The 72,089-nt window shown below is 40.7% G+C and overlaps 1 protein-coding gene across 1 annotated transcript; it reads left to right on the top strand.

The window, feature by feature from the left end:
* Positions 1-926: 926 nt before the first annotated feature.
* NR1D2 (nuclear receptor subfamily 1 group D member 2) lies at positions 927-33,605 on the top strand. The gene is made up of 8 exons (XM_012745334.3): positions 927-1,235; positions 10,778-11,044; positions 11,921-12,009; positions 14,282-14,426; positions 16,937-17,562; positions 19,282-19,467; positions 20,808-21,018; positions 30,254-33,605. The coding sequence occupies exons 1-8, from the start codon at positions 1,220-1,222 to the stop codon at positions 30,448-30,450; spliced, it is 1,737 nt and encodes a 578-aa protein (XP_012600788.1). The 5' UTR covers positions 927-1,219; the 3' UTR covers positions 30,451-33,605.
* Positions 33,606-72,089: the final 38,484 nt, after the last annotated feature.

Below are 72,089 nucleotides of genomic sequence, written 5' to 3' on the forward strand. Positions count from 1 at the left end.
TTCGACATAACATTTTCCCCAACATTCTATTTTTTTTTTTTTATAATGGCATGGTCAAGGGGACACCCCTCCAACATTCTATACTGAACATTTTCAGAGAACTGGAAAGAATTTTATAATACCCATATACCCGCCACCTAAATTTTACATCTTACTATACTTCTATCCATCTCTCCACGCCTCTATGAGCCTATCTTACTTTTGTAATGCATTTAAATCGCAGACATCAATGCACTTCCCTATGAATTCACCCCAGCACACTTATTTGTTCCCACTTTTTTCTTTTGACTTAAATTTCAGAAGCAAGGGGATATAACTAAACAGGCTGCATGATTTAGGAATCTGGAGCTCTGAGGAGAGGTCTTGGCTTGAAATAGTAAATTTGAGAATCTTCGGAACACAGGACTATTTAAGTAATGTGATTGGGTGAAATCACCCAGGGTGCAGAGGAAAGGGAAAGGGTCTGTGTCCTCAGAGTCCAGGGTTTTGAGGGCGGGAGGTCAGGGGTTGAACAAGCTGGCCCAGGCCGCCCGGGTCCTGGAAAGCACGCCCGCTCGGCGCCACGGGGCGGTCCTCGGTAGCCACCCGAGGTGACCTGAGGAGTCGCTAGGTGCAGAGAGGGGGCGGGCAAGCCAAGGGAGCGGGGTGGGGGAGGCTCCGGGTCCGAGGCGGGAAGGGCAGCAGGGAGGAGGGGAAAGTGGAGGAAGGGAGAAAAGGAGGTGTAGGGTGTGGAAGGGAAAAGGGAGGAAGTGGAGGGGCTCGGAGAGGGGGAAGGGGAGACGCGACAAGCCGAGGAAGGAAACAGGAGGGGGAGACGCGGAGGGAGGGGAGCGGCGGGGATGGGCGGAGTCGCCGCAGCGGCCGGCCGAGGGGCGGGCGGAGGGAGGGGGTGTGTGCGCGGGTCACATGGTCGCGCTGCCCTCCCCGTCAGCCGCCCTCGCCGCCGCGGTGCGCTGGCTGCAGGAAGCCGCCGCGCCGCCGCTTTTGTTGTCAGGGACCCCGCGAGGAGAGCCGCTCGCCCGCCCCGCCATCCTCGCTCACTGCAGCCCGCCTTCCGGCTGCAGGGCCCGGGTCCCGGGCGCCCCGCCTGCCCTGCCCATGAGGGGGCCCGGCGACCACAGCTGCTTCCAGCCCGGGGCGGCGCGGCGCTGAGGCAGCGGCGGCGGCGCTGCCCCCTCTGCGGGAAGCGGGTGGCCTCGGCCCCCTGCCCGAGGGCACCATGGAGGTGAATGCGGGTAAGAGCCAGACTGCGGCGGATGGGGGGACGGCCGAGGGGGCGCTCGGAGCCCGCTGGGGCACTCGGGAGGGCGGTGGCAGGGGGTGTCCCCAGGCTCCGCGGGGCAGGGTGGGTTGCTGCGCGGTGTTTGTCCGCCTCGGGCCCGGTTCCCGTCGCCCCCTGGGCCGCCCCGCGCCCGCCCTCCCGACTCCCTGCAAAGCCGCAGCGCGGCCCGGCGGCACCCGGCCCGGCCCCCCCCTCACATGGCCCGGCCGCGCGAGCCACGTGCGCGCTGTGTTTACGTTCGGCGGCGCGCGGGCGCCGGTTGGCTGGGCTGGCGCGTGACGCGGCATTACATAATGATCGCTGAGGCGGCGGCAGCGGGCGGGGACACGTGAGGCCGCTCGGCTCCCTGACCCACATTCCCCGGGGCCGCAGGGACACGTGGGGGCGGGGTCGCGCGCGCGCGCGCCGGCTGGGAGCGCCGCAGCTCCCCGGGAGGCCCCGCCCCTTTGGAACCCTCCGGGCTGTGACGTGGCAGCGATTCCCTCCTCCCCCGCGGGGTTGCACACTGCGGAGGAGGCCGCGCGTGCGCGCCCGCTGGACCCCCGCGGCGGGGCGGCCCTGGAGCGGGCTCTGAGCCGCAGTGCCCGCGCGGCCGCGAGGTCACCCCCGGAGGTGCGGACCCTGGGTCGCCCGGCGTCTAGTGACGCTGGCAGCTTCATACCTTGGGGAGCCTGAGGAGGAAGTGCGGGGCGAGGGCTCGCCGCAGGCCCATGGTGGCGTCTGGAGGGAGGCCTGGGGCTTCCCTAAAGGGAGACCCTGGAAGGAGCCCCTGAGGCGCTTAGATCTGGAACGGTGTCCCTCAGACTGGATGACACCCGCCCTTGTTAGGGTGCCGCCTCACTATTCACAGAAAAAAATGTTTCCTCTAGGACACGACCTGTCTTAGACACCCACGGTCTTAAAAACAGCTCGAAAATCCCCTCGGGCTGGGGTTTTACTGTAAACGGGTCACACCCGTAGCAATCATTCAGCTCACGTAAGGTCTAGATGACTCAGGTGATCACAGGTGACTGGGAGGCCTTATATAAGACTGGCCGTTCTTCATGTAAATTAAAATGTTTCAATCCTTTGAGTCCTTAACTCTTCCTGAACTTGATTAAGAGAATTTGGCTTTTAATCTTTCTCTCGTTAAATTTTCTGTCACATGACCCCAGGGCAATACTGTGCTCCCTTTCCTCCTTTTGTCAAATGATGGCCCTTACACACAGGAGGTTGCAGAAGCAGCCGGTTTTTGTTATTTTTTTTTTAAATATATGTGCCTCTACGAATCATGCCTTGATGACAAGTGTGTTGTGAATTTTAGACCACTAGTAAAAATAAAAGTCATTTTCTAATTGTGTTCTAATTACCTAATGTGCCTGCTTATCCTTTAAGGATATTTTTAAAAATTCAGTAAGTCTATCGTAGAATTAAACGTTCACATAAGAGGAATTTAGAGGTTATCAGGTTCAACCTCTTACAACTCAGCCTTTATCATAAATTCTTCCAGTTTTGCATCTTCATAAGGGCTGGCTCAGGTGGGTAGGAAGTTTTTTCTGGTTTGAGCCTTCCTGGAACCTGATCACTGATCTTAATCTTGTCTTTGGAGTTAGAAATTATAAAAATTCCTCCGGTTGACAGTGCCCATCCTTGGCCCGCTCAATTCTTCCAATTATGGTTCTCCCTTGCTTGGTCGTGTTTTCTACGATCATTCATCATCCTGGTTGCCCTTTGGGATATAGCACCCAGAAGTGACATAACAGGCCCCTGAGGAAGTGGTTGGACAATGACCAAGTTCCAAGTTGCCCTCTCTGTTTTGGATCCTGCTACAAATGAGCAGGCTTATTTTTTTTGGCACATTGCTTTGCTGACTCACAATAACCTTGCAGTCAGCTAGGACCTTTATTATGAACTATTTTGAAGCTAGGTTTCATTCATTGAGCAGATAATTGCTTGACTTGAAGTGTAGGCCTTTGCAATTATTTTTCTTAAGTTTTCTCTTGTTTGGCTCCAAGTTCAGTGTTGTAACAAGCTGTTACCTAGTATATTAACAATTTGTCCAGTCCGGGTGCGGTGGCTCACACCTGTAATCCTAGCACTCTGGGAGGCCAAGGCGGGCGGATTGCTAGAGGTCAGGAGTTCCAGCCTGAGCAAGAGCGAGACCTGTCTCTACTATAAATAGAAAGACATTAATTGGCCAGCTAATATATATAGAAAAAATTAGCTGGGCATGGTGACGCATGCCTGTGGTCCCAGCTACTTGGGAGGTTGAGGCAGTAGGATTGCTGGAGCCCAGGAGTTTGAGGTTGCTGTGAGCTAGGCTGACACCACGGCACTCACTCTAGCTTGGGCAACAAAGTGAGACTCTGTCTCAAAAACAACAACAACAACAAAAAACAATTTGTCCATCTGTAAGAGGGACTTTTAGTAAGTATTCCCTTTCCCTTCCTTCAGATTGTTGTAAACATTGATCAGGGTGGGGTCAGGTTCAGCGTTGTGTGGCACACATCTGCCCTTCCCTCTAGGTTGATATCAGTTGATACACATTCAACCAGTGGTCATTTAATCTTACTGCCCTATAATTTATGGCACACTGTCTGCACTCTCCATGACTAATACAGATGTGAAATACTGAAGTGGTAGGAGAAGTTGACTCTATACATTTTTGTCACAGAAAGATTTTGATTGAGTATACCAAGTTTTTTTTTTTTTTTGAAGTAAAATATAACTCATTGCCCATACATAACCATGGATGTAAGTCACATTTTAAAAAATAGGAAAACATTCCTACACAGTCTATCTTCATTGCCCATACATAACCATGGATGTAAGTCACATTTTAAAAAATAGGAAAACATTCCTACACAGTCTATCTTTATCTCTACAAATCTGTATTCTATGTTATTTTAAACTTGAAAAAAAAATCAGAGAGATATAAGGGCAAAGAAATCGTCACTTGGGGTGGGGGGAGAAACAGCAAGATAATGGGAAGAATTGTAAGTGAAGTAGGAAGTCGCATGACTAGTCAGTAGGGTTAAGGGATCCAAAAGATAGTGTGCAAATAATGTACAGAGAAGTGAGAGAAAGAAGAGAGTATAGGGATAGTTAGTTTTGTTTGAACTATTCTGATTGAACTCTTCCAGTTTACTGATGGCAAAATAATAATCACCAGTATCTGTTGAGCACTCGCTATATGCCGAGCCATTTACATGGATTCCTTACATTAATTCTGTGAAGGAAGATATACCATCTTAAAGGTGAGGGGCTTAGTAAATTGAAATTAGGTAAATTACCCAGGCAAGTGGTAGAGCCAGAATTTGAATTCATGAAGTCCTCTCTCGGGGAGTACAAACTGTTAACTACTATGCTGTAATGGAGTTTAGCCTACATAACTATTGAAGGTTTGTGCACAACTTGGTAGTCCCATCTTCTTGGGGGTGAAGGAGATAGTGCATGGATCCAATTGCAGTGGCATAGGTCATAGCAGGTGGAAAAGGACATGCATCTGCAGAGCCTCCTAATTTCATTATTCCTCTCTTTTTCAATATTGTTGCCAGTCAAATTGGTTTTCTTTCAGACACTGGATTTTTTATCACCCCACTTAAAAAAATATAAATTCTTACATGATACCTCATTTCATAATTTACACATTGTTCAAGACCCCGCTTAGATATCTTTACTTTGGCTGTGTTTGCCCCTCTTGATCTCTGCCTTCTTTAGTGTGGTCCTCAGCAGTTCACAGTCGTTTGTGTGAAACATTGGTCACATTAGCAGGTATTTACCTGGGTGGACTATAAGGCTCTTTAGGAAAGGGACCATACTGTTCTCTGGAGCCCTGACACCCAGGACACAAATTAGAAGTTTAGTGCTTCAATTAGATCTATACCACCCTGTGAGCAGGAATTATTAATAACCCACTTCTTTTTTTTTTTAATTTTTTTTTTTTTTTGATACAGAGTCTTACTTTGTTGCCCAGGCTAGAATGAGTGCGTGGCATCAGCCTCGCTCACAGCGAGCTCAAACTCCTGGGCTCAAGCAATCCTACTGTCTCGGCCTCCCAAGTAGCTGGGACTACAGGCATGTGCCACCATGCCTGGCTAATTTTTCCATATATATATTAGTTGGGCAATTAATTTCTTTCTATTTATAGTAGAGATGGGGTCTCGCTCTTGCTCAGGCTGGTTTCGAATTCCTGACCTCAAGCAATCCGCCCGCCTTGGCCTCCCAAAGTGCTAGGATTACAGGCGTGAGCCCCTGCGCCCGGCCAATAACCCACTTCTAAAATGAGGAAACTAAAGCTCTTTGGTGGTAAAATGTTTTGTTCTAAGTCACAAGGCAAAAAAGTACAGTCATGACTTGGATTTGTCCATTTGAAGTCAGGCATACTTTCCAGGATGGTGGGCATTGAGAGTGGGAGGGTTTTAATGACAGACAATCCTAGAAAAGGGGTAATAAGACCCCAGTATATGCAGGAACAATAAATGCTTCCCAGCAGTGCATATTGATATCTGGCTTGTCTGAAGTTGACCACTGGGTAAGCCCTAGCCTGGGAACCTGGCCCAGCTCCAGGGTGCCTTTCAACTAAAAATAGAGAAGACTCTGCCTCATCTAATTTTAGCTCAAGGCATCTAAGAAGTACATTCTGCCTGTTTCTGGAGGTGTTGGGACTTGCTGGTTTGGGGATTTTACCTTTTTTGCTTTATCATCAAAAACTGTGCGTGCAAAAAGCACTTGAATAATCTCTTTTATGAACACCATTTCATTTCAATCTTTGTAATAACTCTGGCAGATACTCCGTTTTATTGAAGATGACTCAGGCTTAGAGAGATTGAAAGTGACTTGCTTGCCCAAGTTGTCTCACTAAGAAATAATAGTTTGGGCTGGGTGTGGTGGCTCATGCCTGTAACCCTAGTACTCTCGGAGGCCAAGGCGGAAGGATTGCTTGAGCTCAGGAGTTAGAGACCAGCCTGAGCAAGAGTGAAACCCTGTCTCTACCAAAAAAAAAAAAAATATATATATATATATATATTAGCTGGTGGTTGTGGCACCTACCTGTAGTCTCAGCTGCTAGCTGCTTGGGAGGCTGAGGCAGGAGGATCACTTGAGCCTAGGATTTTGAGGTTGCAGTGAGCTATGATGACGCCACTGTACTTTCGCTTGGGTGACAGAGTGAGACTCTGTCTCAAAAAAAAAAAAAAAAAGAAAGTAATAATAGTTTGTACTCTGGAATTGGACAGTCTTAACTTTCAACTCTGGCCTTGCCACTTAGTTGATGTATTACCCTCTCTGAGCCCTGAATTTCTCATTTATAAAAATGAGTTAATGAAAGTTAATTCACGGGGTTCTTTTGAGAATGAAATGTGATGTGAAATTGTGTCATTTTATTCTTGGCATCCTGCAGGTACTTGATGACATGTAGTTTCACTTTGTTTTCTTCACTGGATTGAGGAACTACTGGATGTGCTCCCTACCTTCTAGGCAATTGAAATTAAAATTTAACCCACATGGTTGCTAACAGTCAGGTTGGTAGATTGGTGCCTAGTAGCAAGAGTGTATACTAAGACAACTGAATCAGTATTGAATATCTTGCTTGAATATCTTGCTGCAGCTGCTTCTAGATGGGTCATCCTTATTCTGTGGTGCCTGGCACACATGTTTGAAATCTCTAAAGATAGGAATTGAATCTTACCTGGATTGATAATAGCCCTGTAATTTTTCTTAGAGTTTATTTTTGAGCTCTTGCAAAGAAAGTTGTTTTCTGGGTAATTACAATACATTCCATTGCCCAGTCAGTGCTTTTAAGCAGTTCTTAAGCCATCTGAATAGCTCTGATTTCTAAAAGTTTTTTTCTAAGATAAGGCAGTCAGAAGATCTTGTGAATAAAAGTGACTCAAAATGCTGGCTTTAGGAAAGTCTTACATCCAAGGAAAGACATCACTTTCTCATTTTTTATCCTTCTGAGATGTTAGGTGTGAATTTAGTACATAAGGCACTACTTTAGAAAAGACAAATAGCTGTGAGACCTTCCTTTGTGAGTTCATTAAGGACTAAGAATACTATTTGACTTTGCAAAGTATCCTATTCTGAGTGGAAACACGTGTGAAAAAAGTAGCACTTTGTTAATACCTGGAGTTTCTCAAATGAACTTCAGATCTCTGACGTTTTATAAAAGACAGCATAATGGTTTTAATCAGTAACATGACATTAAATAGGTTTATAGGTTAAAATGGTTTCTCTTTAGATTTGCAGGGTATGAAAATTCAGGCAGTTGTGTCAATGAAAACATCAACCTTTAAAACTATGGGCCAATTTTGGAATTCACTGATTGCAGCCATCTTATAATTTCATTGTGCAAAGAATTGCCTGGGGAGCTTGTTAAAAATGGATATTCCTTGGGCTGGGCACAGTGGCTCACACCTGTAGTCTGAGCATATTGAGAGGAAATTGGTTGAGGCCAGTAGTTTGAGACCAGCCTGGGCAACATAGCGAGACCTTGTCTTTACAAAAAATAATTTAAAACATTAGCCCATGTGGTGGCATGTGCCTGTAGTCCTAGCTACTTGGAAGGATAAGACAGGAGGATGGCTTGAGCCCAGGAGTTTGAGGTTGCCATGAGCTATGATGACACCACAGCACTCCAGTCTGGGAACAGAATGAGACCCTGTCTAAAAAAAAAAAAAAAAAAAAAAAAGGATGTTCCTGAGGATGCCTTCTCCAGTCTGGGCAGGGCCTTGGAAACATGTATTTTGAAATAGCACCAGCTAGTTTTGTGATATATGTACATAATTTCTCTGGATGATAAAAATAAAGTTGGGAAGCTTGTGTTCAAAATATAGGAGGTTTTAAATTTTAAAATCAGTAGTAGATGAAAACTGTCCTTGATCACTTTGACTTCCATTGAGCACAGATGAAGTGGTTGGCTTGTGGCAGTGTTCCTCAAACTTTAATGTGTATCAGAATCACCAAGAGAGTTTATTAAAGTTTCTGATGAAGTAGACATGCAGTAGGGCCTGAGAATTTGCATTTCTAACAGATTTCAGGTGATGCTGATTCCCCAAGGCAGGGACCACACTTTGAGAATGGTTGGTTTGTATTTAGGGACCACATTGCAGGAAAAATATTTTATTAATTGTAAAGCTCTAGCTTCATTCTGGTGGGTGTAAATGGGTCTAACTGTAGGAAGAGCAGATTCACACCTCCAACCTCAAGATTGATACCAGACATATGCTTCATGAATAAAATAATAGATGGAATTGACCACATTATTGATATTTTTTGTCTTTCAAAAGCAGGTGCATATAGTTGAGTTCATTCATATTAAGTTTGTGTGTGATGAACAACACATTGTGTGTTTCTTGGTATAGTAGGCACCTATTTTCTCTTTTCTTCTGGGTTGTATTCAAAGCCCTTGAGAGTTGTGATTGTGTTTTACTTCTCAGGGTTTCCCAGCCTCAATATATAATTGGTGCTGAAATACATACCTGGCATCTAATTTCCACATGACAGACTAGATGTGGTTTAACATTTCTCTGCCTCTTTTTTCTTTCCTGTGGGGAAAAAAAGGCAGAGCGAATGTCTTTTCTATTTTTGCAGATTGTTTTGGCCTTAGCATTTTGCTGTGTGGTTTTGTTGAAAAATGATTGCTAAAGTATGCATCTTCTTTAAATAAAAAATAGATTAGGAAATCATTTCTCTTGAGCTGAGGAAGGTTTTTTTGGAGACAGGGTCTTGCTCTGTTGCCTGGGCTAGAGTACAGTGGCTTCATTATAACTCACAGCAACCTCAAACTCCTGGGCTCAAGTGGTCCTCCTGCCTCTGCCTCCTTAGTAGCTGGGACTACAGGCATGTGCCAGCCTGTAGATGTGGGGTCTCACTATGTTGCTCAGGCTGATCTTGGACTCCTGGCCTCCAGTGATCCTCCTGCTTTGGCCTCTCACAGTGTTAGGATTACAGGTGTGAGCCACTGCACCTGGCCAGAGGAAGTTGTTATTTCAGAGTAAATGCTTAAATTGCATTTGTCACTTTGGAAGGTGCAAAATTGTCCACTTACTGCTAAGTATAGTTATCTAGATTGTTGTCAGAAACATGATGCCTGTTTTACTTGGGGCTTTCTAGTAATGTTTTATATTTTATACTACTTGGAATCTGTGTTATTAGATGTGAGGTTCACAATGCAGAGGAGTAGGTCTTAAAAAGTATGTATGGCAGGCTTATTACCTGTAATGCATGTACAGAGATAAGAGACACTCTGCACCTAGGTGCAGAGAGAAATAGATGGAAACAGGCAAATAGTAGGTGTAAATAAGAGTTCAGGACAGTGATGGAAGAGATATAATTAACTTCTGTATATAATGCACACTGAAAAGCCAATAAATGTTTGTTGATGATGGAGGGAAGAAGAAATGAAATCACAGTAGACCTTGGCAGAGAGGATGAGAATTTTTTGGCCTGGGATTTGGAAAAATAATATATTTGGCCAAGAGGTTTCTCTTTAGAACATTTTATCTATTTGAAGAAAGAAGTTTAAAATTATATCCTGAGAATAATTTTAACTGATGTTTCTTAACCTGGGAAGTTTACAGTTTTTAAGAGGTCAAGACAAGTTTTCAGAGAGGTTGTGGAGGTTATATTGGTAAAGTTGTGAATTGTATTTTGAGAGTAGTCCTGTGAAAAGGGAATTAGCTTTAGCCTTACTGTTATTCTCTTACAGCATGTGTTCTTCCTTCCCAGTTTCTTTAACGTCTATAAAGAGTGAGTCAGAAGAACAAGTAGTGAGTCTGATTCCTTAAGAGCTGCTTAGAGATGAGTGTGCCTGCAAGTCTAAGGCAGACTGGGGTGGAAAAGGAAGTGTATGGAGCTGAGCACTAGCGTATTGTCATAGAAGCCTTCAGAGAACATCAGAACAGAAAGGCGTGGAAATAATGGCTATGAAAGGTTCCCCATTTTGAGATAAATTATCCTGAGTTCCAAATGTTACATCTGTTCTTGATTAACCTGTATTTTAGCCGAGTGCTAGGGGAGACAAATGATGAACTTGTTTCTAGGCTTGTTTCTGATAAAGGTATGATGAAGGTGGTAAAAAGAAGACCAGAACCAGTTTTTTTCACAGCCAAAACAGTTTGTTTCCTCTAAACTATGAAGTCACTCAGGAATGTGTTTCAATCCTTTTAGGAAAAGATTAGAAAATAAAAAGCTTTAGGTTTGGATCCTCATGTGCTCAGAATAACCAAGCCAGTGATTTAATCACCTTTTAAATCAGTAGGAGTTATACATGCTTTGAACTTTGTGGAAGCAGGAAGAATAATAAGAAATGTTACTTTTTACTCTTGGTGTAAACAAACATTTAATACCAGTAGCCTATTTCTTTTTTTTTTCTTTTCTTTTCTTTTTTTTACCCTTTCTGTACTAAGCTCTCAGTAGTGTGTTTCTAAAGATGATGGCTTTACTGCTGAGATTTGCAAAAATAAAAAATGCATATTATCTTGTATCTAATGATCTGATTTCCCCATTTTCTAGGAGGTGTGATTGCCTATATCAGTTCTTCCAGCTCAGCCTCTAGCCCTGCCTCTTGTCACAGTGATGGTTCTGAGAATAGTTTCCAGTCCTCCTCCTCGTCTGTTCCATCTTCTCCAAATAGCTCCAATTCTGATACGAATGGTAATCCCAAGAATGGTGATCTCTCTAATATTGAAGGCATCTTGAAGAATGATCGAATAGATTGTTCTATGAAAACAAGCAAATCGAGTGCACCTGGGATGACGAAGAGCCATAGTGGTGTGACAAGTAAGTTTGGTTTTCTAACAGTTGCTGCCATTAATTTTAGATGTGACTTATTTTATCAACTTTTCATTTGGGGGGGGGCATTATATTTTTAGGTATAATTTTCACTCCCTCTGGGTAATCATAGATCAGTAGCTAGGGAAGAAATCAGTGATGATTTTAGAAGTTATAGCCTGGGGCTGACATAATTGATTCTTGCCTCAGAGCAACATGTACGATTACATATTCTGCCTGACCTCCTTAGGATACCTCCTTTTACCACATTTTCACAGTTAACTTTTCTTCTGGACTGCTGGTACTGAATCTTGTTCATAGCACTGCTCATTGTGGGAAGGAATTTACTTTTCATGAAATTTGAGATTAGGACACCAAATAGGATTGGGATAATCAAATGAGTAGTGGGCATTGGACTCCTGAGTGTGGAAGTTTTTAATAACAAGGACTGGTATAGGGGAGGGTGAGGAAGAGATGGGACCTATCTGGGTCTAGTATGTGAATTGAACTAATAACAGCCTGTAGAGACATCTGTTTGCACTTTTCATTGATTGATTTCTCTGCCTGAATTCTTAAGTCTTCTCCAGAAGGATTGTTTTCTTAGTTCTCATTGCATATCTGGTATAAAGTAACTAAATTTACAAAATTTCAGTTTAAAATTATCAGGAAAACCAGCCCTGTGAGCTATTTTTGGCAGTGCCATAAGCTGTGTTTAAAAGAAAACTGTGATTACCTTTGATTTGTTAGTTTGGTGTAAAGATTTTTCTTTTATATTATAAAAGTAGTATCTTTTTAAATCACTTGCAAGCTGAATGAAATAAAATATTCAATTGGAAGGAAAACAGACAGTTCCAGCTTTTCATGTCATGTCTGTTTGTGCCCTAGAATTTAGTGGCATGGTTCTGCTGTGTAAAGTCTGTGGGGATGTGGCATCAGGATTCCACTACGGCGTTCATGCATGCGAAGGCTGTAAGGTAAAGCATGTTTTTGTTTCTTTCAGCTACTGGTTTTGAGATTAAAGAAGTTGGCGTTAGGTTTACTAATTTCCACAATTGATAATCTGGGAGGGAGAGAGAAGTCTTTTCTTAAGTTTTAAGCATTTTATGTAGTGTATAAACATAACTTGTTTTGAAAAATATTCTTAATTCAGAGTATTCCGTTTTTCTGTTAGATTTTGATCAAAATAAATTTGCCATCTCAATTAAATGTACTTACGGTATGAAACCACGTGCACCACATACTTACTCATCCATGTGCCAGGCACAGTTCTAGGCAGTAGGGAAACAGCAAGGAGCAAAACAGACCAGGTACCACTCTTGCCTTGTTGGAACTTATAAGCCAAGCTTTGAATTAGGTCTCATCAAGATACTTTGAAATTCTGACATGTTAGGTACCGGGAAGGGAATACTTGTAAAAATGTGATGTCTTAAGAAATAATGTTAAGTGAGTAAAATAATCTTGAATGTAAATTAAGCATTTGGGAAAACTACATTTTATTTCTAAGTTTAGTTGAATATTTCATAGTTACAGCTATTAGAGTGTTGGTCAAATAATTCTAAATGATATAGTCTCTACTTCCCTATTTATGTATAGGGATTTTCTCTCTCTCTCTCTCTGTTTAAATCTGGCACAATTCTTTCTCCTATCAAAAACTATCATGGTAAAGACACATATTCTTGCTGTTCTCTGAGTTAAGGCCAGAAGGAATCTAGTTTTGTAGGATACAGTGGGTAAGATGAATATACATGATGGGACAGCAACTATTTTCTAGAGTGGCTTTGAATGAACTATGAGTTCGGTGGCTTTCAATGGCTAGGTCACTTCACAAGACTAGTCAGTATTTTTTATAGATGTAGCACTTTTCCACTGTTTAAAAAATTCTATAAATATTTTTCTTTTTCTTTTTACAAGTGTGAAGTAATTATGGGGCAGGCATCATTCTTTATAACTAGAAAATAAAAGTACGAACTGAATGAGTAGAATTGCATATTCTTGATAAATACACATTTGTTGGCCGGGCGCGGTGGCTCAAGCCTGTAATCCTAGCTCTCTGGGAGGCCGAGGCGGGCGGATTGCTTGAGGTCAGGAGTTCGAAACCAGCCTGAGCAAGAGCGAGACCCCGTCTCTACTATAAATAGAAAGAAATTAATTGGCCAACTAATATATACAAAAAATTAGCCGGGCATGGTGGCGAATGCCTGTAGTCCCAGCTACTTGGGAGGCTGAGGCAGGAGGATTGCTTGAGCCAGGAGTTTGAGGTTGCTGTGAGCTAGGCTGACGCCACAGCACTCATTCTAGCCTGGGCAACAAAGCGAGACTCTGTCTCAAAAAAAAAATAAAAAATAAAAAAAAATACACATTTGTTTAGTACTCTTAAAAATGTGTCTAGCTCAGCTCTTGTATCCAAGTGAAGTGTATAATATCACAATAATAAATATAAAATGTTATATTCTGCAACTACTTAATATAGGTTCATGAAATCTGTAGTTAAGATATTCAAGGAAAACACACTTAAAATAATTTTGTTAATTGTGTTCTTGAGTTTTGTGTTCTACTGGGGATTTTTGTGTTAAACAGTTTTGTGTTAAATTGGGGATCTTTGAAGATCTATCACAGAGCATGTACTTAAATTGTTTGCAGAGTAAACAGCGGTTTGTAGCCTTCTACTTGGGGGCAGTTTTCCCTACGATTATAAAAGCTGGTCTGTGGGAATGTAGTATAACACACACCTGTTGCTGACACATAGCCAGGGACATCTGGCATGTATAAGTGGCTTTGCCAGTGTTAGCAGATGATAATTGAGGAAAAACCAACCTCTACTAATGTAATCCAGAAGCCTAGTGAGGGAATTATAGCTATTAAACACATTTCTAAAGTTTTTAAGAATTAGGCATTTATATTTCAAGAGTTTTGGAATTTGTATGTGATGAAAAGTATGAGATGGAAAATGAGGCTGCAGGCGGGATCTGGTAACAAGGTAAAGTGTAGTTGTTACAAGGGATACTTTAGGCAAGTACAAATGATCTCCAAAAAGAAGAAGAATTTTGCTTGGCTAGTAGGGTTGGGTACTTATGCCAGTACAATTCCATTTAAACTTTGTTTGTCAATATTACATTTCCCTGTCTTAAGCCAAGGTTATTTCCCAGGTAGCTAGTCATATACTAGATAGTTGGTATGAGGGCAGTGCTTATTAGGACTTCAATTGGATGTTCTTAAATTGATGGGGAAATCTTCCTTTGTTCTTAGGGTTTTTTTCGAAGAAGTATTCAACAAAACATTCAGTACAAGAAGTGCCTGAAGAATGAAAACTGTTCTATAATGAGAATGAATAGGAACAGATGTCAGCAATGTCGCTTCAAAAAGTGTCTTTCTGTTGGAATGTCAAGAGATGGTATGTTCCCAGTTTAAAGAGTGTTCTTAAAGTATATGGAGCTTGGCTTTTATTTCTTAGCATAAACCAGAGCTATAAGCCAGTTACCAGTGGCCTTTTTGTACTTTGAGTGAAGCACATTTCAAAAAACACATTTTGATTCCTTGTTGGACATCAAATTCATTAAAGTCAAATTTTAGCATCATTATTCCAGAAACAGCTTTTGGCCTAACTTTTTTTCTGCTTCTTGTAAAAAGATCGACTTTTTTCTATACAATGTGATTACTTTTTTTTCCTAAAAAAAGATCTAGTTTTTCTTGATATAGGAATCTTTGGCTCTTTCTTTTTTATTTCTTAGCATTACTGAGGAACCCATTTCTTATGTGAATTATCTCCCTTGCTTTCTTGGTCCTGAAATGATAATGTGCTTTTGGGGCACAGATTTTGAACACATAGAAAGGAGATGGAAGATTGAAAGAAACATTAGGGTCTGGAGTAAAGATGATTCCTCAATTCTGGCATGATCCATTCCCACTAAAAAGTAAAAGTTATGGTAATTTGTGGGACTACAAGTATTATCTGTGGATGACATTTTTGGAAGATTTGACTCCTTATTTTGTTTAGGGACATCTTTTTTGGATAGTCTCTGTTTTAAATAACATTATAGAGGGGTGTAAGGTTTTTGGAGGGATTAGATTAGTAGAGTTAATTATGAATTGCTAAGAATGAACTTCATATTTATCTAGGGAAGGGTCATCGAAGCAATCCCTTAGGTTACTCTTAACTTTAATATCTTACTGATACAGAAATAGAGTATTGCAATAAGGAGTTTCTTGACTAACAGATTTCAGCAATTGATGTTTTGTTTTTCAGTTGTCTGAAAATTTTTAAATAGACTAGAAGTACTAGTGCTATAAAAATAGTGTATATTGTGATTGCCCAAAAAGAATAAAACTGACAATCATTTGTGAAGGAAGGAATAGAGGTAAAGTGTGAGGCACAAATAAATTTGTTTTGTCTTTTTTTGAGACAGAATCTCACTCTGTTGCCCTGGCTAGAGTGCTGTGGCGTCAGCCTAGCTCACAATAACCTCAAACTCCTGGGCTCAAACAATCCTTTTGTCTCAGCCTCCCGAGTAGCTGGGACTACAGGCATGTGCCATCATGCCTGGCTAATTTTTTCTATATATTTTTAGCTTTCCAAGTCATTTCTTTCTATTTTTAGTAGAGACGGGATCTCGCTCTTGCTCAGGCTGATCTTGAACTCCTGAGCTCAACCAGTCCACCTGCCCCGGTCTCCCAGAGTGCTAGGATTACAGGCATGAGCTGTGTGAGCCACCGTGCCCGGCCCATTTTGTCTTTGATAGTGATCATGTTAGGGGCTACAATTAGATTAGTAAGGCTTTCTGGGAGGGTATGTTGAATTTTTATTATCTCTGTATAAATATTAGACTAGAAAGAAGCTTTTTTATTTCCCTTAATAAGGGATAGGCTTATTAGAGACAGGACACCTTCAAAGACTAGCTTCTAAAAAAATGGAGGATAACTGATCTCATTTTTACTTATTTCATTGATTTTAATTAAAATCAAACAAGTTTTTTTCCAATAACTGCATTTCCATTGATTTTTTTTTTTTTTTTTAAGATTTTCTGGGCCGGGTGTTGTGGCTCATGCCTGTAATCCTAGCACTTTGGGAGGCCAAGATGGGAGGATTGCTTGAGGACAGGAGTTTGAGACCAGCCTGAGCAAGAGTGAGACCCCCACTCTACAAGAAAACACACACACACACACACACACACACACACACACACACACACACACACACACAAACAAACAAAAAAAAAGAAATTAGCCAGATGTGGTGGTGCATGCCTGTAGTCCCAGCTACTCAGGAGGCTTAGACAGGAGGATTGCGTGATCCCAGGAGTTTGAGGTTGCAGTGAGCTGTGATGATTTCACTGCACTCCAGCTGGGGTGACAAAGTGAGACCCTGTATCAAAAAAAAGATTTTTCTCTTTTAAGAAGCCGAAAAGAAGAGACCTGATAATTTAATAGTTAGATCTTGAGAGTAAGGTTATAAAAATGGATTGACAAGGATCAGATGTTCAGGGAATGATTGGACCTACTAGGTTCCTTTAATGTTAATGGGTATGGGTACCCAAATCCCAATGCTTTCTTGAGAACAAAGCCCTCAGCTTTGTTAATAAGATTCTGTGTAATGCTGGTCTGCTTCAAATTGTGGTTTTCATTAGTTAATTTCATATTTCTTTCTTAGATTTTTCTTACAAAATACTCAGGAGATCTTCTCCTTACCTTTTTTTGGGGAAAAAAATGGAAAATTTTCTCTCCCTTCCCACTTCCTTTGGTACATCAAGACCAGCAAATTTAGAAAAATTTGGGCCAGAGACATTTAGACACATTCTTTACTTGTATGACTAGAGGCCATAGCTATCAGAGGTAATTTTGTGTTATTCTTTTGTACAGACAGGTCTTATTTAGAATATAGATGTTAAATATATTTTTCTTCAATAGCTGTTCGGTTTGGTCGTATTCCTAAGCGTGAAAAACAGAGGATGCTAATTGAAATGCAAAGTGCGATGAAGACCATGATGAACAGCCAGTTCAGTAGTCACTTGCAGAATGATACATTAGTAGAACATCATGAACAGACAGCCTTACCAGCACAGGAGCAGCTTCGACCCAAGCCCCAGCTGGAGCAAGAAAACATCAAAAGCTCTCCTCCTCCCTCTTCGGATTTTGCAAAGGAAGAAGTGATTGGCATGGTGACCAGAGCCCACAAGGATACCTTTATGTATAATCAAGAGCATCGTGAAAACTCAGCTGAGACCATGCAGCCCCAGAGAGGAGAAAGGATCCCAAAGAACATGGAGCAATATAACTTAAATCATGATCATTGTGGCAGCGGGCTTAGCCATTTCCCCTGTAGTGAAAGCCAGCAGCATCTCAATGGACAGTACAAAGGGAGGAACATAATGCATTATCCAAATGGGCATGCCATTTGTATTGCAAATGGACATTGTGTGAACTTCTCCAATGCTTATACTCAAAGAGTATGTGATAGAATTCCGATAGATGGATTTTCTCAGAATGAGAACAAGAATAGTTACCTGTGCAACACTGGAGGGAGAATGCATCTGGTATAGTGAAATCAATTTTTTGCTCACCTTGTATCAAGGAAAGCTTTGAAGGTTTTCTTTAATTTGGGGGCTATACCAACTTGGAGGGGGGTGGTGTCAGATTTATAGAATCAGTTTTTGTGTGTATTTTAGGTCAAATAGTTTTAATAAACAATACTTGTTGAATGACCTAATTTCACACAGTGCTAGGTACAAGCATGTGATTTGATGGATATTGTGATTGGGATTAGGATTTTATCTAAAATATGATTCATGCAGAATTATCCTTTAATTCTTGGAAATCCTTTTGAAAATTTCAGCATTCTGATTAATTAGTACTCTACTAGCTTTGGGATTTTCTCAAAGGGCTGATCTTTTAGCTTGTCATAGTCTGAAATTCTTTGATTTCTATGGGAAGAGGTTTTTGGTTTTTTTAAAACCATTATAATGCAAAAAGGTCTTTGGATATAGAACATAGATGTTTTATTGTTGGAAAATTTAGGAATATTTTAATTTAATAGGCTAGTTTCTAAGGGTTTTCTCAGACTTTTCATCCTATGAGATGAATTGATGTTATTCATATCATTCAAGTTTTTTTTTTTTAATCAAATACAACATTCTACATGAAAGTACAGTGTTCATATTCAGCCAAAATTTCATCAAAAACAGCAGTACTGCACCATTTCCAGTTTAAACCATGAGGTCCTTTGAATAGGGCTTGGTATTTTCTGCTGGCCAGGTAATTAAAGTCTTTTTTTTTCATTTTCAAAATAGTTGACCCTGCTTCAGTCTTCATGCTAGATTTTTTTGTTGCTTGCAAGTATTTGATTCCATGGACATTATATTTTGTTAGGTGTAGTGGCTGCCTTATGGAGAGAAAAATCTGTGGGCATTTAGATTCTGATTTCATGATATTCTCCATGGTTTTATAATTATCCAATTCCTGGATCTTGTATGGATTTAAAGACTGATTTTACTAATAGAGTAGATGGTGCATATTTCATAATCTTCTTAGTGTTCTTATAACTTCTTGGCTTCTTATTTTCCTCATTTAGAAGCCACACCTTGTATCTGCAGTCAGTGTTTCCTAATTGAACAAATGGAAGTCAGTGGTCACACCATCATTTATGAAATAAATGGTCAGTGACCTTTTTAAAAAAAATGAAGCACCTTGCTATCTTTTCCTCTTGGAAATGATAACATTGTAATTCTGCCTATTTAGAAATAAGAGAGTTTTGAAATACTAACTAAATGTGGATTTGGGCTTAGGCTGGTGACTTCTATCTGTGTTTGGACAAGTCACTAAACCTCTCAGAGTCTCATTCCTGTATCTAAGAAATAGAAATTATAATCTGCCATAACTAACAGGATTGAGAAACAAATATGTGTGAATTTGTTTTGAAAACCATAAAGCACTATATACCAGCATAAGGTGGCAGCAGTGTTATAAAATAAGCTCTTAAACCTGTGCAACAGGTTTTTGAGATGGCTTATTACAGATGGTATTTTTGCTTACGCTCTACATCTTTATGGTAAGTTAATTACTGTTTAAATTAGGTTGCCAAGAGGCTTTCTATAGGGAGGTGAGCAACAGATGGGGAAAGTGCTAATATCAGTAGATTTTACTCATGTTTGGGTGTAATTTTTTGTTGGGGTTTCTGATAACTGAGATGCCGTTTTTGACATTTCTTTACCACCACCTCTTACAATTGAAGAGTGTTTCTGTTTTTTGTATACTAGGTTTGTCCAATGAGTAAGTCTCCGTATGTGGATCCTCATAAATCGGGACATGAAATCTGGGAAGAATTTTCAATGAGCTTCACTCCAGCAGTGAAAGAAGTGGTGGAATTTGCAAAGCGTATTCCCGGGTTCAGAGATCTCTCTCAGCATGACCAAGTCAACCTTTTAAAGGCTGGGACTTTTGAGGTGGGTTTTATTTATCGTGAGTACTGATGCAGAGCATGTAATAGTAGATGTTTTCATTTTTTTTCTAAGTATTTATAGTCCAGAATCTGAAACCTCCAACAAAAGAATAATTATCTCAGGATTTTGGGAAGAGACTAGGTAAAGCCAGAGTTACTTAGGACTTGAAATGTAAGTGTTCTGTATTTCTAGCTTATGAACTCCAAGTTCTAGTGTTGCTTTCAGGTGTGGGCTTAGCAGTTTCTGCAAAATGTTAGATACCTACTGAAAGCTTAGCCTGGTGTTTACTATAACAGTACAGAATAAGAAGGATGAATAGAATATAGTCTTTGTCTTTTAGGAGATTGTAGAATATTTTAAGGCTATACGAGACATCTGTTATGTACCATCTCAGATCTTCTTGCTTCAGGATCATTGGTTATTTTTCTACTCCAGCTTTTCTCGCAGTGATGTATTTTGCCTGGGCTTGGGTAGCCATCACTGCCAACTGTGGTAGGACACACTCAGTGCCTCTGCTGGTACTAGTTAGGTGTCTTTCACTTCCAGCCGACCCCAGGCCTTCGGTATTGCTGCTGAAGGACCTACTCAGACCTGACTTAAAGCATAACTCTGAAATTTTGTGTGGTGGGGGGACATTGATGTTTGGTGGGGCAAATCTTTGAACCTTTGATCAATAGGAGAAGGGAGCCAGGGATATATTTTCACCTCTTCTCCATGGATTTATTAATAGTATAATAGAGGGAGTATGATAGGTAATCAATGTAATTGTTAATTGATTGTGATTGTTTTCTGTTGTGCATAGCCTCTTTGGGTTATGGTTTCTTGAAGTAGTCTAATAAGAGTTCATCTGCTGCATTTGCCTTGGCTGCATTTGGTGTTTTGATGTTTCTAAGTGTTGCTGCATTGAAATGGTGCTATTTTTACTTAGAGCATAGAGACCATGTGATATACTTGGTTGCCTAAAGAGTTTCTTTAGTGCCTTTGGCCAGGGCCCAGTTTTCAACTTCTTGACGTTATTGTTTGCTTTAATTTTATGTTTGCATTTCAGAATCTTTGTTAATAGAGTTTCATAGTATCACAGGGCTCAAATATTTTGCCACTGGGGGCTTGAATTTCTTTTGACGTTCTTTTTGGAGCATTTATTACTTTGGTAGAGAATTTGCCTCAACAGAGTAGTTCTAGGTAACAATAAAGTCAGTTTTTCCTTTACAACTTTCTTTTATAATATAGGTGGGTTTTTAAACAATATGGAGGATGTTTTATAAGTGACTTGAACATTGAGTTAGTTTTTAGTATTACTATTAAACTTATCCAAACACATTTAAGTCTTTTTCTTTTTCCAGGTTTTAATGGTACGATTTGCATCATTATTTGATGCAAAGGAGCGTACGGTCACCTTTTTAAGTGGAAAGAAGTATAGTGTGGATGATTTACACTCAATGGGAGCAGGCGATCTGCTAAACTCTATGTTTGAATTTAGTGAGAAGCTAAATGCCCTCCAACTTAGTGATGAAGAAATGAGTTTGTTTACAGCAGTTGTCCTGGTATCTGCAGGTAAGCAAGCTGGTTCAAAATTGTGCCACACCCAGCATATAGTGACCAACTAGGGAGAAGGTGGCAGTGAACTAGATTCTAACAAGCTGTATAGAGGGAATAAGGCCTTAAGGAAGATGCTGAATTATGTGAACCTTTTATTTTTTCCATAATTATTTTTCTAAATTATGACAGTACAAGTCAAAGTGCTATAGGAATAAAATAATGTTTACATTTGGGCCTCTTGCATTTACCACTCTTATTAGTCTTTAGCTTCTGTTTATAATTTTATGAGTCTAAATATTTATTTCACGGACTTCTTTTTTGGAACATTGTATATCTCCAGATAGGTGGTTCTAATATGAATATAAGTTTTAATTAAAATACAATGTAGGTTACTTGAAAATGTTAAAAGTATCAAGAGGTACTAGTATTGTTTGTTGCAAATATTGTGACTTATGAGTTGTAGGCTTTTGCCCAGCTTTACCATTGAATTTTCTGTGTGACTTGGGTAAGTAATTTTATCATTTTGGGTCTTGGATTCCTTATCCTGTCAAAGGAATGTTTTGCACCATGCGAGCCTAGTGAGAGTCTGGCATAGAAGAGATACTCAATCACTGTTTGACTGAGTGACCAAAGTTATTGAGTTTTTAATGTTTATTTATATGAGTCATTGATGATGTGTCCCAATTTCCCAGTTGTTTCTGACCAAAGTATTTCGATTCAGATAATAGCTATTAAGACAGAGATTGTTACTCCCAACAGCAATTTGGAAATTGAGACACTGACTTTTCTGGGGACATCTAAGTAAGTGCCAGCCATTTTTAGGTATCACTTTATTTTAAAACATTTTATGGGCATTTTATAGTATTTTGATATGACTTTAAGTTTTCCATTTGCTTCATGCTGCTAGGCACTGTGAGAGTTACAAATTATGGCCTCTGATTATGCAGCTAAACTATAAACTAGTAACTCTTTAAGGAGAAAAAGTTCTTAAAGGGCCTGTACATCAGTGGAATAAATAAAGACTTATGCATAATTTGGTTACCTTTTCCGTCCAGCTCTACTTGGATAACTAAGAATGCATTTATGGCATGGAAGTAGTATGGAAAGAGTATGTCAGTAAGTCATTCCTGTTTTCTTACTGACTTCGTAGTGTCTCTTACATTTTACCTACTGTTTGTAGAATCTCTTAAGTAATTAGTATTGGTTTGAGTTGACATAAAATTAGTAAACCTATTATTGTGAAACCAAAGATTATCAATACCTGTTAAATTCTTTATATTATGAATGTGACTTATCTGCCAAGTGTTCAGGTAGAGAAAAGAAGCATTAAGGCATAAGCTTGTTCTCAAAGTATTTATGTAATATTTGGTGACACAGAACTACACAAAAAAGCTTCATGGTACTAAACTGTGTAGTTCTGACTGAGGTAAGTAGAAATTACAAATAAGGAAGATGAAATCATCTTAGAAGGCATTTTGAGGGAAGATAGAAGTAGACCTGGAATTTGAAGGTTATATCATTAGATTTTCCCAGTGAAGTAAAAATGGAAAGGCAGGTGTGGGAGAGCACAGGAGAGGGCTGAGGAAGGGGTAAGTGGCCCAAGCCTGGACAGTGCATCAAGGAGGAGGGGGACACAAAGCTTGGGAGTTAGGGGAGTGCCAGATTATAGACAAATAGCTATGAGAACTAAGCAGAGAAATTTCACCAAAATACGGGACAGTGGAAAGTCAGTGTAACTTCTTAAATAGAGGAATGATCAGGCGTGAACAAAGTAATGTTTAACATTAGTTCTGCATTTTTATTGTGGGCGGATTAGACAGGCATGTCATTAGAGCTGGACAGTCAGGATGAGAGGCTGTTGAAATAACATCAGGGTATGAGGCAGTGGGATGAACTCTCCCAAAATAAGATAGGGCAGGGAAGATGAAGTAGAAGGGATCACGTTCCAGAGATAGTTCAGAGAAAAAAATGATGCTGAAGGGGTGAAGGTGAAGGGGAATTCTGTACCAGGAACCCTGCTACTTCATTTATATTTTCCGCTAGGAATATGATTTTTATTTTGTTTTAATCTCTGCAAAAGCCATTTTTTTCTGATTATAAGTTTAATATTGATTCTTTGAAAATGTAGAAAACATTAAGATAAAAATAAAGATGATATCCTTAACAGAAAAGATCACTATTAACATTGGGGGAGTCTCTATCCATTTACCTATCTATCCATCTATCCATCTACCTGTTTACTGATGTACAATGTATTTTAAAAAAGTTTGAAATATTAAGAAGAAAAGACTGATTATAAAAGAATACAATGTATTCTTATTTTTGTTATGTCTATACATGAAGATATATAAGCACACACATAAGAGGTTTCATTTCAAATCTAAATCTTCACCACTTAAAAATGACTAGCTATTTCTAAAATATTATCTAGACAGGAAAATAAAATTGAAAAACTACAGAGGAATATAAAGTAAAAAGTCTCTACTTTTTATCTTCTCCTATCTTTATTCTTCAGAGAACTAGATCTTAACCATCTTTCTTTTAAATTTTCTGATGGTTGACTACCCAATTCTGAGTATCATGCTTGTACTTCTTTTTATTTGGTAAATATAACTGATAAATAAAAGTGCCCTCACTTTTCCTTCTCTGTTTTCATAAATTTTATTTTTTCAGTTACTTTATTGGTTTTATTTGTAATATTAACATACTCATATTCTTTGATCTTTCACTTTTACATAATCTCTCTTGGATAGTTTAGATGGAATCTTCTAATTACATGGGGAGAGAGTATCTCCCTTCTTTTATACCCTGGCTGCTTCTGCTATACCATTTCTTTTATGTAGTCAAGAATGAAAACATTTATATCTTCTTTTCCAAAAAAAAATATTCGTTTTTTTTGGAGACAGAGTTTCACTTTGTTGCCCCAGCTGTAGTGCAGTGGCATCATCATAGCTCAAACTCCTGGGCTCCTCAAACCTCCTGCAACCTCAAACTTCTGGGCTAAAGGGATCCTCCTGCCTCAGCCTCCCAAGTAGATGGGACTGTAGGCGTATGCCACATGCCTGGCTAATTTTTTCTATTTTTGGGAGAGATGGGGTCTCGCTCTTACTCAGGCTGTTCTCAAACTCCTGAGCTCAAAGGATCCACCCATCTCGGCCTCCCAGAGTACTAGGATTACAGGGGTGAGCCATTGCACCCAGCCTCCATGCTTTGTTGATCAGTTGATTTTCAAGGTTGAAAAGTCAAAAATCAGCATTTACAGTATTATGATTAAGTAAATAATGCTCATATTGTTCACACAGCGGGGTTGAAATGATAGAAAAGGTAGTGTAAATCTCTGCTGCCTGAAGTGGGAATGAATCAGGTTCTTGTATCAGGTAATAAATGGATCATTTCTGTTCTCTGTCAGTTGCTTAGAATTAAGCAACATTTGTAGTTTGCTTTATCTTTAAAAAACCTTTTTGTTTGCCTTGGAATCTATAGTTGCCTGCTTTTTTTGTTTTGTTTTTGCATTTTTTTTTTTTAGAAGAAATGCTTGTTAATATCTAGACCTCTTTATATATTTTATCCTCACAACAGACCTCCTTGAGCTAGGTTACATTATCCTCAGTTACATAAGCAAGGGATTTGAGGAACCAGAGGGGGGGTGGTTAAATAATTTACCCAGGTCACATTTTTAGTAATTGGCTAAGCAGATATTTGAACTCCCATTAGTCTGGCTTCAAAGTCTTTCCGTTATACTGGTTGTTAACAGAATAGCTCTAGCTGCTAAGGGAGAGTGAAATCTCAAATGTTGATAATTTGCCTGTGAGATTTAAAGAATCCTGATACCATGAAAGGGCAATTATATCTGGAAGGTAAGTTTTTTTTTCAAGTTGTACAAAATGATGGTAGTCACTTCCAGTTGAAGATTAGGGATTGACACGTAAGTGTGAAGCCAAGGCACATTGGATTTCAATTGTCTTCTTAGAGGTTTTTATCATAAGTATTTGACTTTCATCCTGTAAGAATTGAATATACTTAGATTGGTGAGGAGTACAGGGTTCAGAGTGAGATGAAGAACCAACTACCGAAGTAGAAGATAGATATGTCATAAATTAAACTGTACAAGTAGTAGTGTAGCAGTTAGTGTGTGATTTAGAAGATGAATTTCCACTTCAATGTGTGCATTCTGACATTACAGTCTCCAGAAGATTGTTTATGATCCAGCCAGATTTGTAGTTAGAGTCTTGGCCTTGAAATCATAAAAGACCATGCTTTTAGAAATTAAGGCTTCAGAAAAATTTAATACAGTTTACATTTTTTAAGTGTGAGCATCCAGTTCTTTGAAGTTCTGAGCTGTATGAAGAAGCATAGGTCATCTAAACACAAAATACTCACTGAAGGACTAACTACTTATAATACTAATTTCCACTCAAATATCATTCCCAACTTACCAGTCGTTTCTTTCTTTGCCCATCTAGGTTATTTTGATTATGAGGATCACTGTCATTCTTTCTCATTTTTTAGTATTATAAATTAATGATTCTATGATTGAAACCAATCAGGTGTCACTTAATGACGATGGGCATTGAGAAATGAATCAGGTGATGTTGTTGTAGTATGAACATCACAGAGTAGATATTTACATACATGTAGATGGTATAGCCTACTACACACCTAGGCTCTATGATATAGCCTATTGCTCCTGGGCTGCAGACCTGTACAGCATGTTACTGTACTGAATATTGTAGGCAATTGTAATACAATGGTATTTGTGTATCTGAATATATTTAAACATAGAAAGGTACAGTAAAAATATGATATGAAAGATAAAAAGTGGTACACCTGTATAGGGTACTTTATCATAAATGGGCTTGCAGGACTTGTAGATGTCTGGGTGAGTCAGCTAGTGAGTGATCGATGTGATAGTAGAAGACACAACTATGTACACTACTGTAGACTTTATAAACCCTGTATACTTAGGTTACGCTAACTTTACTAAACAATTTTTTCTGTCTTCAGTAATACATGACTATAACTTTATAAACTTGAACATTTTTAAAAGCTTTGACTCTTTTTAAATAACGCTTAGCTTAAACACATCGTATAGCCGTACAGAAATATTTTCCTTATAACCTTATTCTATGATGTTTTTTCCTATTTTTAAAACTTTTTATTTTTTTAACTTTTTAAACTTCTAAGACACACATACATCAGCCTAGGCCTATACAGGTTCAGAATTATCAGTATCACTACCTTCTACCTCTAAATCTTGTCTCACCGGAAGTTCTTCAGGGGCAATAACATGCATGGAGCTGTCATCCCCTTTAACAATGCCTTCATCTGGAATACTTCATGAAGGACCTGCCTGAGATTGCTTTACAGTTAACTTTTTCTTTTCCTCAAATAATTAGAATGCATATACTCTAAAATAATGATAAAATGTGTAGTATAGTAAATAAATACTTAAACCAGTAACATAGTAGCTTATTATTGAGTATCATGTACTGTATATAATTGTACCTGCTAGGCTTTTTTTTATGACTGGCAGCACAGTAGGTTTGTTTACACCAGCATCACCACAAACATGTACTGTGTTGTACTATGATATGACGGCTACGTCACTAGGCAATAGGAAATAATTTTATGGGACCACCATTGTATATGCGGTCTGTTGTTGACTGAAACGTCCTTATGTGGCGCATGGCTGTACTTTCTTCTGCCAAAATGTAAGCCCCTTAAAGGAAGGAATTTTGGTTCGTTTTGTTCACTGCTGATTCCCTAGCACCTAAAACAGTAACCAGCAGATACATTCAGTAAGTGTTTGGCAAGGATGAAGTGCGCTTAATGAAGTGCTAGGATGTTTTTAAAAAATTACTTGATGGCTCACGCCTGTAATCCTAGCTCTCTGGGAGGCCGAGACGGGAGGATTGCTCAAGGTCAGGAGTTTGAAACCAGCCTGAGCAAGAGCGAGACCTCGTCTCTACTATAAATAGAAATAAATTAATTGGCCAACTAATATATATAGAAAAAATTAGCCGGGCATGGTGGCGCATGCCTGTAGTCCCAGCTACTCGGGAGGCTGAGGCAGGAGGATTGCTTGAGCCCAGGAGTTTGAGGTTGCTGTGAGCTAGGCTGACGCCACGGCACTCACTCTAGCCTGGGCGACAGAGCGAGACTCTGTCTCAAAAAAAAAAAAAAATTACTTGAATATCTAGGGCAAGAGAGACACTTCAAAGCATTATTGAAGGCTTTAATTATATTTGCAAAGATAACCATTATGATTGGCCAAAGTTAAATGTGAAGAGGCTAGATGCGGTGGCTTACGCCTATAATCGTAGCACTTTGAGAGGCTGAGGCTGGAGGATCACTTGAGTCCCAGGAGTTTGAGTTTGCAGTGAGCTGTGGTGACACCACTGTACTCTATCTGTGGGGAAGTAGTTGAGGCAGGCCTGCGAGGAGATCAGCTGCTTCTCCCCACAGAGCCAGGTCCCTTAGATAGGGGTTGCCACAGAGGATAAGGAAATTGATAGGGAATAGAGAGAATAAAAGAATACACAAAGACTAACATATAGTTTATAGTTTTATATAAGAAGATCAGATATAACAGCGGGGTTACTCAGGAGACTGGACATATCCCCGTGAATGTCCAGCAATATGGTTAGATTCATACAGGTTTTTATAATCACAGATATAAATTACCAGTTGTCAGGGTAACACATTTACATATCAGGGAATGCAGTTGCTAGGGGAGACAGGTAGTGGGCTGGGGTCAAAAGTCTTCTCAAAGAGCTTTTAATCTATCTAGATGAACAAACAGGTACAAAGTCTTTCAGGGGCTAACTTCTAAATTCTAAGAGGTAGTTGTCAATTAACAAAGATATAACAAAAGAGGTATAGTGATCCTATATTTCTTTGATTTAGTTATTATATGGACTTAAAGGTAGACAGGAGAGAGCAGGAAACCTATCTCTATAAAACAGGTTGTTTATAACCACCGGGGCGCATTTCTGGGTAAAGGTCACTCATTGTCTCCAGCTCCCATCCTGTGGGCTGTATTTGCCTTGCCTTGTCTTTCAAGACACAGGGAAGCTCACAGATTTTGAGATTTTTTTTTCTGAAGCCTTCCCAGAAAACATCCCTACCGGAGATGTGAGAGCTCTCCCATGATAACAGCCTCTAATAAGTGAACCATTGAGTTCACATATTCCTTCAGGGTAAACCCCTGGAAACTCCTATTTCTATCTTTAATATATTAATGTAGGGTGATACAGTAAAATTAATGGTCTTATGAGGCACATTTCATTAATTTCTCAATCATATTTCTCAACATTTATCTAGCCTGGGCAACAGAGTGAGCTGCTGTCTTAAAAAAAAGAATGAAGAGAAAGGTCTTTTGTTTGATAGTTTTATCTGAAAAATTGTGACCCCTCAAATCAATAGTCAACATTCAGTTTCTCTTTCAATAAGGATTAGCACATAGTTGTTATAATAATTCAAAATTTGTTAAATATAAGATAAACCTATTTTCACCATTTTTTTTCTGCATTTAGTCAAACTTTCCTCTTACTATTAAGTTTTAGTCTTTGTTCTAAGTGCTTGCATTGCAAGTGGCCTTTTTCAGCTACCACTTTTAATGGAAGACCTCCTCAATGTCCTTATAAAAAATAAAAGGGCATGAATGGCCTGGGATTTTGTTTCCTTGTAGAAGTTAGAAGTCTTTTTCTTTTTTTTTTTTTTTTTTTGGTTTTTGAGACGGAGTCTCGCTTGTTGCCCAGGCTAGAGTGAGTGCCGTGGCGTCAGCCTAGCTCACAGCAACCTCAAACTCCTGGGCTCAAGCAATCCTACTGCCTCAGCCTCCCGAGTAGCTGGGACTACAGGCACGCGCCACCATGCCCGGCTAATTTTATATATATATATTAGTTGGCCAATTAATTTCTTTCTATTTTTATAGTAGAGACAAGGTCTCGCTCAGGCTGGTTTTGAACTCCTGACCTTGAGTGATCCGCCCACCTCGGCCTCCCAGAGTGCTAGGATTACAAGCGTGAGCCACCACGCCCGGCCAGAAGTCTTTTTCTTGTAAATTACAACCTCATTGAGGGGAGGTTGACTATTTCTTGTGCCTACTATTGTAAAGGCAGGAAATAGCCCTTGCTGATGAAAAAAAAAAGTCTATGGGCAAACTACATACATGTAGCTAATTTTAAGATACTTTATTGCTGGTTTATGCAAAATCACTATTTTACTAACATATGATAAGCTTAGTAAACACAGTATGCTTAAATGAAAGTGAATGTAGGGTAATATAACTAGTATAATAAATATAAATATCACTAGTATAATAAAGTTGCATTGTTACTGCATAACAAGTTATCCCAAAACTTAGTGGCTTAAAAATGGAAACATTTACCATCTCACAGTTTTTGAGGGATGAGACTATGATATGTGCCTCTGACTCAAGGTTTCTTAGGAGGTGATAATCAAGCTGTGGACACGGCTGTGGTCTCATATGAAGGCTTGAGTAGGGAACGATCTGCTTCCAGGCTTGTGTGGTTATTGGCAAGGTTCAGTTCCTTGTAAGCTGTTGGACTAAGCGGCTCAGTCCCTTGCTGGATATTGGCTGGAAACCACTCTCAGTTCTTTATCATGTGGGCCTTTCCATGGGGCAGCTTACAACGTGGCAGCTGGCTTTTCTCAGAGTGAGTGAGTGATGGAGGCCACAGATTTTTGTAACCTGATTTCAGAAGTGACATCTTATCACTTCTGTCACATTTTTTTCATTAGAAGTTAGTAAGTGTAGCCAACTGAAGGGGATTACACAACAGGGTAAATACCAGGATAGGGGGGGATCATTGGAGGCCACTGTAGAGGCTGCCTACCACATGTGGTACAAATGGGAATATATTCCATATGTAGTAAAAAGTTTTATATACTACATAATTTTTTTTTGCCAATTAGAAGCAGTTGAAATCAGCAAATGACACCTAATTTAAAAAATTAACCTCTATTTTTGTGAAAAAAAATTCCTAAGTAATGAAGAAGTTTGATTTATCAAATGTACTGTATGACATATATGCTTTATAATATAATAAATAGTTGGAAAATTGGCCATTGAGATTTTTAAAACTTGGTCAAATATCTTTTGCCTTTGTTGTAATGTATAAAGCCTTGTTTTAAATTCCTTAGGGAGATTTATGAACAAGAATTATATATATATTTTATGTTAATAATTCCTCTCCTTTGTGTTTCTCTATTCCTTCTCATTTAGATCGATCTGGAATAGAAAACGTCAACTCTGTGGAGGCTTTGCAGGAAACTCTCATCCGTGCACTAAGGACCTTAATAATGAAAAACCATCCAAATGAGGCCTCTATTTTTACAAAACTACTTCTAAAGTTGCCAGACCTTCGATCTTTAAACAACATGCACTCTGAGGAGCTCTTGGCCTTTAAAGTTCACCCTTAAGGCCTTTGTTTATTTAAACATGAACTAAGGCTAACTGTACATTTTGTGCTAAAATGCTTATTTATATGTGTATACCATATGTGGAGATAGAAAAGACCTTTAAGACAATACAAGATTGTAGGCTATCTCTGTAATCACGCAATAGCTGTTTGGATTGAGAGCTCTTCTGCCATGATTAGACGTTGACTGCATCTCCCCGATAGACCAATCAGCTGTGTCGCATTTAAACTGGAGAAGTTACACTGAATTATAATCACACTGAATGTTAGACTTTTTCATCTGCCAAACCAAAAACCATTTTGATCTCCCTGTGGTATAAATATAACGCACAATCACAAGTATATGAAGACTTAGAAATTAATCCTTTCTGGTGGAGGTTCTGTTGGGAATCCTGTTGCCACCACAAGACTATTTGATCTAGTAATTCGAACTTACTATTGGAGTTAGGAGTTCTCTGTGTCTATATTTTATTCTGCCACTATTAAAGTGTATGATCCCGGGCAGATTACTTGGTTGTGGAAAATGAGAATTGATAATATTTCTAATGCCCCTCACAGAGATACTAAAAAATGTCTTTAAAACATATTTACCTCTTGGGAGATAGGCACTATGTAAATAAGGTAAAATTTTTGTTATAATTATTCATAATAATCTTTTCTTATTTCTAAGCATTTCTGGGAAATCATTTCACGGTCTACACCAACCATATTATTCAGGGTTCCTGCATATATGTGGGGTATCCTACTGATACACACATATTAAAAGTTTATGGGTACATCAAATACATAGTATGTGTACATAATATGTGAATATAGTTAAATATATTTCTTCACAATATTTTAAACTGTGAAGAACTTTATCATACAATAAACTTAAAACAAGAGGTGTCAAAAGACCCAAATTAGGTGCATTTTACCTGTTGATGATATAACTATTGCTTTAAAATGTTTAGACAGTAGAATATTGAATTATGCTCTATTTTTATTTAAGCAACACTTAATGTAAAAGTGCAACAGGCAGTTAAGTCCAGATTTCAAAAAATATGTATTTTAGAGTTCATCTTTGGTAAAATCTTTGGTTCACGGTACTAGTTGTTTAAAAATTCATTCATATTCTTACTTTGTGCTGAAAAAGGTTGCATTGCTGCCCCTAATGCACATGCTGCAGCTTGATGATGAAGAATTTTGATTCTTTTTGGAGAACCAATTAATGTTTAAGGAAACTGTTTAATATGATGGCATGTGTGTTTGTGCGCATGTGTGTTCTGAGTCCACTTTTTTTTCCCTAAATAACACTACAGGGATTTTGTCAAATTAGATATAATCTATAATTTGAAAAATCATTTAGTGCGTGACTTACAGGCTTAGAAATGGTATAGTCAAAGACATTTCATCCACATTTCTAATAGTGGGCTTTATTAAATAGATAAGATCAGCCTCTGTATATGGCAGTAGGAGAAATAGCCAAAGTTGAGGATTGTGTGTATGTTTTTCTGTTTCCCTGGAAAATAGCAATTAATTGGATTTTTTGTTAAAGATTGCCTTCTAGAAAATGTTTGGATTATATAAAATTGCAAAAATAAGAGCCTGCTTTACTGTACTAAGCCTGTTATTTTCATGATGTGTAAGCAGAATGCCTTATTTTGTAATCTTGTTTAACTTGTTGCTACTGGGACTTGAATTTCTGTGGCACTAGTTAAGTAAGTTAAAAAAAAAAAAAGTTAAACCCTCTCATTATTAAAGAGGAAAGGCGATGGTGATGTCTGTAATACAATATAAACCATAATTGTGATTTACCTTTGTAGGTATGACTTTTATGGGATATACCGTATAGTTTTTGTGAATTCTTTACATGATAGCATTATCTTTTTATAATTTCTTTTCCTAAGATAAACAAATGCATACTTTTCTTCTATGGGGGATAGAAACAGCTTTTTGAAGTAATATTGAAAACCTCAAAGATCATGTTGATTCTTAATTTTTGCCTTTTGCATAAGCCTCTTTATAACATGTATCTTTAAAACAATTAAGTCTTTAGGAATGTGTAACCGGAACTATGTTAGTATTGCTTATAAAACTTTAGTTAGGTTCAATATATACATGTATACATCTCTATATAGGTATATAGATTTGCATTTTGTCTTGTAAAACTTTATTTGAATAAATTCTTCCTGTAGGTAATGGGAAACAAAATTAATAGTTCATATGCCCCCCCATAGTTTTTCTATATTTGAAAATGGCCCAATATGAAACTTCTGATTCCAAAATTAGACCAGCAGCCTATTACAAGCACATTCTTTGATTGAGTCATTGGTTATAAACTTACTAAATGCAGAGAAGACAACCAATTTAGGAAACTTCTGAGTTGGTGGGACACTGTTGATTAATAATGTACTGTATGAATTAAGTGATGCTTTAACTCTGATTTTATATTTTAAAGTTAAAATGTGGGCATTATGTCAGCAAACTTAAGGGCATTATGTCAGCAAGCTAAAACTTTTTTTTTCTGTGCTTTTTAACGTATCTCTTTACGTGATCTGAGAGAGGATTCAGGCTTTTCAAGAGAAATAGCTGAGGGAAAGGGGAAACATCTTGGGATGAAGCTTGTCCTTATGATGGTTTAATTACAGATCAAAAATAAGGAAATTTCAGTGGATTAAGTGTATAACTTTCATATCGACATTTCAAGAAATTACCATTGTAACTTGATAAGAGATGATTTATTTTATGTAAACATCATTGCAAAGCAAGGTGTAGAAGCTCAGCTAGATTTATTACTGTGCACGAAAGTAAATATCTATCTCAATTATTCTTTTTCTTTTCCAATATAAAGTTTGCTGAATGTACAAGAAGAGTTTATCACTTAGGATATAGAATTTTTTTAGGGATTGGGGGGAGGGGCTCTGTGAGGAAATTGTTACTGATAAACAAAGATTGACTTGATTTGATCCAAAAGATAAAACTTGAAGCTATTCTTGAACTAACACGGAAAAATAAAATGGCTATTGTTTTAAAAAATGCTAAATATATTGTTGACAGGATATGAGTTAAGTTTATTTTTTATGAACTGTAATTGAAGAGGACATGGATGATATCTTCATGTTTCTGAGAAGTAATCTGTACATGGGAGGGGATAATAAATATTATTTCTAACCACGTGTGGTGTTTGGTGTCTATGTGGATGTTTTTGTAAGACTATTTATAATTTAACTTACTACAAGTTATCTTTCCCCTGAGCATAGCAAGATCTCTTATGTAAAAACTGTGCTTCAACAAGAGGAAATGTATATACACAGGGCTTCTGAAAAAAAGATTTAGAGTTTGTGTAGAGATTCCAGCGAGGACTGTTGCTGTTTTCTATAATGCCACCTGAATAATGGTTCATTGTGTATGACAAGGTAGTCTTTCTGGGCAGAAGATGGTGAGATAGGAACGAACAGGGTACTTGGTCTAGCCTCGGCCATGAATGGGGTAAGGCTCCGCAGCAAGACCACCCCCTTTTCCCTTTCCTCTTGCTGTATGTATCCATGCTGGCAAAGTTAAGATAGTTACTTAAATCTGCATTACCTACAGTGTTTCTTAGAGTAATAATATCCACTACTTTTCTGTGAATATTAATTGATCTTAGGTGGGAAAAATGGGCTCCTTGATCAACTAAGTTTGGAAATGCTGGGTTAAATAAGGTTACTGAAATGTTTTTATATCAGTCTTGTTCTCTAATTAGCTAATGTGCATCATGAATCCTTTAAGGAAGGGTTTAGTGGGTGTCATTTTCACCAAACTTTCTGCACTCATCCTCCTCTTCCTTTTTTTCCTGTGCTGAGCACTTGTTGGGATTTCTTGGAAAGGGAGCTTTTAGAAGGAAAAAACCTTGTTAACCATATACCCCTTTGGGTGTTGATCAAATTCAGCGGATTGCACAAATTATTTTATTTTGCCCCCTTTTTTGCGTGGTCTAATAGAAAACATGGAGCTCCAAATAAATGTGTGGTTGATGGAAAACAAAAGGGATTAAATTCCTTCTGAATTTTAGAAATAAATACCTGAGTACATGAGTGATGACAGTTAGTTCACAGATCTGGTTTTAGTTTTTACACTCAGGCCTGTGTTTAAAATTTGTCACGATCGATTTTCTTAGTCTGTCTAAAAGTTTAGACATGGCTATCACATGTGCTTTAGTAGCCACATCAGAGTTACTCTTCACTATGTGAGAGTCGCTTGCTGTGGGGTGATTTCAAGACATCAGAGTATCAGATCCGCAAAGAACACACTTAGTGGAAAGGGTGTAGGAGACCTAAAGGGAAGTCTTGGAGGAAGCTCAGAACCTCTTAATATTGTGCCTTAATATTGGGGCACATTCCTCAAACATGCTCTCAAAATTGGCAATTCCCATACATTTAAAAAAATTTTTTTTCCCCAATAAATATTTAATTCAATATGGCAAAGAAAAGTAATTTCTGGTTGGCAGTGTTCAGTTAACCTAAATCCAAGCAGAATGTCTTCAAGAAGAATTAATTTAGTAAATACTATGTCATACATTTTAATGTAAGTTACTGGAGAGCATGGGATCAGTGCTTTTAAAAAGACCCAAAACCAAAATCCACAGATGAATATGTTCATCTGTGTTCCTAAAATTTTTCTCTCAGTTTTTCTACTGGAGTCTGCTGAGTGAAATAAGATCTAAAGTCTCTGAGGTAAGTTCTATATATTTTTTTGTTTTTTATTCTCTTATTTTTCTTTGAACACCTTATCCTTAACCCATGCAGTTTTTTCCTTCTTCAGTTGCTTTGCTTGTTTTCATCTATTTTTTCCCCCTACGATAGCCGTTTAATTTCCTGTTCAGGTTTGCAGTTAAACGCAAATAAGGTAGTTTCCAAAGTGGAAAGCACCTACTTTTCATTTTCTTTTGATTAACTTTTTGCTCCCTACAGTGGTTGCTCATTTTCTAAGCTGTTTTATCTGACAAGATTTTCAAGGAAAAGAATAATGGTTTAGTCATTTATTAATTGCACACATTTATTGAGTATGTATCAGGATTTTTTTTTTTAAATCCAAATGCAAAATGAGGTTCCATGAATAGCCAGGGAACTAGTTCAGGTAGTGTTGGGGTAGTTGTGTGGACATGGAGTACAATGGCTACCAGTCACAGCAGCTTGAAGGATAATTGCCAGGCACTGCTGTTCTAACCATTATGTGAACGGAGCTGGTTTGCATGGGCTTGTGAGTTGTTTGTTAGTTTCCAGGAATTTAGGGAGCCAGTTGTTACAAACACGACCATTTTATTAAAAAATTATATAAGCCTTATATGAATTGTTTTTTTTTTTTTTTTTTTTTTTTTTTTGAGACAGAGTCTCGCTTTGTTGTCCAGGCTAGAGTGAGTGCCATGGCGTCAGCCTAGCTCACAGCAACCTCAAACTCCTGGGCTCAAGCAATCCTTCTGCCTCAGCCTCCCGAGTAGCTGGGACTACAGGCATGTGCCACCATGCCCGGCTAATTTTTTTTATATATATATCAGTTGGCCAATTAATTTCTTTCTATTTATAGTAGAGATGGGGTCTCGCTCTTGCTCAGGCTGGTTTTGAACTCCTGACCTTGAGCAATCCGCCCGCCTCGGCCTCCCAAGAGCTAGGATTACAGGCGTGAGCCACAGCGCCCGGCCTGAATTGTTTTTTAAAAAGGTAGTACTCCAAATTTGTCAGTTTGTAATTATTTTACTATTTTATTGTTTATATTTTTGAAGTTAAATACCTTAATTTTTATCTGTATGGTGGAAATACTTTATAATGGTGTGTTCCTGCACATTTCTTTCTTGCTAGTGATAGCACATTCGTAGCTCAACATTGGCGAGGGTGGGACTATTCATACCATGGAAATCTGCAAATACAATATCAGGATTTGATTTATTGTTTTGTCGATTGTCTAGACTTAAAGTTATGGATAAAATGTTAATACAGATTAAAAGTGTGTGATATCTGTAGCCATTACATGGTTATTAGTACAAAAATTTAAAGAAATATTCTAGTATTTGAAATATATTTGATTGAGCAAAGATGTCACACACATCATTGGTAAGTTCTAATGTAGTTTTTGATTTACTAATTAATATACATTATAATATCAATCTGTCACAACTATCCTGGTTTGTCAGATGCAACTTTGGCAAAAATCAAGTACACTATATTCTGTGAAAAGTAATTGCTTGTATGGAATTTACAGTAAGGAGTATTACATATTTTATAAATTGTGTGCTTGTATATGTTTAGTAAAATTAATGACAAATGCATACACACATTTTTCCTCCCCAGAGAACTGGTTGTTAAACATTTACCAGTGCACCATTATTTTCATTTAATTCATTTGCTCTCAACCCCAAGAGGTAATCTGTTTTCCAGATGCAGAAACTAAGGCTCAGAGAGTTTAAACAATTTACTCATGGTTACATAGCTACTAAGTAGAGGGTTGGGCTACACACCCAGGCATTTGGGCTCCAGAGCCTGCTCTTAACTGTAATAATAACTGGATTTGGAGTCTTCTCCTTGGCAGAGTGGTTTTGAGTGAGTCTACTTTGACCTGTATATATGTGGAGTTAATACTCATTTTATAAGATTATTTGGGAATGGGTGAAGGGGAAGCTTTGGATCCTAGTCAAGGATTCAATATATATAAGAGAAGTTTAATGTTGTCCTCTCCAATTCCTAAACAAATTTTTCTCTCATCTGTGAAAAGGATAAAATACTTAATTTAAAGTAGTTGCAAGACTGAATGATATGTATGCAAAGATCCTTTGCAAATGGTGAAGCCCTATGTAGACATTGTTTTTTTCATCATAGATTAGAATACACTGTCCCCAAACTTTATGTAAAATGAAATCATTGCAGCATGTACTTGCTATGGGTTGAGTGTTCCCTACAAAACTCATTGAAATTTAATTACCATTGGAACAGTATTAAGAAGTGGGGCCTTTAAGAGGAGATTAGGCCATGAAGGCTCCAAGCTCATGAGTGGATTAATGTCCGTATCACAGGAGTGGGTTTAAAAAGAGTGTGTTTGGCCCGATTTCCGCTGAGTGTTTGCTTGCCCTTCTGCCCTGCTATGACGCAGCAAGAAGGCCCTCATCAGATGCGGCCCCTCAGTTGTGGACTTTCCAGTCTTCAGAACCGGAAGCCAAATAAACTTCTTTTCTTTATAAATTACCCAGGCTGTGTTATTCTGTTATAGCAGCAGAAAATGGACTAAGGCAATTCTCTTCTGTGTAAGGCATTTTCACCCAGCATAATGTTTCTGAGATTCATCCAAGTCATTCATGTATCGGCAGTTTCTTTTTATTGCAAAGTAGTATTCCACTGTATGGATGTACTATGGTTTATCCATTCTATTGAATGGATGCCTAGGCTGTTTCCAGTTTATGGTTATGGATAAAGCTGCTATGAACACTCTTTTGTTCTTGCAGTTGCACTATATCATGAGTTGACCCTGGTGTGGAATCTATGCTAAGTTCTAAGAGTGCAAGAAGCAATATATGATGGAGAGCATGAGAAACAGAGAAGTCAATCATGAATGAGTCCTCTCTGTCTTGGGTCCTACAGAGGGAGATGTGCATCAGTTAGAAGATGCTTAAGACCTATCTAAAAGGGAGTTCAACAATAAGGATCTTTATTATTTCTTACACAAGACCTCTGGAGGCTGGACAATTTCAGGCTGGTTCAGTGGCTCCACCAATGCCATCAAAAACACAGGAGGCTACCTCCCACCCATTAGGATGGCTATTAAAGAAAACAAAAACCTAGAAAGTAAGTGTTGATGAAGATGTGGAGAAATTGGAACCATTGTGCACTGTTGGTGGGAATGCAAAACTGCAGCCACTATGGAAAACAGTGTGGCGGTTCCTCAAAACATTGAAAATAGAATTACCATATGATCTAGCAATTCCATTTCTTGGTATAGACCCAAAAAGGATCTCAAAGAGATATTTGCATACACATTTATAGCAGTATTATTCACAGAAACCAAAAGGTGGAAAAAACCCAGGTTTCCATCGATAGTTGAATGGATAAAATGTGGTTTATACTTAAAATGGAGTATTTTTTAGTCTCAGAATGGAAAGAAATTCTGACATACGCTAGCTACATACATAGATGAACCTTGAAGACATACTAAGTGAAATAAGCCAGTCGCAAAAGGATAAATATTGTATGACTCCACTTATGCGAGGTACCTAGAGTAGTCAAATTCATAGAGATGGGAAGCAGAAAGGTGGTTATCAGGGATGGGGGGGAGGGGAAATGGGGAGTTGTTTTACAGTTTCAGTTTTGCAAGATGAATAGAATTCTGGAGATTGTGATTGTACTTATCACCCATAAAAATGCTCAGGATGGTAAATTTTGTTATGTGCATTTTACCACAATTAACTAAAAGAAGAAAAAATGAACCTGGCAGTTCTGATCCTTCTTTGTCACCTTGTGCATGTTGCTAATGTTTTCTCTCATGGTTGCAATGTGGCTGCCACCGTTCAGGCATCCTAGCAGAAACATCACATCCAGAGAAGAGGAAAGACTTTCTTGTTGTTTATTGGTGATGGGTGGGTGGGGGGTGGAGACCTTTCCCAGAAAGCCCTAGCAGACTTCACCCCTCAGCTCCCATTGGCCAGATTGGGTCGTGTGCTGCAAGGGAGCCTGGGAAAGCAAGTATCTAGTATTTTTCAGCCTCTGTAGGAAGCAGCAAGCTCTTCCAGAAAGAAGGGATTGGGGAGTGGCTATTGGGTGGGCAACTAACAGTCATGTCTTTTATGGAGTACTAAGGGAGAAAGGGCCTTCCTTTGTGAGGTCAGTATTGATGGCTGCCATCAGTGGCAACCAGAGCAACTTTCTGGCTGTTAGGGGTGATGCTATTGGCAGAGAGCTAGGCCTACCTCTGCTTGAGACAGGGCCAGACCAAGAATATATAGATGAAGGCCCCCAGCTTGCCCTTGTTCTTTTTCCACTCCTGCCTTTGTCCCATAGCATGAGGGACCTCTCCAGTGGTGTGCTGGGGCTGATTCTTACCACCTCATGAAAGCCGAGTTTTCAGGAATTTTGACATCATGTTGGTCCCGTGTTTCCCCAAAAATAAGACAGGGTCTTATGTTTATTTTTCCTTAAGAAGATACCCTAAGGCTTATTTTCAGGGGATGTGTTATTTTCCCCTTAAAGCCTCAGCTTGCAGCACGCACAGGATAGCCGGGACCTGACAGGGGGAGCCAACCTTGTTGGTGGGGCTGCCTGCACCTTTCCGGTCACCTCTGGGATAGTAGCTGTCACGATGGGGCAGCTTCTCACGATGAGAAGGGCTGCTCGACTTCTTTACCGCTCCGTGAGGAAATGCATGGGTTGTGCAGATGCGCTGCGTAGCCACGCCCATCACTAGGTCTTATTTTCGGGGTAGGGCTTATATTGTGCAAATGCTTAGAAGTCCTGCTAGGGCTTATTTTATGGGTAGGTCTTATTTTGGGGGGAAACAGGGTAGCTTGAAACCGACCATGGTGGGAGTAGTATTGATTCCATGGAAATCAATAAATGCCACAGATTGGGGCTCCTACCCCAAGAACCAGCACACAGCTGAGCCTCACACATGCTCATGGACACCCAAGCTCCTAGTGTCCAAGCTCTAGCTTCCCGGTCTTCCACACACTCACCCCCTTAGCCATCCCTTGGGCCTGGGTTCATGCACACTAGCAGTGTGATCTGTCTGCAGGAGGACCAAGAAAAGAGGTGTGAGCAGGCCCTGGAAACAGGCCACGTTGGTTTGGGCAGGGAATTTAGATGCCTGGGGCTTGATCCAAAAGGGGGCATGTGTTCTGGGCAGGTGTGTCCTCTTGGTATGAGGGAGGGGCACAGTCAGAGCAGGGCCAGAGGTAGGCCCTCTGAAGTGTGGCCTCGTAGACTGAGTTGTAGGGAAGGTAAAGGAGGGGGAATACTTCTGTACCCTTTCCCTACCCCTCTGCCTCTGACTGGATGGGAGAGAAACCATCAGCCCTCACCCACCTGCCTGACTTCTCCATGAAGGGCAAATTGTTGCTTTAATTGTTCAGAACCCAAGGACACTCGTTCATGAGCCACGTTTTAGTAGTGGACAAGGTTACTGATGCCTTAAAGTTTGGGGTCTCTGCAAGACACAGCGTCTGTGACTGTGTTCTGTGGGGCAAGCACACCTGGACAGCATACCCCTGTGGCTGCGCCTGGGTGTGAAACTCAGGTTGGAATCTTCTCCATTTTAGCTTCAGGGAGGAGGGAGCATGAAGCCTCCTGATTTGAGTTGGCTAGGATTAGGCGCAGCCTCTGTCTTTGATTTGCACCTGCTGGTACAGTGGTTCTCAAAGGGTAGTCCCCTAGCCAGCATCCTCACCATCACCTGGGAACTCACTAGAAATGCAGGTTTTTGGGGACCACACGGCAGACCGGAGTCAGAGACTAGGGGTAGGGCTCAGCAGTTTGTGTTTGAATAAGTTCTCCGGGTGGTTCTGATCCAGCTGAAATATTGAGAACCACTGCTCTAGCAGATTATAACTTGGCTTATGGGTTTGCTGGGGCAGCTGTAACAAAGCGCCATAGGACTGTGTGGCTTAAGCAGAAGCTAATTTTCCGACAGTTCTGGAGGTTGGAAGCCCGAGAGATCAGGGTGTGCGCAGGGTTGGTTTCTTCTGAGGGTGGTGCGGGACGGATCTGTTCCAGGCTTCTCTCCTTGGCTGGTGGATGGCCGTCTTCCCCCTGCGTCTTCACACTGGCTTCCCTCTGTGCCTGTCTGTGCCCAAGTTTCCTCTGCTTGGAAGGACACCAGACAGATTGGATTGGGCCCATCCTAATGACCTCATTGTGATTGAATTACCTCTTTAAAGACTCCATCTTCAGTATATGCTGAGGCACTGGGGTTGGGATGTCAACAGACAAGAGTTGCGAGGACAGGATTCAGCTGACAACCCTTGGGAAACCTGGTTATATAATTTGTGTGTCTTTCCCTCCATTCCCCTCTTGGGAGCTTACAGGGGTCAAAAACTGGGTCTTTCTTGTTTTCATAGTTCTAGTGTCTTACAAAATCTCTAATAGTCTCTCCGTAAATGTTATTTAAATTGATTACTGATGGAGGAGCTTATTGACGTTTTATTGGAGTTATAATCTTAAAAAATTTTTTTGTGTGTGTGCAGAGCACACAGCTGTAGACTTAATAGAGTCCCAGGCCTCTTACAAGGACATCTGATACAGGACACTCATTGGATGAGGTCTTACTACTTCGTTTTGCTATAGATTTCTGAATTGCTTAATCCTCCTTGCTGCTTTTGTGCAGTGTATATGTACAGTGGAAAATTCTGGGGCCACAGAAGAGGCTTGACATCTAAAGACCCTCAGAAACTTGTTTGTTTGTTTGTTTCTTCTTTTCTGTCTGAGAGCTTTACAAAAGAAAAAAAAATAGCACTGCTTCATTCAAACATAGCAAAAGATTGTAGGTGTTTGTACTTTTAAGCATTCAAAACCAGACTGTAATAAGCAGATAATTGTCATTGAGAGGTATCACACTTTATTTGCTAGGGATTTTCTATTGTTGCTTTTTCATTTAATAGACAGTAGAATTACAAGTTGCTATGGAAACCTATCCATTGCCAATGCTGCCTGCGTCTTAAAGACACAGAAACCTCATTTGGTTTTATTCCATAGAGCTGACATTGTTATAAAACAGAGCAGGGCAAAGGGAACGCTGAATTAGACCAGACATCCTGCTCTCGCCTCTTTCCCCTTCCCTCCCCTCTGTGGTTTCTGTGTTTACCAGGCCCCTGAATAGCCCAGTGTTAGAAATTGTATAATTTGGTCTCTGGAGTTCTTTCAAGAAAACAACCACGTTGCTGTCTCCCATGCATGCAGTTTTGTTACTTTTGTTGGTGGCATACTGTGGGAGTTAAGCGGCTTTGGGGACGGTTGGCGTATATGTAGTTGTTAAACTTTTGCTCACATCCAACGTTTGACAACCGATAAACTGTCATTTCTGTGTCCTCATTTCTTGCACTCAGGTGGGACATCAAAAGAAGAAGGATCCAGAGGAACAGAGTCCTGATTCTCTAGACATTTCCAATTTAAAAGAAGCCAGAAAGGCCTGGCAGATCTGAGGATCCATCCTTGGTTATGCCAAGAAATTTAATTAGCAAGCTAAGCTTGAGGAAACACTGGAGATTCTGGCAACTGCTCTAACTGGATTTTCTCACTCCTCTGAGCTTTGCCCACAGCCACTGAATGCATTATGCTACCAAGCTAATTGTAGCAGATCTTAAGAGCCAAGGGAAGGCTGATGCATCTGATAAGCTAATTTCAGAGCATAACTTGAGCCTGGTTGCAATATATAGTCCTGTGTGGCTTAATGACAAGGCTACGTTCTGAGAAATGCATTGTTAGGCAATTTTGTCATTGTGTGAACATCACAGAGGATATACTTGCACAAACCTACGTGGCATAGCCTACTACACACCTACCCTGTATGGTGTAGCCTATTGCTCCTAGGCTATAGACCTGTATAGCATGTTACTGTCCTGAATACTGTAGGCAACTGTAACACAATGGTAAGTACTTGTGTATCTAAACATATCTAAACATAGCAAAGGTACAGTCAAAATATGACATTGTAATCTTATGGGGTCACTATCATATATACATAGTCTGTCATTGACAGAAACACCACTGTATGGCTCAGGACTGTACTTCTAGGAGGCATGGTTGAGAAGTTGAAGAATAAGACAAAACCTCCCCTTAACTGCAGAAATTGCAATGACCCCAAGTTTACTGTCTATGAAAGTTTAAGATTTACTGAGATATATTTATTCGCAGTCTCACTTAATTTTTCAGGCTTTAGACCATTGTTTAGTCCTGATTTTTATGGCTGCTTTAAGGGAAGAGAGACCTCCTTTTTTGGTGTAAGAAATGCTTTATTTCATTTGGAAAATGGGGTGTACTAATAAAACATCGGTTGTCCATCCTGGCATTCAGGTGATTTTTGTTTTTTTCTTGTGATTTCTTTGAGAACTCAGGACAATCCCAGAACTTCTCGGGTAACCACATTTATAAAATAGATAATAACAGGGATTGAGATGAGGGAGGGATCTAGAGATTATCTGCTGCAACAATTCAACCGACTTTTCTTTCACAGTGTGACGGCTGTTATAGTTTGGGTCCTCCCAAAGCCAACTTGGGGACAAGCAGCTGGGGGCTGGGAATGGATGTCAGGAAGCAGAAGCCATGGGGAGACAGCCAGAGGGGGAGAGGAGAGCCAGCGCAGGGCACCTGATGAGCTGGCTGCCACTAAGGGCACCTGGGCTCGGTCATGTTGGGGACCACTTGAATGTGCCTCAGAATTGTCCCATCAAGGGACAAGGGACTCGGGGTATTTATCTTATTGGCTGAGAGTTACTCCTGAGGGCTGAGCTAGTTCCCCCATGCCAGAGAAAGCCCTCAGGCTGAGAAACAGAGAGACCTGGTGTTCTGTCTGGCTGAACCTGAGGCTAGAGTTGCCCCAAAAGTGACAGCAGGGGACTTCCTGCAGGGACTGCCCCAAACCGTCCTGAGATGGGGCTGGTTGGGATCCCAAAGAAAGAAGCACTAAATGCCAGGGTGATCAGTCCAAAGCATTTATCAAGGAAACTTCTGTATGGACGGGGCTGCAGCCTGTCCTCCCAATGGACAGTGGGACAACAGATCTAGCTAGGTATGTCCACAGCAAGGGGGTCGGGGTGGGAAGTTTACTTAAGGGTTTAATGGATTTGGTTCAGGACTGGGGTTCATTTCTATTAATACACGTTTAACAATATGTTTGTTGTTTCAGTGTTTCAGGCAACAACATAAACAAGTTTATCAGTGTCTGGGAATATTCAAAGCCCAGCTTGGGTTTACACCTGCAGGGAAAAAAATATGCAGTGTCTGCCTCACAGAGCAGACAAGGCACTCTGTGTTTCTCAGCCAGGACAAAGGAAAAATCGGAGAGAACTGGAGGACTCTAGCCCTGGGCACCTGAAAGGGGAAGGTGCCAGGAACCCTAGGAACTGTCCGCCGCAGTTGCAGACAATCTGAGACGTAGACCATGGGGACCCAGGGCAGGGCAGCAATAGCGTCTGCCTCGCTGGTTAACTGCCAGTTACATCACACACTTCTGTGGGAGCATCCACGGTGAGTGTGATGGTTTTAACATCTCGTCTGTAGATTCTTGACACATTTCCCATCAGGGGTCTTTGGCTTCTTCCCTTGAGTCTGGGCAGGCTTGTGACTGCTTTGACCAATAGAATATGACAAAAGTGATCCATGTGACTTTCAAGGTTAGGTCATAAGAAGCCATGCAACTTCTTCAGTTCCCGGGACACTTGCATTCGGAACTTGGACCTGCTATGTCAGAAGTCCAAGTACCCTGAGGCTGCCATGCTGGGGAGGTTGTGTGTGTGTGTGTGTGTGTGTGTGTGGCTGTCTGGTCAACAGCCTCAGTGGCCAGCCCTGTGAGGGAACCATCTCATATGTCTGAACCTTCAAATACCCGCAGCCCCAGCCAACATCTGACTGCAACCTCTGGAGTGACTCCAAGTGAGAACTGTGCAGTCAAGCTCTGCCTGATTTCCTGACCCACAGAATCTGTGAGCAAAAGAAAATGATGGTTATCTCACACTTTTAAATTCAAAGTACTTCATTATGTACTATCAGTAACTAGAACACTTATACACAATATCCAGGACCCTGGTGGTAATCTTATATTAAATATTTCTTCCCCAATCAAGAAAATGCTGCTAAGTGTGGAATTTTTTACAAATAACCTCTAATCTATTATAATTTCATATGCAAAATATAAGTTATTGGAAAGCCTTTATACTTACATGTTACTAACACCCGACATGTGACACGTCCCACAAGTGATGGCCAGTGTAATTGATCCACACTCATCCTTTAAAATTTATTTTTACTCAATGCATACAACCTTTTTATTTTATTTATTTAATTTTAAAGCTAGTCAAATTTAGCAGTGGGGGGTTGAATACCAACTTTAGTGACACTAATGTTAATAAGTTCTGATAACCCACTACCATCGGACCAGCCCATACAACCTTTTTAAATTAAAAGAAATCATTAAGTCTGAATATTTTACATTCTCCACAGGTAGTTCTCTAAGATACTTCCAGTCTTCAAAACTGCTCCTTTTTGGCCGGGTGCAGTGGCTCACGCCTGTAATCCTAGCACTCTGGGAGGCTGAGGCTGGAGGATGGCTCAAGGTCAGGAGTTCAAGACCAGCCTGAGCAAGAGTGAGACCCCCGTCTCTACTAAAAATAGAAAGAAATTAGCTGGACAACTAAAAAAAAAAAATATATATATATATATATATATAAAATTAGCAGGACATGGTGGCGCATGCCTGTAGTCCCACCCACTCGGGAGGCTGAGGCAGGATTGCCTGAGCCTAGGAGTCTGAGGTTGCTGTGAGCTAGGCTGATGCCATGGCACTCTAGCCCAGGCAACAGAGCAAGACTCTGTCTCAAAAAAAACACAAAAAACAAAAAAAACACACCAAATTGCTCCTTTTCAGTGTCTCTGGCCTGTCTGCCCAGACGTGTCCATCCTCAGCTGCCCAACGTGAGTGCACGGAGGAAGAGCTCATGTAATATCCTCTGGGGTAAGGGTAACCCGTCATTTTCTAGAGGAGATGAGAGAAGCCCAAGGAGGTGTAGACACTCTCCTGAGTTTGCATTAGCAGGTTTTTTCTGGGGGTACCATTATGAATTCTCCACCTGCTTTCTGGAGGTGCTGCAGTAACAGGAGATAATATTTTGGAAAGAGCTTTGTGAAGAGTCTGGTTGCACCTTGTATTCATACTGTGCCTTTTATTTCCTTGCTATGGAATTCTCCAATATTATTCTGTTCCGCTTGGTTGCTGAGAGAGCTGCAAGATTGTACTGACTGTTTCTTCCTAAAGACACCATGTCATTCTGCTTATCCAGAGCTGTTAGACTCAGGGACAAAAGAGAGAGGCGAAGGACTTGCTTTACTAATCTTTCTATTATCTGAATATTAAAACTTTTAAAAACCTGACATTCCAAGTGAGTAGTCAAAAATATGGTTTACAAATTTTGAGACTCTTTGAGAGGCTGGGAGAAGAAAGTTCTCTTAAATTCTAGCCTCAGAATTATTTGGCCTTGAAATAACTCCTACAAAAGAGAAGTCAGCGTTGTACAATGTAATGAGCTGTAACGAATGGAGTGTAAATACATTCAACAACGCATGCATTCCATTTTCCTTGATCATACGTTTGAGTTTAGAAATGAAGGAGATAAACTTTAAGAAAATATGTTTTGGGTTTTAAAAATGTATAATATTAAGTTAAAAAGAATTTCAAAAACCCAAGCCATTCCAGATACCAGATGAACCCAAGCTCCTGTCATATTTATCCATTTCTAGTTCAAACCCCTAAGGCTGATTTATTATCTGCATCTTGCAGAAGTTGATAATAAATCCTTCTTTATGTCAATGAGAATAAAAACTTTGAGATGAAAAATGGTCAGTCTGATGGTTTTTCCTGACTCCGAGTGAATCATAGAGACTGTATGGCTGGCTCCAGAAACTGTTAAAATGGTCTTAAAAAAGATTTAACTGAGAAGTGATCAATTCAGAGACTGCATGTAGATAAATCTTCATCACGGATTCTAAAGTGGCTAGACTTCAACATTCTTTGGGCTCCACAAAAGGCAACGCTGCATCTTCTGTTGACAGAACACAGCAAGCACTAGAAGCCGTGTTGGGACACTGGTTTGATCCTTTAAAAAATTTTTGGGGGACTTCTTTTGGTTTTAGGTACAGGTAAGAAGTGCTAGAAAGGCTGGGAGCAGTGGCTCACGCCTGTAATCCTAGCACTCTGGGAGGCCGAGGCGGGCGGATTGCTCGAGGTCAGGAGTTCCAAACCAGCCTGAGCAAGAGTGAGACCACGTCTCTACTATAAATAGAAAGAAATTAATTGGCCAATTGACATATAGAAAAAATTAGCCGGACATGGTGGCACATGCCTGTAGTCCCAGCTACTCGGGAGGCTGAGGCAGGAGGATTGCTTGAGCCCAGGAGATTGAGGTTGCTGTGAGCTAGGCCGATGCCACGGCACTCACTCTAGCCTGGACAACAAAGCAAGACTCCGTCTCAAAAAAAAAAAAAAAAAAAAAGTGCTGGAAAAATGTCCACCAAAGTTCTCAAAGCATTCTCTAAATTAACACACTAAAGTAAGACTGTAAATTGGTATGTGTGTGGAGTGTGCATATGTGTATATTTATGTATACCTGCCTCATCCCAAAATAGAAGTTAGCTTTTGCCTCCACCTTCTATATTTCCTGTAAACTGAAAATTAGATCTAAAGGCTTTATGAGATTCAGGTTAATTATTTATGGCTACAATATGCTGTAGGTGAGGTTGTAGGTTCACATAGTATCATAGCTATTTCTTCAGCTCATGATTCTGAAGGTCAATTCTTCAATTTGGGCCAGGCTTAGCTGGGAAGAGCTTTGGCCAATGTTGGGCTTGGGTGATCTTGGCCAGGCTTGCTCATGTGTCTCTGGTCAGCTGGGTTTTTGGCTGGGTTGACTGACTGATAATGGATTCAGCTGGGATAACTGAGTCTTTCTCCATGAGATCGCTCATCCTTCCACACGCTAGTTTGGGCCCATTCTCGTGGCAGCTCAGGGTTCCAATCATGAGAGCAGAAGCACACAGGACCTCTTGAGGTATAGATTTAGAACTCATGCTTTTGTTAGAGGAAGACTCAAAGCCAGTCCAGATTCAAGAGATAACAGATATAACAGTGCCATGTAGAATAACATCAACTGATAACTCTTTTAGAGGCTGGGACTGTCGTTTGCTATATAAGTCACACACAAACTAAAGCTTTCTACTATACTGGTTTATATTTACTGAAGGGTGATATACTATTTTGAATACTTAGGGGACTATGATAGCACATTTCAGTTATCTGAAGGACTTACATGTGGAAAAGCGATTAACCCTTGTAGTGTCTCAGAAGAATTGGAAATTATAGATAAAGGCTATAAAAACTATAGACAACTGGCTTCAATATAAGAAAGGGCTTCTCTGAATCATCTGGGCTCTCTATGATGGGGTCACATGTTCTATATCATTGGCTGGTTCAGAAAAAGGCCCCACCCCACTTGTTGGCAACTCCGTGCTTGTGTGTGTGAGTGTGGGTGTGTCGCTATATTTATTGAGAGGGAAGCTGTATGTATGTGATGGAGGTGGGGAAGTTGCTTCCAATGTTCCTTACAGGGAATATTTTACTTTTAAAAATTTCATTTGGAGATGGGGTCTTGCTATGTTGCCCAGGCTGGACTCTAACCCCTGGGGTCAAGGAATCCATTCTGTCTCAGCCTCCCAAGTAGTTGGGACTATAGGCATGCACCACTGCACCTGGCTGAAGAAATATTTTATAATCCTAGTCATGGCTTCGGATTTGTGAGAGGTAGCCGGTAGAGTGGAAAGGGTATGGGTTTCGGAATCAGATCCAGATGGATTTTTGGCCTCATGATCTTGCGTAGATATTTAACTTCCTTGAGTTTGTTTCCATATCTATAAAATGGGTGGGTGTTACATATTAAAAAAATATTGAATGCTTAGAGCAGTTCTTAGCAATTAATAGGCGCTAAAAATGATGACTATTAAATATTTAAGATCATATAAAGGAATTGAGTTTTAGCATTAATTTTTCAACTATATTTTGAATACCTATTGTGCAAATTTAGCTAACTACTGGGGTCCAAGCATGAAATATATACTATTTTTTTGGTTTGTTTTCCCCTCAAGGAGCTTTACAGTTATTGAGAAGTAAATAATTGAAATACAGTTTGACAAATGTACTCACAGAATATTAATTAACTTATATTTGCAAGTATTAATTGAACACCTATTCTAAGCAGGGAATTTTTTAAACATTTTTTCTTTTTCTTTTATTATTACTTTGCTGGCAAAGGATAGGCAGGGCATTTTGATAAATTTTTGGTAGATGGTGGTTAACAAATGTAGTTCTTTATACCGTGGCATAGTTTTTAGATATAATGTACAGTGATTTCAGCAGGATGGAAATGGTTGAGGAGGAACAATATCAAGAACGTTATACTAGTCCTTTCTGAAGAATCTATTGATGAGAAAATGGCCACCTAAATCTAAGTGTTTTATCTGCTAAACCGTAGGCATTCTGAGCCGCTAATTCCCATTTGCTCAGCAGGCGGCGCTCCAGCACCAGGGATTGCGTGGAAAGTGACGCTTTAGCGGAAAAAAGAACGTTTTTGGTTAATGTTTGTTTTTCAGGCTAAAAAGGAAAGCTGTTAGGAAAAATAAACAGTTTATCAGGCACTTGAGGGGAAAGACAAGCTGTCGCTTCAAGGACAGGAAGAAAAATCCCCGCATCTGTAGAAGCATCAGACAGAGGCATGTGAGTGCCTTGTTTAAAAAAAAAAAAAAAAAATCCTGAAATGAGGAAGGAAAGAAAAGCATCCGAGATAAAAGAGAAGATTAAGAAAATAGAAAACAATTGAAATCATCTGCAAGCAAGGATGGACGAGTACAGCCTCGGGAGAGGGATGTGGAGGAGTGTGGAAGCAAGTGGAAAAAATGAAAACAACTGGAAAATAATTGGGAATCATTCTAAGTATTCAGATGTACCATTTTCTTTAGATGCCAAATCTGCATAATTGGTTTCAGCTGCCCAACCCACATCCAGTTCTTGTTTTGTAACTTTCAATAGTTTCAGGTCTTCCCACAAACGTTTGCACCTAATGACAAGTGCCTGATTTCTAACTCAAAATTGCTTCATTGTTTCTCACCATCCATGGAATGAAAAAGAAAAAAAAAACACAAAAAACCAAAATTGCTTCATTGTTTCCCAAAATTCCAAGTTAGGAAAATAGGAAACAGCTGAATTAGGAATTAAGTTTTAGTTAAAGGGGTTGGAATAGGTAGGAGCAGTCAAATTAAAAGAAAAAAGTATTTACTGTGAAAATGGTTGGATTTTTGAAGTCTTACATTTGTGCTAACCTGTTATTGGAATTAAGGACAATGCTCTCAATTTAGCTTTACTTTCTCCACTTGTCCATTAAAATGGCTTTCCTCAAGAAAAACTTCTCTGCATTGATCTTTCTGTATCAAGCTTATATAGTCTTTTTAAAATAAGGTTTTTAATGTAACACCATTTCACTTGGTTTACCCTTTCCTGGAGAGAGATTTAATCAGAATACATTAAAGTAATCTGAAAACAATCTATAAAATACAAATAGATGAACATATACACAATGGAATATTATCCAGACATTAAGAAAGAATGAAATCCTGTCATTTATAGCAACATGGACAGAACTGGAGGTCATTATGTCGAGTGAAATAAGCCAAGCACGGAAAGAAAAATATTGTATGTTCTTACTCATAGGTAGAGCTAAAAAGTGGCTCTTATGAAGCTAGAGAGTAGATTGCTGGTTACCAGAAGCCAAGAAGGGGAGGGGAGAAAGAGGAGAGCTGATTAACAGGCACAAATATAGAGAGTTTTGTTCGTTTGTTTGTTTTTAGAGAGAGGGTCTTACTGGGTTGCCCAGGCTGGAGTGCGGTGGCATAATCACAGTTCACTGCAACCTCAAACTCCTGGGCTCAAGGGATCCTCTTGCCTCAGCCTTCTGAGTAGCTGGGACTATAGGAACATGCCCAGATATATGGTTTGATAAAAGAAATAAGACCTAGTGTTAGATACATCAGTGGGGCGACTATAGTTTATAATAATCTATTGTACATTTCAGAATGGCTAGAAGAGAATAATTCAAATGTTTCTAGCATAAGGAAAGACAAATAATTAAGGTTATGCATATCCCAAGTGCACTGATTTGATCTTTATAAATTATATGAATTTATTAAATTATCACAAGTACCCTGAAACCATGTACACTTATTATGCATCAATAAAGGATGAGCAATCATTACATTGATTATTAGGACCTAGCCACAGTCTATGCAATATTTGATTTAAATTAATGCAATAGGCCTGGCTCAGTGGCTCATGCCTGTAATCCCAGCACTTTGGGAGGCTGATGTGGGAGGATTGCTTGAGGTGAGGGTTTGAGACCAGACTGGGCAACATAGTGGGAACTCATCTTTACAAAAAGTAAAAGTAAAAATAATTACTGGGCATGGTGGCACATGCCTATAGTCCCCGTTACTAGGGAGGAAGTTAGCTTGAGCCTAGGAGTTCTAGGTTGCAATGATCTAAGATCCTGCCACTGCACTCCAGCCTGGGCCACTGCACTCCAGTCTGGGCAACAGAGTAAGACCCTGTGTCTAAAATAATAACAATAATAACAACAATTATAAAGCAATTAGAAAAACGATCATACAAATAGATCTAAAATGTTAATGTGCATCAAAATCATGCCAGGGTTCCTTAAAACACAGATTGCTGGCCCCCACTCTCAGAGTTTCTGATTTAGTAGGTCTAGGGTGAGGTCATGAAATCTGTTTCTAACAAATTCCAGTTGATGCTGATATTCCTGGTCCAAGACCTCACTTTGAGAACCCCTGACTTAATGTGTTAATTCTTTTCTATTTCATTTGGTTATGGCTTTGATTATTCACCCTCCTACAGTTATATGTGGTTGGAATCAGATATTTAATCAATGGAGGAGGAGGAGGAAAGAGTGTGCAAATATTTTAAATACCTGGTATGTGCCTGGTTCTATTCCCAGTTCTTTACATGCTTAGTTTTTTCACTTAACTTTCCCTGTGTCTGTACAAGGTATGATTTACTCTCCTCACTCAACATATGTAGAAACCAAGTCTGGAAGAGGTTGGGAACTTTCCAAAGGCAAATAGCTAGCAAGCAGCTGAGCAGAATTTGGACACGAGTGTGCTTGACTGCAAAGACTGCCCTATGCAAGAGGACTTCAAAATGGTTTGTTTTATTGAATTTCACAGATCTCAGTTCAAACTGACTTTGCATGGCAAATTCCTTAATTTTTGGACCTGTTTCCATGTCCAAGGTGGTAAGTACCTGTCTCTGAAGGCTGGTATAATGTATGTGAAGGTGCCTTGTATAGTGTCTGATGCATAGTAAATGCTCATTAAAACTGAGCTCCCTTTCTATAAAAATGCAAATACTTAATTTATTTCACCTTATAAATAAGTGAGAAAGCTGTGACTAAACAGAGACACTCAAATTCTGCTTTGTCCCAGGGACTTTGTTTGTTGTTGTTTTTTTTTTTTGAGACAGAGTCTCACTTTGTTGCCCAGGCTAGAGTGAGTGCCGTGGCATCAGCCTAGCTCACAGCAACCTCCAACTCCCGGGCTCAAGCAATCCTCCTGAAGCCTCTTGGCTTGCAATTCTATCACCTTCCCAAACACCTTCTCTTGGTAATTCCATCATCTCTGTTATTTCTGAATCTGTTTCTATTCATTAATTTTCTCCTGGGTATCGGTCATACTTTCCTGATTCTTTACATGTCTAATAATTTTTAAATTAGATGTTGACATTATAAATGCTATTTGTGGAGGGTTGGAATTGTGTTGCCTAAGCAGCGTTCAGGTTTGTTTTAGTAGGTAGTAAACTTGCTTGCAGATCAGCTTGATCCTTTCTAGGCAAGTTTTTAAGCTTTTTAAGGTCTGGTCTAGAGACCTTTATTCTACTATGAAGGTGTGACACTCTGGGGTCTCTCTGAATGCCCTTGTGTTCAATGAGTCCTGTCTATTCTGGCTGAGGAGAACTCAAAACACCTCCCAGCCATAAATGGGCTTTGGGAGTTGTTCAGTGTATAGCTGTCTGCACATTGTCCTTTCCTTTGGCTTCATGGAGCTTTACCCTAAGTGTGTGCAGATTAGTATTCAGTCAAAGACTTGGGGCTGGGCATGGTGGCTCATACCTGTAATCCTAGCACTCTGGGAAGCTGGGGTGGGAGGATCTCTTGAGCTCAGGGGTTCAAGATCAGCCTGAGCAAGAGTGAGACCCTGTCTCTACTAAAAATAGAAAAATTAGGTGGGCATGGTGATGTTCACATGTAGTCATCTTCCTACTCAGGAGGCTGAGGCAGAAGGATAGCTTGAGCCCAGGAGTTTGAGGTTGTAGTAAGCTATGAGGATGACATTGTACTCTACCTGGGGTGACAGAGTGAGACTCTGTCTCAAAAAAAAAAAAAAAGACTTGAGAAGAATCTTATGCAGATTTCTGAAAAACTTTCTCTACATAGCATCCTACTCTTTGATATTCTGACCTATAAATTTCAGCTGCCTCAACCTCCCTGTATTAGTCAGGGTTCTCTAGAGAGACAGAACCAATAGGCTATATAGAGATATATAAGAGAATATTTATTATGGGAATTGGCTCACACAATTATGGAGGCCAAGAAGTCCCATGATACGCTGCTGCGAGCCAGAGAACCAGGAAAGCTGGTGGTGTAATTCAGTCTGGGTGCGAGGGCCTGGAAACCATGCATGGCGATTGTGTGACTCCCAGTCCAACCCCGGGGGTAGTTTGGAGTGCTGGTGTAAGTCCCATAGCCCAGAAGTCCAAGAACCAGGAGCTCTGATGTCCAAGGTCAGGAAAAGATGGCAGTACCACCTCAAGGACGGAGCGAGAGAGAGAGAGAGAGAGAGAGAGAGAGAGAGAGAGAGATTGCCCTTCTTTCATCTTTTTGTTCTATCTGGGTTCTCACTGGATTGGGTGGGGTCCTATTGCCCCCCACATTGGTGAGTAGATTTTCTTTACTCAGTCTACTGATTCTAAAGCTGGTCTCTTCCAGAAACACCCTCACAGACACACCCAGAAATGTTTCAGCAGCTGTCTGGGCATCCCTTAACTCAGTCAAGTTGACACATAAGGTGAACTGTCACACTCCGCAAGTCTCTATCTTTGTCTCCTCAGCTCAGTGCGTCTCCAGGCCCTGTCTGGGTTCCCTCCCCCACGCCAAGGTGTACAGATTACCTCCCAGCAGGAAACCAGGGCGACTGTGGGAGGCTCCCCTTGTTTGTTTCCCTTCTCTCAGGAGTCACAGTCCTGTTCTGCCTGGGGTCAACTGTTTCATATGTTTTGCCCAGTTTTTTAAATGTGTTTAAGCAGAAGGTGTGTCCTGTGCCACTTCCTACTCCATGAGTAGACATAGCAATCTGTACACCTTCTTCATTTGGTTGGTTCCTATCTGCCTGACTCCTAATGCTCAGTTCAGCTAAGGTCTCTCCTGGGAATCCTTTCAGATTCCCACCAGTTTGAGCAAGTGCTCCTTCCCTTCCCTACATTCATACAACTATGAGCTTCTGGAGGGCAGGGATTGTCATATCTCAGTATCTTCAGCCCCTAGCATGGCACTTAGAACATAGTAGGTGCTCAATAAATGCTCCTTGACTAAAAGGATATAAAGTATATAGAGTTGTTCCAGGTTCTAATTTTTGTGACCTTAAGGATCAAGAATGATCCTCATGCATCCTTTACTTCTAAAAGTCTTCTTCCCTGATCTCTCGAACTCAAGAACAAGTTCCTGCATACCCTGCCGGCCACACCCATGGCCTGTACAGGAAATATGGGGAAGTCAGCTCTCAGTCATCTGTGTCCTGTGGCAGAATTGACTACATATCCTTCAACATACATGCTTTCTTGTCACAGATAAGGCTGGCCCTGGGATAGAGTTGCCAGATTTAGCAAACGAACAAACACAAAAAACAAGACACCCAGCTAAATTTGAATTTCAGATGCAATATTTGGGACATACTTATACTAAAAACCTATTCACTGTTTACTGAAGCCGAAATTTACCTAGGTGTCCTGTATTTTATCTGGCAGTGCTGTGTGGGAAGGCAGTTGCTCAGCTAGGCACTGTCTCAGCTTCCTCGCACGTGAGTAGTTCTCACTAAGAGAACATGGTGAGAAGTGACGTGTATGTGTAATTTTTGCTACTTCCTGGCTAAGGTGGCTAAGGTGTGTGTTCTCCACTCTCTTTCTCCACTTCTGCCTGAATGCAGGTGACTCTGAGGCCCTAGGGGAGGTGCAGACCACAAGGAGGAAACCTGAGTCCCCGCGCTGCGTCTGGACAGCTGCTTGGAACTGTTGTGTGAGAGACCAGCTTTGGTGGTGCTAAGTCAGTAAAACTGGGAGGTTTACTTGTTACAGCAGTTGCTAGTACCCGATTCCATGTTCCATTAAAAAATTGATATGTGAATGTTTTCCCTAAGATTCCGCATTGCTTACTTGATAGCTCCATTTGTGTATCTCAAAGATGCCACACACCCGACATGGCCAAGCCTGAATGTGTCGTTTCACCAGCTCCAAGTGGGTCCTGTGCTCTTTATCTCAGTATTGCCATCCACCCATTCATGACACCTCTTGTGCTCTCTCCCTCAGTCTCCAATGCACTATTCTCTTTTGTACATTTTACCTTCCAAGTACATTTGTAACTGGCCCATCTCTTCCTGTTTTTGTTGCCACCACCTATATCTTTTGTGTGGACTATGGCTACTAACCACATTTTATTACCCTCTTATCTAGTACAGCCTCTCAGCCAATCCAGTTTCCTACCTTGCAGTCAGAGTTGGTCTTTTCAAAACAAAGGTTTCCTCTGGTCACTCCCCTGGCAAAGACTCTCAATGGATTCCACAGCTCTTAGCACAGGGACTGGAGCCTTTAACATGGACCCCCAGGGCCTGGCATGACCTGGCCTTGGCCTGCACTTCCAGGCTCATTTTGCATCACGCACCCTCCTCTTTTCTGAGAGCCAGCCATACTAGCCTTCCTCCCTCTGGTTCATCAGGGGCCAAATACATCCCTCATCCGTAAGCTTTTGTACAAGCTGTGTCTTTGCGAGGTGTGTTGCCTTCCACCTCTTAGCTGAACAAATCCTTATTTTGTTTTCAGACCTCAGAACTCAACTATCAGTTTCAGCAAAGCATTTCCTGACTTCCTAAACCAGTTCTCTTTTGAATTCTTCCAGCAGCAAGTGGCATTTTTTGGTAGTTTATGCTACAGTAGTAATTTCTATTGATCTGTGTAGGGCTGTGATTTAATATCTATTTTCTCACCTGTTAGTGCCATATAGACAGAAAATGTCTTTCTTTTTGTGCTTATCACTAGATCTTCAATAAGCATTTGTGTGAAGTAGGGACCTAGCTTAAATGTTTTCTAAATGAATATCCAATTATCCCCAAAACAGTTATTGAATAATTCTTCCTTTCTCCCTTTCTCTACTTGTTTTACCATTTTATCTGAATGTATTCTGATCCATAATGAATCTCTTTTAAAATTTCCTAGTCTCTTTAATTTCTTTTGTTGTCTATTATTGCACCAATGGCACAACTTAGAAATCTTTTCTTATCTACTAGATCTAGTCCCTACTTACTGTTCTTATTTTTATAACATATTTTGACTATCCTCAAACATTTTTTTATACAGATCAAACTTACAATCAATTTGTCAAGTTTAATTATGAAATCATACTGGGATTTTGATTTCGTTCACATTGAGAATGTATGGGTTAATTTGGGACAGACATAATTTCTTCATAATAATGAGCATTCACACCTAAGGACATGGATTGTCTCTCCCTTTATATAGGCCACCTTTTATGTTCTGCAGTAAATGTTTATAGTTTTATTCCTATCAGTCTTGTATATTTGTTTTCAAGTATATTCTTAGACATTTTGTAATTTTTGTTGCTATAGTAAATGGAATTTTAAAAATGATGATTTCTAATTGCTTATTAATGATAAATAAGAAAGTGCTTGTCTATTTTTATATTGTTTTGTTTGTTCTATTTGTTCTTTTGTTTGGCTAAATTGATGAATTCTATTCTTTTCATAGTTTCTTAGTTGTTATGTTTGATTTGCTAGGTTGCTTTGTAGGGTGCTTTTTCTAGATTTTCTATCATTATTTCTTGCTTCCATTATTTATACATTATATATTTTTTCTTGTTTTATTTAATTGTCTACCATCTCCATCCATACAATGTTTAACAATAGTGGGGATCATGGAAGCCCAGGGCAGCATGGTGAATATTTCCTGATGTAGTGAGACTTAGTATATACAGTGGAGAGAAACTGTCCCTCCTCTCCACAACTGGCCTGTTTGCAACTTCTTCTCTGGTACCTCTTCCTTTTGTCCCTATGTCTCTCATTTTCAGTTTGGCTCTTTTCTTTTCTTTTCTTTTCTTTTCTTTTCTTTTCTTTTCTTTTCTTTTCTTTTCTTTTCTTTTCTTTTCTTTATCTCTAACCTTGTGATAGATTATCAGTTTGTCCTTTAGATGTTCCACCTTAGTTTACTATTTTCTTCATTGTGCTTATTATTTATCTCAGAACCATCATTTGAAATTTCCATTTCAAAGGAGGAAGGGAATCAAATGTGAACAGTTAACTCTCCTCTTAGAAATGTTGGCTGACCCATAAACTTATAACATACAATTAGAAATTTTTATGCCTTCTAATAGAGTATATTCACTAGGGCCAGTCCATGTTGTGGGCTGATTCTGGTGTTATGCCTTGTACTAATCATTCACCACAGCCTGTAATGTATGTGTGCTGCCTGACACAGCAGTAGTCAGCATTTTCTTCAGACACAGTTGCTGCCTTGTGACTTGATAAGAGGCCTGAGTTGTTGCACATAAGCAAATGCTCCCAACTCCCACACAGAGGGCCTCCGTGGTGAGAGTCTAGAGGCCATAAAAACAAAAACTCTTCCAAGAACTGGCCCCCAATTAATGGTTAATAGTCAATGACAGATAAGACTCCCCATGGGGAGGGCAACCTAAAACAGACACAACTGTGGGGGCCAGGGAGGAGCCACCGCCTGAGATGAAGACCAAAAAAGCACTTCAAATGGCTACATTGTTTTACGTTGCCTATCTCGGCCTTGGCTTTTGAGCTCTGTCCAGCACCTTATAACTTTAATAACTGTTTTAAAGTCTGAGAGCATAAAAAATTGTTCCCTTTTAAAACAACTCCAAAATTGACTAATACTGCTGTTATGCTCAGATGCTCACATACAAAAAACTAACCTTGAGCCTGAGCGATATAAAAACAAGGGGACCAATACATCGGTCTCTCAGGTCATTGTCATGTCCATGTGCCTCTATGTCGTTATTTTATATTCTTTTTTTTTTTTTTAGACAGAGTCTCGCTTTCTTGCCTAGGCTAGAGTGAGTGCCGTGGCGTCAGCCTAGCTCACAGCAACCTCAAACTCCTGGGCTCAAGCGATCCTCCTGCCTCAGCCTCCCGAGTAGCTGGGACTACAGGCACAAGCCACCAGGCCTGGCTAATTTTATATATATATATATATATATATATATATATATATATATATATATATATTAGTTGGCCAATTAATTTCTTTCTATTTTTATAGTAGAGATGGGGTCTCGCTCAGGCTGGTTTTGAACTCCTGACCTTGAGCAATCTGCCCGCCTCGGCCTCCCAGAGTGCTAGGATTACAAGTGTAAGCCACCGCGCCCAGCCTGTTATTTTATATTCTATGTTCATCCCCCGTCCTATAATCAGCACACATAAGTCCAGTCCTTTCTTTGTTGGTACAGTCCCACTTTTCTTGCACCTCTTAGGCCTATTTACTTTTATGTGTGTACTTTCATACTTACTCAGATAGAGAAAAACCCATATTATTTATTTTATAGATAATAATAAAACCAGATGACACATATATCTGCCTTGAATCCTTTTCTCTTCTTTGTTTTGTTTCTCTCATGCTTTCAGAATTTTTCTCTTTTTCCTTGTTCTGAAATTTCCCCAGGATGTGGCTAAGGTGTGGGTTGTTTTCATTATGCCACTTCAACACTTGATGATGGAGTCTTTCAAATGAAGTTTGTCTTTTTTCAGCTTTGAGTGATTTTACTTTTTGTTTTTTAATGCCTGAAATCTCCCCTCCATGTTATCCGTTCTTATCTTCTAAATTCCTTATTAGATGGTTGTTAGAGATTCCAGATATGTATTTCTTAATTTTTCTTACCTACTTTCAGTTGTTTTTCTCCATTACATTGGTTGGGTTCTGGGTGAATCTCTCAGTTGATATTACTATTTCAGCTGCTAATTCAAGCTGTGATTTTTGTGTTACTTAATCTATTAAAATATAAATGTCATATAATATTTTATATTAAACAGTTTTTAAATGATTAATGGCCTATTGGATCTTTTGGAATATAATGTTAATTATACTTATTAGCATTTTCTTTATTTCCTTGGGGGTTAGTTCTTTGTCATCTTGTTCAGTATTTCTTTCATAGAGCTGATTTTTCTCAAATATTTGGGGATTCCCGGTTTTCTGTTCATATTTATAGTTAAGTCTAGACTTAAAATGTTTGATTTTTAAAGCTCAATTAAGTGTAGGCTGTGTTATAAAAGGCTGTTTCTGGTGATGGCAGTGGAGGGCATGGGCAAGGGTTGGGGGATTCATATGGCTGGACGTGCTGTGTGGTCAGCACATGGCATATTTAGTCTACTCCCAGGGGATGTAAATTTCCAGATGCAAAGCTTTGCTTCTCTCAATCTCAGCCTCCCACCTGGCTCATTAGAGTCACCCCTGGCTTCAGCGCTTCTCTTTCACACCAATAGGGATTTCAGGAGCCCTCCTCTGACTGATCTTTCCTTTCATTTATAGAGATTAATCTTGGGGTTACATCCTGGGGGCAAATCCTGCCATTAGCTGCTCAGTGCACTCAGTGTAGTCTGTCTGGCTCAGCTCCTTCAAAAGTATGTCTTTAGTAGAACGGGTTCCAGCTCTATCTAGGAAAATACAAGAGGTGTTATTGTTTCTTAAAGCTGAGTAGTACTCCATGGTATACATATACCACATTTTATTAATCCACTCATGTATTGATGGGCACTTGGGTTGTTTCCACAACTTTGCAATTGTGAATTGTGCTGCTATAAACATTCAACTTTTTTGTAGAGTGTCATTTCATCTTTTGGGTAGATGGGAAGGAGGAGGAGGGGATGGGTAGATGGGAAGGAGGAGGAGGGGATGGGTAGATGGGAAGGAGGAGGAGGGGATGGGTAGATGGGAAGGAGGAGTAGGGGATGGGTATATACAAACATAATGAGTGAGATGTGCAGCATTTAAGGGATGGTCACACTTGAAGCTCTGACTCGAGGGGGGACATAGGCAATATATGTAACCTTAACATCTGTACCCCCATAATATGCTGAAATAAAAAAAACAGGGATAAGCAGAACAATAAAAAAAATTTAAAAAAGTATATCCTTAATTTATTGCCTCGATAATTGGCACGAGACCTCCCTCTATCTTATTTATGCATGTTGATTCAGAATTCTAAAAACTACTCTTATTTCTATAGTAAACTTCTTTTTTTTTTTAAAAAAAAAATGAATCTTTTTTGGGTTGTTTTTTGAGAGAGGGTCTCTTTCTGTCTCCCAGGCTGGAGTGCAGTGGTGCCATCATAGCTCACTGTAGCCCCAGACTCCTGGGCTCAAGCAATCTTCCTGACTAAGCTGGGACTACATGTGTGAGCCACCATGCCCATCCAAAAATATGAGATATATTATATATTCAAAAGAGTGCATTAAATGTTTGAATACAAATTTTCATAATACAGACATTCCCTGACTGATGACAGTTTGACTTACAGTTTTTCAACTTTACATGGTGTGAAAGTGATTGTGATACATTCAGTAGAAATAGTACTTTGAATTTTGATGTTTGATATTTTCCCCGGCTAGCAATATGCATTATGATAATCTCTCAAGACAGGGGGGCGGGGGCAGCAGCCGCAGCTCCTGGTCAGCCACTCAATTGCGAGGGTGAACAACCAGTACTCTAGTGTATGCACTGTGTTGCCAGCCTGCTTTGCTTTGTGTTTTGTGTTTTCCCATCTCATTACATATACAAAACGCTCATCTTTAACCTAATGGTGTTTTCAATTTGTGCTGGGTTTATCGGGGCATAACCCCATTGCAAGTTGAGGAGCATCTATAATGGCAAAATAAATATTCTGTGTCCAATACCCAATTTAAGAGCTAGAACATTACTGATATCTTTGAGCCCACCTGTATCTACCCTCTTGAATTTTGTGTTAATGATTCCTTTGCTTTCATTTAAACTTTTACTTTTTGGTAATATTTCATCCTGGTATGATGTGTTTTATATTTATGTCGCTAATCTTATATATATATATAGTTATAATGCATTTTTCTATGAGTTGCTTTTTCTTTGTTCAAATTATCTGTGTGAGGTGAATTCAAAATGATACATGTAAGTATAATTCTTTCACTTTTACTATTCTGTAGATTTCTATGGTTTGATTGATCATGGTAATTTATCCGTTTTATCACGGATGGGCATTTTAGTTTGTTTCTCTTATTTTTTATTTTTGGCTATTATTAACAATGATGTTTTGAACTTTCTTTTTTTTTTTTTTTTTTTTAGAGATGGGGTCTTCCTCTGTTGCCCAGGCTAGAGTGCAGTGGCATAATCATAGCTCACTGTAATCTCAAACTCCTGGCCTCAAGTGATCCTCCCACCTCAGCCTGCCAGAGTAGCTAAGACTATAGGTGTGTTCCACCATGCCCAGCTAATTTTCATTTTTTGTAGAGATGGGGTCTTATCTTTTTTTTTTAATTTAATTTTTTTTTTAGTGTATTATGTACAAGTGTTAAGGTTACATATAGAGATGGGGTCTTATTATGTTGCCCAGGCTGGTCTTGAACTTCTGGCCTTAAGTGATCCTCCCACCTTGGCCTCCCAAAATGTTGGGATTACAGGTGTGAGCCAGGGTGCCTGGCCTGTGAACGTGCTTACATGTGCCTCCTGGTGCACAGGTGTAAGAATTTCTCTAGGATATATACTCAGGAGAGGAGCTTGTGGGTCACAGGATGCTACATCTCTGATTTTATTAGTTAGTGCCCAATACTTTTCTACTTCACTTGGAGTGTGGAGTTCCAGTTGTTCCACATGCTCTCCAGCACTTGTCATTATCAGACTTAAAATATTTTTCCAGGTTTGGCTTAGTGGTTCATGCCTGTAATCCTATACTTTGGGAGAGAGAGGTGGGGAGGATCATTTGAGCATGGGAGCTGAGACTAGCCTGGGCAACAGAGTGAGATCCCATTACTACAAAAAAATAAAATAAAATACAATTTTATTATTTAAAACTAAGTTTTTTTCCCTGTCATTTTAAAAGGGTTTGGGGTGTGACTGAGGGTAGCATTTATGTTCACTTTGCCATCTTTATCCAATCTTTGATATTTTACTTATTTATTTAAAATGACAAGTAAAAATTGTATATATTTATCATGTAAAACATCCCGTTTTAAATATGTATACATTGTGAAATGGCTAAATCAAACAAATTAACATATGCATTTTCTCACTTATTTTTTGTGATGAGAACTTCAATCTATTTGCTCAGTGATTTTCAAGAATACAATATATCATCATTAAGTATAGTCACTATGTCGTACAATGTATCTCTTGAACTTATTCCTCCTGTCTAACTGACATGTATCCTTCCACCAGCATTTCCTCAGTCTCAACCTCCACCCTGCCCCTGGTAACCACCATGCTACTCTCTGCTTCTGTGGGTTCAACTTTTGTGGATTCCACACATTAGTGAGATCATGCAGTATTTGTCTTTCTATGTCTGGCTTAACACACTTAACACAATGTCCTCCAGACTCATTCATGTTGCCCAGAACAACAGGATTTCAGTCTTTTTTAATGCCGAATAGTATTCCATCTTGTGCATATTCCACATTTTCTTTATCCCTCAGTTGCCGGACACTTAGGTTCATTCCATATCTTGTCTAGTGTGAATAATGCGGCAAGAATATGGGGTGTTGGGAGTCAGCTACCTCTCACCACCCTACCCACAGAGAGACAGAGACACCGAGGATGCAAACACACAAGAGGAGTTTATTTTCTGGCTAGCCAGGGTCCAAGCCTTGAGCACCAACGCAGTGGCCACTCTGGTAGGCAAGGACCCTGACCAGGGTTGCAGCGTGCCTTTTATCCCTATGGTGCATACGCTATGCATTGGCTGATCACGCGTGGATCATGCATTGACCTTTAACATGATTGGTTGGCTGGTAGCCCCACTATACAGGGGTTCGAACAATGCAAAGTTGGCGCAAACAAGCAAGCAAGCAACAGTTTCTAGAAGCCGGATGTTGCTTCCGGCTTCACTGGGGGTGCGGGGCCTTGCAGGTGTGCAATACCATGACTCGACCCCTCACAGGGGCTACAGATAACCCCATGAAACCAAAACATATGATTTCATTTTTGGGGGAATATATACCCAGCAGTGGGATTGCTGGATCAGGTGGTAATTATTTTTTAAAATAATCTTTTCTCCTCCTTTCCTAGCACCATTTCCTTCTCTTCTCGTGCAGCTCTCTCTTCCCGTGCTTCCTGCCGATCGTCTTTAGCCTGGACGTATTTGCTACTGTAGAAATCCTATCTGATTCTGAGGCTACTCCCAGAGGTGACGATTTTATATGCTAGGGAGTTTCAAGCTTCCAAATGGGGGAATTTCCAATCTATTGTGCTTAAAAGGATATTACCATCAGTCTTGCCTTTCTTCATCAGTGAAGGGGTTTCGTAGTTAACTGAATTTCCTGATTCACTCCAGGTTTACCCCAGACTGTTTCCTTGCCAAAGCTTGCAGTTGAAAAGTCCTGTGCTGATATCCATGGGTTCATTTTCCTATCTTAGTAAGGGAGACTCATGAACATATTTAAATCATAAAAATACCCAAGGGGTTTGGCAGTGCCTCCTCTCTTGCCTGGCAATCTTCCCCTCATTCTTCTATGACTTCCCTCGCCAATCACTTCTGCATTCTGTTCCCACCCCCAGCACAGAGCTGGGCCTTCTCTCTGTGCCCTTGGGGAGCCTTATGCATTACTCTGCCATTGCGTGTGTCGCAACATACCGCGACTATTTGTTTAAGTATTTGTTCCTTTCCAGACCAGTAGAACGCCAAGATATGTCTTATTCACCTTTCATTCTCAGTGATCGGCACAGAGTATGATCCATTATAAATACTGAGTGAATTGATGAATGAATAAATAATTGGTAATAACAATTCTTAAGCTCAGGTATTAAACATCAGAGATGTCAATGTCTGGACAAAGATTCACTGTCTTACTAGGCTGAATGCATCCTGGTTTGCCTGGGACTTTCCCCAGTGCCATGTCCTGGGAGAGCCCTGGAGATTTAAGACTGGAAGAGAGTATTTATCCATCAGCTTCTGGCCCCATTAGTTGAGGCTTACCTGGGGCTTGATAACTCCCCCGTGTGAGTGCTCGATGAAACGTCTGTGGTCTGGAGAGTTGAAGTCCCTGTGCATGCTTGAGGAGAGCCACTGTCAGTGTGCCCCGGTGAATGGGACATTTAGTCTCTCTAAGTCTTAGCTACTATAATTTCTGAATGCTTAGCCTTGGGACAAAGACTTGATGCAGGTAGCTTATTTTGAAGGAACTGCCAAGTTGCACAGATGAGGGCCAGGGAGAGCAAGGGAAGAAGGACAAGGGTGCAATATTGAGGTTAACATCGAGAGCAATGGGGACTTGATCGTGCCTGGAGCACTCTGACTACAACCACTCTCAGAATTCTCTACAGGAGGATTGACTGGGAGAAGTATTTATCCATCAACTCCTGGCCACATTAGTTGAGGCTTCCCCGGGGCTAGGTAACTTTCCTGTGTGAGGGCTGGGTGAAACCTCTGCAGTCTGGAGTGTTGGAGAAGTCCTGGCAGGTGCTGGAGGCGAGGCGCTATCAGTGGGAGGTGAGCTAAAGCCCAGGAAAGTCTGAAACGAGAGGGAGGATTGACCGATGCGACTTGGGCCATTAGAAGCGTCTATGTGCACTCAGGATTTGTGCTGAGTTTGGCTGTTTGTGATTCTGTCCCTAATATCAGCTCTTCTTGTGTGTGTATCTGTGTGTGATATACTCCCAGATTTCCTCTAAAAGTGGAGCACAGAAAACGCCAGCTGACTTGCCCATGCAGTCTGTCAGCTTTGTGTTAATCAAAGTGTGATTTAGACAGAGGAGGTCTTCACCTTGAGGCTTCTCATGGGCTGATAAATCGCTTCCTTTCCTCTTGTTTGCAGGGTGGGAGTAAATTTCTATGAGTATATTGAGAGGCAAAGAGTAAATCTTTGTCCAGGGAAGGCAAACTAAGTAATTGTGAATGATGAAATACATGGCATTCAAGTGCAACAGAGAGTGTCATTAATTTATTGGAGACTGAACCTAAAGGAGTCACTTGAATACAAGTGTGTGCCAGCCACGGCTGTTAATTAATCTGAGGCGGGGCTTTGTTTTAAAGGGAAGATGTTGATTTTTCAAGGCAGCCCCGAAAAAGATCATTTCACAATTGTATTGAATTGATGCTACCTTATAGGCTTTGCGAGGTTGAACTGGGGCAGTGGTACCTTTTTTCCTAATAAAGAGCTCCCTCTCTATTCTATTTATTATTGAAAATTAAATGTATTTCATTACCAAAGTTAAAAAAGTCAAATAGGACACAAAGACTTAAAATAAAAGAAGTTCCCTGCCCTCCCTAACCCGTTAATCCTGTTCCTGGAAAGGATCCACTTTTTATTCATGTAGCATTGCTAAATTAGAGATTCCTAAATACATTCCTAAATACTGTCTTGATTCATTTGTATCCTGATCCATTCACTTTAGATATTTTTTATTGATTTATTAATTTCCAATTATGGTAGATGAGAATTTAGCCCTTCTACAAGACTGCCACTCCACCCTGTGGCCCAACTGCTTGCTTTCCTCAGTCTCCCAAATATCTTCTAGACAACATTTCTGTAGTTATTATAATATTCAGTGTTTATGTGATTACGTCTATGTAATATACTGTTTGGGGGTATAGATTGTTTACTGCTAAGCCAAGTGCTGCAGTAAAATTACAATTCCTTTCATATTATTTTTTCCAGAGTTGTTAGTTGCTTCAACATTTGCTTTGTTTCCTTAGTACCTATTGCTAATTTATCCCACACCTTGCAGCAGAGAATCTACCAGTCTCCCTCCTCTCCCCTCCTAGACTTCCCCCCTGGGCTCCTCCCCATTCTGCTCAGGTCTAGACTCTGCTCTTGGGGCGTGCTGGCCTCTGGTGGCTTCTCTCCTTCCTGGAAACTTTCCCTCCTTTACTTTGTTGGGGCCCATTTCCTGGATCCGAGCTTTAGCTGTCTCTCTTCATTTCTCTCTAGAAGATTTTATAATCTCTTATTCCTGGTGTTCTGAAAGCCCACAATGATTGTGGGGTGTATTTTTTTTTATTTCTTCCTTCTACATTTCTCCATTCTTCATTTCTAGAACTTCAATTATTTGGATAGTGAACCTCATAGATTGAGCCTCTAATTCTTTTTTGTCCTTTTACTTATTTTATTTTCTTTCTATTTATCATCAGGGAGATCTTTACTTTTCCTACTCTCCTAATGATTTTTAAATTATGACCACCATAGTTTTAGTTTCCAAGAGCTCTTCCTCTTTCTTGTTCTTTGTTGCTTTTTTTTAAAAAATTGCAGCCTGCTTTTGGTTCGTGGATGTGACAATGTCTCTTGTAACTCTGTGTGTATGATTTTAAGTTTTTTGGGTTTTTTTTTTACAAATTGCCTTTTTGGATGTCCTACATAACTCAGTTTCTTCTTATACCTTTTCCTATTTTTTCCATTACTCTCTGTATTTTATGTTCAAGGCTCTCTCTCTTTTTATAAAATTATTATTATTATTGAAAATCCCACAGCCTTCCTCAGCTGCCTTACGGATGCTCTCATCCAATATACCCACTTAGACCTCACTTCCCCAGCAGGGGCCTCTGTCCTTGCAACTCACTTTATCACCCAATCCTCCTCCGACATTAGACGCAAACTTAAAAAGGCAGAAGAAGGCCCTCAGACCCCTATCCAAAACCTGGTGAACATGGCTTTTAAAATCTTTAATTTCCGAGATAAACAGGCAGAGGCCCGAAGGAAAGCCCGTGTCTACCAAAAGGCACACCTGCAAGCCCAAGCCTTGGTTGTAGCCCTGTGGCTGGTGGGGTCCAGAAAGCCATCTGCCTCATCTAAAGACACCAGCCACACTCTGCTGCACACCTGCTTCAAGTGTGGTAAGAAAGGCCACTGGGCCAACCGGTGCCCGCAGCCACGTCAGTCCAATAAGCCTTGTCCGGCCTGTGGTCAAGAGGGGCACTGGAAGAGTGATTGCCCCTTGAGACAAAAGTCTAGAGGGCCAGTCCTTCCACCCCCAGACCTGCCGTTGACGGTTTTGGGCTTGGCTGCAAAAGACTGACGAAGCCCCGGCTCTGCCACCCAATCACCCTCACTGAGCCCAGGGTAACAATCAAGGTAGCGGGTAAGACAGTGTCCTTTCTGGTTAACATGGGGGCTACCTACTCTGTCCTGCCTTCTTTTGCAGGCTCTACTTATCCTTCCCAGGTGTCGGTTATGGGTATTGACGGCAATCCTTCATGGCTCCCTACTACTGGTCCTCTGACATGCCTTATAGATGACTGTCCCATCACCCACTCCTTCCTTATCATGCCCTCCTGTCCCGTTCCACTTTTAGGTAGAGACTTATTAGCCAAATTAGGCACCATACTCCACTTTTCCTCAGGGACATCCACCCTTCTCCTTCTATCCCTCTCTTCAGATTCCTCACTCCCACCCTTCGTCTCTCCCAAGACGTGCCCTCTCCCACCTGAACTTGTAGACTCTTGGGTCTGGGACACCTCTATCCCAGTAGTGGCCACACCCCACACCCCTGTTCTCATTCGACTCAAAGACCCTTCATCCTTCCCCTCCCGCCCCCAGTTCCCTATTTCCACGATAGAACGTCTTCTGCGTGAAAAACTTTAATCCCAACTAATTCTCCCTATAACATACCCATTCTCCCGGTAAAGAAGCCAAACGGGTCCTACTGGCTGGTCCAGGACCTGAGGCTCATTAATGAGGCTGTTATCCCCATACACCCTGTAGTGCCTAATCCCTACACTTCACTTTCTCATATTCCGCCCTCCACTGCCCACTTTTCTGTTCTGGACCTCAAAGATGCCTTCTTTGCTATCCCCTTAGACCCAGCCAGTTACAATCTCTTTGCCTTTACATGGGAAGATCCTGACACAAATACATCTAGACAACTCACTTGGACTGTCCTACCCCAGGGGTTCTGGGACAGCCCCACCTATTTGGTCAGGCTCTGGCCCAGGACCTACTCCAAAGTCCCTTACAGCCTAGCACTGTTCTACAATACGTTGATGATCTGCTGCTCTGTAGCCCCTCTTTACAGGACTCTAAGACCCACACTGCCTCTCTACTGAACCTCTTTGCTTCCAAGGGCTATCGAGTGTCCCCTTCAAAGTCTAGAGGTCCGAGCCCATAGTCACTTACCTTGGGCTTCCTCTCACCCCCAAGTCCCGATATCTCACTGTTGACCGGGGGCTCTTTGCGATCTCCAACCACCCAGTACCGTTGAACAGATTCTATCTTTCCTTGGATTTGTTGGTTTCTTCCGACACTGGATCCCTAACTTCTCTCTCCTTGCTAAACCCCTCTATGAGGCAGCCTGTGATGCCTCCGCTGGCCCTTTACTAAACCCCCAAGCCGTCAGCCGCATGTTTCTAAAGCTTCGTGACACTGTACTCCCGGCACTACTTCTAAGACTCCCTCGTCCTAAAAAACCCTTTTACCTCTACACAGACAAGCGCCAGAGCCTGGCCCTCGGTGTCCTCACCCAGTCTTTAGGCTCCTGGAGCCCACCCACCTGTACTCCAGTGGCTTATTTATCCAAACGACTAGACGCCACAGTCTGTGGCTGGCTGCCTTGCCTTAGGGCACTGGGTGCGGCAGCCTCTCTCGCCAGGGAAGCACTGAAGCTTTCCCTAGGACAGGACCTTCATGTCTTTTCTACCCATCGCCTTCAAGATCTCCTAACTCACCACTCGTTGGCACTCCCACTCTCTCTAGATTACAGGAATTCCATCTCATACTCATAGAAAATCCCAACATTACTATAACCCAGTCTCCTACTTTATTTTTTTATTTTTATTTTTATTTTTTTTGTTTTTCATATAATACAGGACCTAAGACAGTCTCCTACTTTAAACTCTGCTATTTTGCTGCCCATCCGTCCTTAACCCTCTCCTCTCACTCCTGCCCTGACATGGTCGATGCCGCCACCACCTCTAGGCCGGACCTCTCGGACCAACCCCTCTCAGATGCAAACTTAACAGTTTGTTGACAGCAGCTCGTCCATGGGTGGTGACGGCAAATGCCAGGCAGCCTATGCAGTTGTCTCGGCCTCTCAGGTCAGAGAGGCGTCCCGCCTCCCCAAGGGCACCACTTCCCAGAAGGCAGAACAGACTCTGGCTGGACAACTTGTTCCTTCTCGTCCCCATAACTCCCTTCACCTTCCTAAATTCCTCTGAAATAATCCCTAATATTTCCCACTGTTTCCTCTGTGCCTCCCTTCAGCAGCCCCTGCTGGCTGCTGTCCCTCTAAACTATTCTAACTCCCAAAAGACTCCCTCATCAGCTCCCTCATGCTCCACTCCACTCACTCGAGTTCCCCTTTGGGAACCTGAGCCTACAGGCCAACCCTATGCAGATCGAGTGTGCTTTCTCACCTCCCACACTGACCCTCGCCTACAACTTCATGGATGCTGCCTTTCCAACCATACTGTGAGCACAACCACCTCCTCTGCTCCGGGACAGTTCTTCTGGTGCAACGGAACACTCACCTGCTGCGTCAATACATCCACCCCGGGTCCTTGTTTTCCTGTCGTGGTGGTCCCTCGATTAACCCTATACGGTGAGTCTGAGTTTGGATGGCTTCTCCCAGGGCCCAGCCGAGACGAGCCATCTTTCTACCTGTCATGGTAGGTCTTAGCTTGGCCTCTTCCATTGCAGCCTCAGGGCTCTTGGGAGGTGCCCTGGGCCACAGTGTCATTTCTGCCCAAGATTTTGCAGATCTGCTGACGGCTGGAAAAAGAAAAACCTGCCTTTTCCTTCATAAAAAACGCTGCTGCCATGTTGGTGAATCCGGCCTTATGGAGCAAAACATAGACAAGCTCACCAACCTGAGTAAAGACCTGCACAACCAACGCCGCTGGGATGTGTCCCTTTTTGGCTGGATACAATTCCCTTTGGCTACCTGGCCATTGCCACTAAAAGGACCCGGTGTCATCATCTGCCTAATCTTTCTGCTTGTTCCCTGTCTTTTACAGTTCCTCCAGCACTGCCTACAAGAGCTGTCATGAGTGGCAGTAAACCAACTACTCCTTCATCCATACTCCCCACTGCCAATCACCCCTCCACTGGCCGACCCGGCCTATAGCCCCTACCCACGCCCCCTCCTAGCAGGAAGTAGTCAGAAAGAGTGGCGCCCATCAAAACCAAAAGGCCGGAATATAAGGCTGGTGGGGGGCCCCCTCCCCTCCCTAGATCAAAAAAAGAAAACGCTCAGGAGACCAGACCCATCAAGGACAAACTGCCAGGCCCAGTTGAGAGGAACCACATCCAGATGTCCACCCAGATACAAAAGTTTCCGCTCCTGGATTCCACAAATACCTCCAGCCCCTCCTATTTCTCAACGGCCACCCAAGGTCACAATAGAGAATGCCCAGCTCTTCCTGCCACAAGTCCCTAGCCCCGCCCAAAGGGTATAAAAGGCCTCAGCCCCTTCAAACGACGGCTACTTCTGGGCCTCCCCCTCTCTTGGGGCCCCAGAACCTCGTCCATGAGTGTATAATAAAGCCATGTGGTTTGGCCCCCACTCTCTTTCTCTCTGTCTTTTCTTTTCGACACTGCCGAAAAACCTTACAATTATTTTTCATAGAGGTAAGGCATTGCTATATTGTCCAGGCTGGTCTTGAACTCCTAAGCTCCAGTGCTCCTCCCATCTTGGCCTCTGGAAGTGCTGGGATTGAGTGGTGGGTATGAGTCACTACACGCACCCGACCTCAAGACTTTCTTTAATGTCTGCTAATCTTGAGCCAGGAATCTGTCAGAATGAAGCCTGAGGCTCTGAGAAAATGATTGGCAGCTCTGTGAGTGGGGTTTGCTCATTGGTGGCCTCCATCCAGAGTGATTGGGTGGGGTACTGGCTTTTTCACTGGGAGATTCGGAGATTTTAGTATCTGGACATTTTTCCTCTGGGATTGCTCAATATCTTCTGACAAGCACTTTTCTATCCCTTGCCTGGGATTCTCCAGCTTGGCTGTGGGATTTCTGGGAGCTTGGCTGGAAAGGAAGGCAGGAGGGGTTCTCAGCATCCAGGAGGCAGCCTTTCACTCAACCCACTGTTTTTTTTTTTTTTTGAGACAGAGTCTCACTGTGTTACCCAGGCTAGAGTGAGTGCCATGGCGTCAGCCTAGCTCACAGCAACTTCAAACTCCTGGGCTCAGGAGATCCTTCTGCCTCAGCCTCCAGGGTAGCTGGGACTACAGGCATGCGCCACCATGCCTGGCTAATTTTTTCTACATGTATTTTTAGCTGGCCAATTAATTTCTCTCTATTTTTGGTAGAGATGAACTCTTGCTTTTGCTCAGGCTAGTCTTGAACTCCTGACCTTGAGGGATGTACCCGCTTTGGCCTCCCAGAGTGCTAGGATTACAGGCGTGAGCCACTA

Source organism: Microcebus murinus, chromosome 1 (genome assembly GCF_040939455.1).
Source record: "Microcebus murinus isolate Inina chromosome 1, M.murinus_Inina_mat1.0, whole genome shotgun sequence".
In the NCBI taxonomy this organism is placed as follows: Eukaryota; Metazoa; Chordata; class Mammalia; order Primates; family Cheirogaleidae; genus Microcebus; species Microcebus murinus.

What these genes read in the sequence shown, in the direction of transcription:
- NR1D2 (XM_012745334.3), top strand. An exon ending in GAGCCATAGTGGTGTGACAA is followed by an intron (nt 11,045 to 11,920) that starts GTAAGTTTGGTT and finishes TTTGTGCCCTAG; the next exon opens with AATTTAGTGGCATGGTTCTG. An exon ending in TAAAGGCTGGGACTTTTGAG is followed by an intron (nt 19,468 to 20,807) that starts GTGGGTTTTATT and finishes TTCTTTTTCCAG; the next exon opens with GTTTTAATGGTACGATTTGC.